General features: G+C 39.5%; 3 protein-coding genes across 4 annotated transcripts; all 3 read right to left on the reverse strand.

Moving 5' to 3' along the window:
• Positions 1 to 14,026: 14,026 nt before the first annotated feature.
• On the reverse strand, positions 14,027 to 41,222 carry map1sa (microtubule-associated protein 1Sa). The gene is made up of 7 exons (XM_079471503.1): positions 41,062 to 41,222; positions 29,684 to 29,785; positions 21,661 to 21,743; positions 20,788 to 20,928; positions 17,388 to 20,136; positions 16,975 to 17,189; positions 14,027 to 15,298 (listed from the first exon to the last, which is right to left on the reverse strand). Exons 1-7 carry the CDS (start codon positions 41,204 to 41,206, stop codon positions 15,143 to 15,145), a joined length of 3,591 nt encoding a protein of 1,196 aa, XP_079327629.1. The 5' UTR covers positions 41,207 to 41,222; the 3' UTR covers positions 14,027 to 15,142.
• A 1,106-nt stretch (positions 41,223 to 42,328) lies between these two features.
• On the reverse strand, positions 42,329 to 43,799 carry LOC306903084 (cocaine- and amphetamine-regulated transcript protein; the record flags this gene model as incomplete). Its single annotated transcript, XM_079472028.1, has 3 exons — positions 42,329 to 42,436; positions 43,490 to 43,573; positions 43,671 to 43,799. The coding sequence occupies 3 exons, from the start codon at positions 43,797 to 43,799 to the stop codon at positions 42,329 to 42,331; spliced, it is 321 nt and encodes a 106-aa protein (XP_079328154.1).
• Positions 43,800 to 43,872: 73 nt separating this feature from the next.
• Positions 43,873 to 55,586, reverse strand: kng1 (kininogen 1). 2 transcript variants are annotated; one of them, XM_079472026.1, is made up of 7 exons: positions 55,219 to 55,488; positions 54,965 to 55,081; positions 53,671 to 53,743; positions 52,825 to 52,988; positions 52,536 to 52,646; positions 45,679 to 45,771; positions 43,873 to 45,422 (listed from the first exon to the last, which is right to left on the reverse strand). In XM_079472026.1, exons 1-7 carry the CDS (start codon positions 55,411 to 55,413, stop codon positions 45,165 to 45,167), a joined length of 1,011 nt encoding a protein of 336 aa, XP_079328152.1. In that variant the 5' UTR covers positions 55,414 to 55,488; the 3' UTR covers positions 43,873 to 45,164. The 2 variants fall into 2 exon arrangements, with proteins under 2 accessions (XP_079328152.1, XP_079328153.1); XM_079472027.1 differs by having other exon boundaries at positions 44,105 to 45,422; positions 45,670 to 45,771; positions 55,219 to 55,586.
• Positions 55,587 to 72,089: the final 16,503 nt, after the last annotated feature.

Below are 72,089 nucleotides of genomic sequence, written 5' to 3' on the forward strand. Positions count from 1 at the left end.
GGCATTTTGTGACAAAGTGCATTCAGGGGATGATGAGAATGTCAGTTTTGACAAAGAACACTGTTCATTAGTAAAATCCTCTAATTGAGCTGTTGGTATGTCAGAAACAAGCTTTCTGAGCTGAAAACTGCATTTTGTGACAAAGTGCATCAGGGGATGATGAGAATGTCAGTTTTGACAAAGAACACTGTTTATTACTAAAATGCTCTAAATGAGCTGTTAGAATGTCAGAAACAAGCTTTCTGAGCTGAAAACTGCATTTTGTGACAAAGTGCATCAGTGGATGATGAGAACGTCAGTTTTGACAAAGAACACTGTTCATTACTAAAATGCTCTAACTGAGCTGTTAGAATGTCAGAAACAAGCTTACTGAGCTGAAAACTGCATTTTGTGACAAAGTGCATTCAGGGGATGATGAGAATGTCAGTTTTGACAAAGAACACTGTTCATTAGTAAAATCCTCTAATTGAGCTGTTGGTATGTCAGAAACAAGCTTTCTGAGCTGAAAACTGCATTTTGTGACAAAGTGCATCAGGGGATGATGAGAATGTCAGTTTTGACAAAGAACACTGTTTATTACTAAAATGCTCTAAATGAGCTGTTAGAATTTCAGAAACAAGCTTTCTGAGCTGAAAACTGCATTTTGTGACAAAGTGCATTCAGGGGACGATGAGAATGTCAGTTTTGACAAAGAACACTGTTTATTACTAAAATGCTCTAATTGAGCTGTTAGAATGTAAGAAACAAGCTTTCTGAGCTGAAAACTGCATTTTGTGACAAAGTGGATCAGTGGATGATGAGAATGTCAGTTTTGACAAAGAACACTGTTCATTACTGAAATGCTCTAATTGAGCTGTTAGAATGTCAGAAACAAGCTTTCTGAGCTGAAAACTGCATTTTGTGACAAAGTGGATCAGTGGATGATGAGAATGTCAGTTTTGACAAAGAACACTGTTCATTACTGAAATGCTCTAATTGAGTTGTTAGAATGTCAGAAACAAGCTTTCTGAGCTGAAAACTGCATTTCGTGACAAATTTTATCAGTGGATGATGAGAATTTCAGTTTTGACAAAGAACACTGTTCATTACTAAAATGTTCTTATTGAGCTGTTAGAATGTCAGACAAAAGCTTTCTGAGCTGAAAACTGCATTTTGTGACAAAGTGCATCAGGGGATGATGAGAATGTCAGTTTTGACAAAGAACACTGTTCATCACTGAAATTCTCTAATTGGGCTGTTAGAATGTCAGACACAAGCTTTCTGAGCTGAAAACTGCATTTTGTGACAAAGAGCATTCAGGGGATGACGAGAATGTCAGTTTTGATAAAAAAGAACAAAATTCTTTACTGAAATGCTCTTATAAAGCTGTTAGAATGACAGAAACAAGCTTTTCGCACTACAAACTGCTAATTGTGACAAAGAGCATCAGTGAAAGTTACTTTTGATAAAGAACACAGTTCATTACTGAAATGCTCTTATTGAGTTCTCAGAAGGCCTGAAACAAGCTTTCTGAGCTGAAAACTGCTAATTGTGACAAAAAGCATCAGTGGATCATGAGAAAGTTACTTTTGACAAAGAACACAGTTCATTATTGAAATCCTCTCATTGAGCTGTTAGAATGACAGAAATAAGCCTTCTGAGCTGAAAACTGCATTTTGTGAAAAAGTGCATCAGTGGATGATGAGAAAGTCAGTTTTGACAAAAAACAGTTCATCACTGAAATGCTCTTATTGAGCTGTTAGAATGTCAGAAACAAGCTATCTGAGCTGAAAACTGCATTTTGTGACAAAGTGCATCAGTGGATGATGAGAATGTCAGTTTTGACAAAGAACACAGTTCATTACTGAAATGCTCTTATAAAGCTGTTAGAATGACAGAAACAAGCTTTTCGCACTAAAAACTGCTAATTGTGACAAAGAGCATCAGTGGATCATGAGAAAGTTACTTTTGACAAAGAACACAGTTCAGTACTGAAATGCTCTTATTGAGCAGTTAGAATGACAGAAACAAGCTTACTGAGCTGAAAACTGCATTTTGTGACAAAGTGCATTCAGGGGATGATGAGAATGTCAGTTTTGACAAAGAACACTGTTCATTACTAAAATGTTCTTATTGAGCTGTTAGAATGTCAGAAACAAGCTTTCTGAGCTGAAAACTGCATTTTGTGACAAAGTGCATCAGTGGATGATGAGAATGTCAGTTTTGACAAAGAACACTGTTTATTACTAAAATGCTCTAATTGAGCTGTTAGAATGTCAGAAACAAGCTTTCTGAGCTGAAAACTGCATTTTGTGACAAAGTGCATCAGGGGATGATGAGAATGTCAGTTTTGACAAAGAAAACTGTTCATTACTGAAATGCTCTAATTGAACTGTTAGAATGTCAGAAACAAGCTTTCTGAGCTGAAAGCGGCATTTTGTGACAAAGTGCATCAGGGGATGATGAGAATGTCAGTTTTGACAAAGAACACTGTTCATTACTAAAATGCTCTAATTGAGCTGTTAGAATGTCAGACACAAGCTTTCTGAGCTGAAAGCGGCATTTTGTGACAAAGTGCATCAGGGGATGATGAGAATGTCAGTTTTGACAAAGAACACTGTTCATCACTGCAATGCTCTAATTGAGCTGTTAGAATGTCAGACACAAGCTTTCTGAGCTGAAAACTGCATTTTGTGAGAAAGTGCATCAGTGGATGATGAGAATGTCAGTTTTGACAAAGAACACTGTTTATTACTAAAATGCTCTAAATGAGCTGTTAGAATGTCAGAAACAAGCTTTCTGAGCTGAAAACTGCATTTTGTGACAAAGTGGATCAGTGGATGATGAGAATGTCAGTTTTGACAAAGAACACTGTTCATTACTAAAATGCTCTAATTGAGCTGTTAGAATGTCAGAAACAAGCTTTCTGAGCTGAAAACTGCATTTTTTGACAAAGTGCATCAGTGGATGATGAGAATGTCAGTTTTGACAAAGAAAACATTTCATTACTGAAATGCTCTAATTGAGCTGTTAGAATGTCAGAAACAAGCTTTCTGAGCTGAAAACTGCATTTCGTGACAAAGTGCATCAGTGGATGATGATAATGTCAGTTTTGACAAAGAACACAGTTCATCACTGAAATGCTCTAATTGAGCTGTTAGAATGTCAGAAACAAGCTTTCTGAGCTGAAAACTGCATTTCGTGACAAAGTGCATCAGTGGATGATGATAATGTCAGTTTTGACAAAGAACACAGTTCATCACTGAAATGCTCTAATTGAGCTGTTAGAATGTCAGACACAAGCTTTCTGAGCTGAAAACTGCATTTTGTGACAAAGAGCATTCAGGGGATGACGAGAATGTCAGTTTTGATAAAAAAGAACAAAGTTCTTTACTGAAATGCTCTTATAAAGCTGTTAGAATGACAGAAACAAGCTTTTCGCACTACAAACTGCTAATTGTGACAAAGAGCATCAGTGAAAGTTACTTTTGATAAAGAACACAGTTCATTACTGAAATGCTCTTATTGAGTTCTCAGAAGGCCTGTAACAAGCTTTCTGAGCTGAAAACTGCTAATTGTGACAAAAAGCATCAGTTGTAACACTAATGAGGATGGGTAGGCAATCTGGCAGGCGCGTTGTCAGATCGCGCTAAACACAGCCTTTTGTTCACACCAGCATACCAACATGAGTTAGCCTGAAGACGCCACCATGTCTGGGACAAAACGATTGATTAAGTCAGTTTTACGATCCCCTCAGGAGATAGCTGCTCCGCGTGACTCCTATGGCCCCCAAATGGCCCAAGTCATAAGATCTGCGCACACACATGACCCCCCAAACACACGCGGACTGCAGTTACGCACACACCAAAGAATTCACGATATAAGGACTTCATTGATAACAACTAGCGGAAACTGTATTAAATGTATATGTGTATGATTCAATGTTTTCAAATGCTATACATAAAACAGCCATGACGTTAATTGTATGTTCAATGAACCCTGTATGCCGGTAACGGTAATAATTGTACATCTATGCATTCCTGAGGCACAGAATCATAGTGTTTGGTACCTCTGTAACCACAAAAATGTGAATATATCGAATTTCGTTTAGAGATTACCACACGATGCAATATTACAGGAGTACCAACTATCAAAGGGTAAATGGTTTTTTTTCGCTACCCCCATTAGATTAGCCAGGAGGAGGGAGTCCGCGAAACAAAGAGAATTCTTCCCGCCTCGATCTCTTATATCCGATTGGGCCATCGTACAAGAGAGGTATAGCCGATCTTATCTATAAAATTAGATGCCTAACGTTAATCGTGGCATTCCGCCAAAAGAGAAACAACGCCAACTTCGGAGGACATCTCCGGAGACCTCCGACCAAACCTTTCTGCAAGAAGTTTTCGCTGCTTTCCTGTAACTTTCGTTTCATTGATAACTTCTTTTATTTGGTCATCTGAGTTTGACTAAGTTCTGTATAACCGCGAGCAAGAACGGACTTCCATCGCTTAGCAACCGCAACCTTGTTGGACGCAGCCTGGAGCCACACCCCACAGGCCCCGGAAAGGACATTTTACCCGATACACACACACGCACGAAGCAGAACAAAGCAAGTATCTTCCTATTTCAATCAAACTGCATTTAAGGGTCGTCTAAGAGCTCCCTTTTAGGGATAATTTGAATTGCTTGAGGTCTCTTGTAAGGAACGAAGTGAAACGTTGTTACTCTCTCTCTGTTGTTCTTCTCTCTCTCTCTTTCCTGTTATTCTTACTGAAAAATTGTGTTTAGTGCCTTATTTGTTTCGTTTTGTTATACGTATGTCTGTGCATATTTACTCTGTGTGAAACCGTAGTGTTATACTCTCTAGTTTGTGTTTATTAAAATCCCAAAAAGTACATGTGAACGGAATATGTTATTTGCACCCCATGCTCGAAGTCAATGAAACCAAGATATTAACGTTACCTACGCTTTAGTGTATTACTATTTCAGTGATATAAACAGTACGAACCTAGGAAGTATTAATTTGTCCTGATCAGAAAATTAAGACTATTTTAGACGTTCGTAAGGCAGTAATTCCTTATTGAGAATTGAATGAGAGGTTATGACCATAGTTTGCAGGACAAACGAAATAATCATATAACTTAAACAATTCTATAAGAGGTTACTTGTACTAAATTAAACATTTTTCCTTATCGGGAAAATTGAGTTTTAATATGAACGACCAGCAGATTATATTCATAAATCAATGAATATTCAATCCATTTGAGTTAATCCTTCCCCAAGACTCATTGTCGCTACAAGTGGATCATGAGAAAGTTACTTTTGACAAAGAACACAGTTCATTATTGAAATCCTCTCATTGAGCTGTTAGAATGACAGAAATAAGCCTTCTGAGCTGAAAACTGCATTTTGTGAAAAAGTGCATCAGTGGATGATGAGAAAGTCAGTTTTGACAAAAAACAGTTCATCACTGAAATGCTCTTATTGAGCTGTTAGAATGTCAGAAACAAGCTATCTGAGCTGAAAACTGCATTTTGTGACAAAGTGCATCAGTGGATGATGAGAATGTCAGTTTTGACAAAGAACACAGTTCATTACTGAAATGCTCTTATAAAGCTGTTAGAATGACAGAAACAAGCTTTTCGCACTAAAAACTGCTAATTGTGACAAAGAGCATCAGTGGATCATGAGAAAGTTACTTTTGACAAAGAACACAGTTCAGCACTGAAATGCTCTTATTGAGCAGTTAGAATGACAGAAACAAGCTTACTGAGCTGAAAACTGCATTTTGTGACAAAGTGCATTCAGGGGATGATGAGAATGTCAGTTTTGACAAAGAACACTGTTCATTACTAAAATGTTCTTATTGAGCTGTTAGAATGTCAGAAACAAGCTTTCTGAGCTGAAAACTGCATTTTTGACAAAGTGCATCAGTGGATGATGAGAATGTCAGTTTTGACAAAGAAAACTGTTCATTACTGAAATGCTCTAATTGAGCTGTTAGAATGTCAGAAACAAGCTTTCTGAGCTGAAAGCGGCATTTTGTGACAAAGTGCATCAGGGGATGATGAGAATTTCAGTTTTGACAAAGAACACTGTTCATTACTAAAATGCTCTAATTGAGCTGTTAGAATGTCAGACACAAGCTTTCTGAGCTGAAAGCGGCATTTTGTGACAAAGTGCATCAGGGGATGATGAGAATGTCAGTTTTGACAAAGAACACTGTTCATCACTGCAATGCTCTAATTGAGCTGTTAGAATGTCAGACACAAGCTTTCTGAGCTGAAAACTGCATTTTGTGAGAAAGTGCATCAGTGGATGATGAGAATGTCAGTTTTGACAAAGAACACTGTTTATTACTAAAATGCTCTAAATGAGCTGTTAGAATGTCAGAAACAAGCTTTCTGAGCTGAAAACTGCATTTTGTGACAAAGTGGATCAGTGGATGATGAGTATGTCAGTTTTGACAAAGAACACTATTCATTACTGAAATGCTCTAATTGAGCTGTTAGAATGTCAGAAACAAGCTTTCTGAGCTGACAACTGAATTTTTTGACAAAGTGCATCAGTGGATGATGAGAATGTCAGTTTTGACAAAGAAAACATTTCATTACTGAAATGCTCTAATTGAGCTGTTAGAATGTCAGAAACAAGCTTTCTGAGCTGAAAACTGCATTTCGTGACAAAGTGCATCAGTGGATGATGATAATGTCAGTTTTGACAAAGAACACAGTTCATCACTGAAATGCTCTAATTGAGCTGTTAGAATGTCAGAAACAAGATTTCTGGGCTAAAAACTGCATTTTGTGACAAAGTGTATCAGTAGATGATGAGAATGTCAGTTTTGACAAAGAACACAGTTCTTTACTGAAATGCTCTTATAAAGCTGTTAGAATGAAAGAAACAAGCTTTTCGCACTAAAAACTGCTAATTGTGACAAAGAGCGTCAGTGGATCATGAGAAAGTTACTTTTGACAAAGAACACAGTTCATTACTGAAATGCTCTTATTGAGCAGTTAGAATGACAGAAACAACCTTTTCGCACTGAAAACTGCTAATTGTGACAAAGAGCATCAGTGGATCATGAGAAAGTTACTTTTGACAAAGAACACAGTTCATTAATGAAATGCTCTTATTAAGCTGTTAGAATGTCAGAAACAAGCTTTCTGAATTGAAAACTGCTAATTGTGACAAAAAGCATCAGTGGATCATGAGAAAGTTACTTTTGACAAAGAACGCAGTTCATTACTGAAATGCTCTAATTGAGCTGTTAGAATGACAGAAACAAGCATTCTGAACTGAAAACTGCTAATTGTGACAAAGTGCATCAGGGGATGATGAGAAAGTCAGTTTTGACAAAGAACTCAGTTCTTTACTGAAATGTTCTTATAAAGCTGTTAGAATGACAGAAACAAGCTTTTCGCACTAAAAACTGCTAATTGTGACAAAGAGCGTCAGTGGATCATGAGAAAGTTACTTTTGACAAAGAACACAGTTCATTACTGAAATGCTCTTATTGAGCAGTTAGAATGACAGAAACAACCTTTTCGCACTGAAAACTGCTAATTGTGACAAAGAGCATCAGTGGATCATGAGAAAGTTACTTTTGACAAAGAACACAGTTCATTAATGAAATGCTCTTATTAAGCTGTTAGAAGGTCAGAAACAAGCTTTCTGAATTGAAAACTGCTAATTGTGACAAAAAGCATCAGTGGATCATGAGAAAGTTACTTTTGACAAAGAACGCAGTTCATTACTGAAATGCTCTAATTGAGCTGTTAGAATGACAGAAACAAGCATTCTGAACTGAAAACTGCTAATTGTGACAAAGTGCATCAAGGGATGATGAGAAAGTCAGTTTTGACAAAGAACTCAGTTCATTACTGACATACTCTTATTGAGCTGTCAGAAGGCCAGAAACAATCTTTCTGAACTGAATTTTTTCTCACGAAAAGTCTCAGAGGATTGTAACACTAATGAGGATGGGTAGGCAATCTGGCAGGCGCGTTGTCAGATCGCGCTAAACACAGCCTTTTGTTCACACCAGCATACCAACATAAGTTAGCCTGAAGACGCCACCATGTCTGGGACCAAAACGATTGATTAAGTCAGTTTTACGATCCCCTCAGGAGATAGCTGCTCCGCGTGACTCCTATGGCCCCCAAATGGCCCAAGTCATAAGATCTGCGCACACACATGACCCCCCAAACACACGCGGACTGCAGTTACGCACACACCAAAGAATTCACGATATAAGGACTTCATTGATAACAACTAGCGGAAACTGTATTAAATGTATATGTGTATGATTCAATGTTTTCAAATGCTATACATAAAACAACCATGACGTTAATTGTATGTTCAATGAACCCTGTATGCCGGTAACGGTAATAATTGTACATCTATGCATTCCTGAGGCACAGAATCATAGTGTTTGGTACCTCTGTAACCACAAAAATGTGAATATATCGAATTTCGTTTAGAGATTACCACACGATGCAATGGTACGGAAGTACCAGCTATCAAAGAATGAATGCCCTTTTTCGCTACCCCCATTAGATTAGCCAGGAGGAGGGAGTCCGCGAAACAAAGAGAATTCTTCCCGCCTCGATCTCTTATATCCGATTGGGCCATCGTAAAAGAGAGGTATAGCCGATCTTATCTATAAAATCAGATGCCCAACGTTAATCGTGGCATTCCGCCAAAAAAAAGAGGAACAACGCCAACTTCCGAGAACATCTCCGGAGACCTCCGACCAAACCTTTCTGCAAGAAGTTTTCGCTGCTTTCCTGTAACTTTCGTTTCGTTGATAACTTCTTTTATTTGGTCATCTGAGTTTGACTAAGTTCTGTATAACCGCGAGCAAGAACGGACTTCCATCGCTTAGCAACCGCAACCTTGTTGGACGCAGCCTGGAGCCACACCCCACAGGCCCCGGAAAGGACTATTGAACACCGCAGAACATTTTACCCGAAGTACACACACACGCACGAAGCAGCACAAAGCAAGTATCTTCCTATTTCAATCAAACTGCATTTAAAGGTCGTCTAAGTGCTCCCGTTTGGGGATAATTTAAGCTGTTTGAGGTCTCTTGAAAGGAACGGAGTGAAACGTTGTGTCTCTCTCTTTTCTCTCCCTTTCCTGTTACCATTTCTCTTTGTGCCTTAATTGTTTTGTTTTATTATACGTATATGTCTGTGCATATTTACTCTGTGTGAAATCGTAGTGTTATAACCTTAGTTGTGTTTATTAAAATCCCCAAAAGTACATTTGAACTGAATCGGTTATTTGCACCACATGCTCGAAGTCAATGAAACTAAGATATTAACGTTACCTACGCTTTAGTGTTTTACTATTTCAGTGATATAAACAGTACGAACCTAGGAAGTATTAATTTGTCCTGATCAGAAAATTAAGACTATTTTAGACGTTCGTAAGGCAGTAATTCCTTATTGAGAATTGAGTGAGAAGTTATGACTATAGTTTGCAGGACAAACGAAATAATCATATAACTTAAACAATTCTATAAGAGGTTACTTGTACTAAATTAAACATTTTTCCTTATCGGAAAATTGATATTTAATATGAACGACCAGCAGATTATATTCATAAACCAATGAATATTCAATCCATTTGAGTTTGATTTTTCCCCAAGACTCATTGTCGCTACAGGATCATGAGAAAGTTAGTTTTGAGAGAGAATACAGTTCATATCTGAAATGCTCTTATTGAGCTATCAGAAGCCCAGAAACAAGCTTTTTGAACTAAAGCCTATGTGCACAAGAGTGCATTACATTCATATTCCACTTGTGTTTTACAATTGTGGTTAAGTGCAAAATTTAGTTTTATTTGTTGAAAGGTAATCTTACTGCTTTGTCCTTATTACATCTTACATGCATTTGACACATTCTAAACACCATGCAAGTAGAAAAAAAACGTCATGTGGTAATGCTGCTGTTAAAGAGTAAATATTTTTACTCTTTAAAAAAGGGCTAGGAAAATCACTCTAGATCCCTTACATCCAAGTTACCCCATCTTTGAACTTTTGCCATCTGGCCGGCGCTTCAGAGCCGCAAATACCAGGACAGTCAGGCACAAGAACAGTTTCTTCCCCCAGGCAATCTACCTCATGAACAGTTAAATGTTCCCCACTTATGCAATAAAAATGTGCAATATCCTTATATTTATTGTTAACCCCTCCATCCTAGTACATCTCTGCATCTACTTAATCCTATCCCATTATAATTTCTAGCACAATTGTTTATACACTTATTTATTTGCCTATTTCTTGTCTGTGTGTTGTTGTCTCTGTGTACTGGAAGGTTATGTCACAAAAACAAATTCCTTGTATGTGCAAGCATACTTGGCAATAAAGCTCTTTCTGATTCTGATTCTGATTCTGATTTTGTGACTTTAAGGTACTACTTTGGTTCATGGAGTGTCAAACAACAAGTTTACGTACAACTTTTTGACTTTACAACTTGTGAAACACTTTCATTTTCTCATAATATGCTGTTATTTTTAACTTACATCTTGACTAACTCTCACATGATTCGTTCGGCAATTCATCTCTCGCAAATGGAACGTAGGCTGGCATTACACACAGTGTCACAAATCTGACCCAGAACTTGAATTAGAATGACAGACAGCTCATTTGAATGATTCAGTCAACTCCTTTTTTCCCAAGCCAATAACTTTGTCAAGTTGTAAAGCGGAAAGTGAACGAACAACACAGCTAAAATGTAATTTAAGGCACATTCTAATAGTTACTTTTTAAGACATGCAGGTACATCAAAGCTTCTTTTAGAAAGGTCAGGGATATGTGGGCTTTTATGACCCTTTTAACAAATTGCAACTCAAATTTCATATAAAAAAATAGACCTTTGCTGATAAAGGCGTATTTATATTCTGGTATTTAAGTTATTATTTTTTAAATGTTTAATACAGAAACATCATCATGTTGTCTTTTGAACAACGATCATTAACCCCTGACCAAAGCCACTGAGAGAGAGTCGTGATAAATTATTCACTTTTTGATTGAGTACAGAGAAAATACGGCATACTCCTCAGTAATTATAGTGTAAGTCTAGTGTAGTGTAGTGTAGTGTAAGTACTTGTACTGCAGTAATAAGAGACCGGATTCAACTGCGGGCCGAAATATAAGACTATAACAAGTTAGAAACTAGAACATAACACACTGAGACAGCGGCAGAGATGACTGGGAAGGCAGGCAGTACTCTGTCCATGATGGGTTAGGCAGGACACATCCTGAAAGAGAGCAGAGACTGTGAGTGCTGGGCGACCTGGGGAGAGGAGTTAGGTAATAATGGAGGTTGAAGCAAGCTGCAGATGGGTGGGTTAGCCACAAGTGGGTGGGACTTAAGACTCAAGTTGGCTGTACAAACCTCCAGAAGATTTTGATTGGTTTATTTAATGTTGTGTATTGTAGTATTACATCATGATCAACAGTTGGTGTAGTATGTTGGGATACTTACAAAAAGAAGACTCAGAGAAGACCAACAATCTCAATGGTCACTTTATTGAGGACACATCACAGCATCAGACATGCACACAAAAGCATACACTGGCGTGCAATATACTGCGCTTCTTCACAGCCTTTTACAATACCCCATACACAATGCCTTTCCATCCACTGCTGGACAAATCTCAATATGCACAAACAACAGTTGGTGGTGGGATATTTTGTGTTTTTGTATTTTGAATAAAAAATAACCACATCCCAAACCCTAAACATGTCAGCACAATATGATGGTAGCAAAATGTCAGAACAGCAGTGAATGATTATTTTTATTGGTACATAAATAGAAAAAGCTCACAGAGAAAGTGTGGTTTCTGAAATAACATTTACATTACAATACATTTATTCATTTGGCAGACGCTTTTATTCAAAGCGACTTACAAGTAGTTTTTACAGTGGCACATTACTGTAGAGCAATCAGGGGTGACACTTCAGTGATGACCCGCTGGCACTGAGTTTCAAACCGGCAACCTTCTGATACAAGCTCCAACGCTCTAACCACTAGACCACAGTGTTGGAGGTGTCTCCTCCCACCTACAGTTCTCCGGGATGCTGCAATCACTACTTGGGTGAGAGTGGGGAACAAACCTCAACGGTCTGACACAAAAAGGGATACAACGAGGAGCTATAAAAGGGAAACCAATTTACATATGCTTAATATTGTTGGTTTCTTACCCATTTATTCCTTGAATTTTCAAATCTTTACCTTGTAACCAAATATACAATATAAATAAATATTTTTTGTTTAAAAAAACCTTACCTTGAAAGTAAGTAGTGTTTGTTTATTATAATTATAGTTTTGTTTCTCATCATTTTAAGTTATTGAAGTTGAATATGTTGTTAGATGCAACACTCCATCATGTTACTCCATCAACACTGTGGTTGCATATTTGAGAATAAAAAGCCACAGAAAGCAAAAATGGAAGATGGCTGAAGCCATCCAAGCCTATGCAATTTAACTTCACCATCTCTCTCTAAAACTTGTGAATGTAATAGAAAAATGAGATTATGAGTGGCATTTATACTTGTATATATGTAAGGGTAATATGTATGATCCTTTTACTTTGTAGTGACAGTCAAGTCAAGTCAAGTCAGCTTTATTTATATAGCGCTTTTTACAATTTTCATTGTTACAAAGCAGCTGTACAAGAAAACATTGACTATAAGTAAAACATAAAAGGTTATGGAAGTCAAAACACAGGTCAAATATCAGACACACAAATAAATTCCTATATGCAATGCCCCCTCAGCCAGGCAAAACAGTATGCAAACGGTGGCGAGGAACCCAAAACTCCATTGGAGGAGAAAAAAACCTCAGAGGGAAACCAGGCCTAACCAGGGGATTCCAGTTCCCCTCTGGCAAAAACTGCAGCCTCTGCACAAGCTCGACAGTGCGCGCACAACAAGGCAACATGAAAAAGTTAGATTTAAAATTATCATTAATAATCTAATAGCGACTGAAGTTTTGTAGAGTCCTTCGTCCAGCATTTGTCAGGTCTAGGAATGGAGCATTTGTCAGGCCCTGCCCGCTCCGGTAACCTTGGACTGCATCCTGCCCGCTCTAGTAACCTTGGAACAATGAGACAAGACTGGCTGAGAGTAGGACAGGAATGTAGGTCTTATGGTTTAACTAACAATTTTGTTTTGTTTGGATTCTTTGTGACATTTCTGATAATGCAATGAGCTGGTCAGGGGTTTAATGTCTACTACAAATACTACCAAAGTATTTATTTACAAGGAAGCTGTGGCCTAATGGTTAGAGCGGTGGGCTTGTGATCAGAAGGTTGCTGGTTCTAATCTCAGTGCCAGCAGGTCATGACTGAAGGACCCTTGAGCAAAGCACCTTACCCCTGATTGCTCTGCAGTAATGTGCCACTGTATAAAACTACTTGCAAGTCGCTTTGGATAAAAGCGTCTGCCAAATGAATAAATGTAAATGTGCAAAACGTAGTTCCTTGATGACAAAAAAATTCTTACACTCATCAAAGTTACAGAAAGTGAGGTTTTTATTTTCTATGATGTATGATATGATATGTCGATGATGTGATCTTGTATTACAAGTCCTTGTGTCTCTAATACACTCCTTGAGAAAATTGTGTTTGCACAAAGACCCACATTTAGTCTTTTACAGTCACACATTTCTACATACTATATGAAAGAATTTGACATACAATGGCCTTTGTGCATCAGTTGAAAAAGCTCAATGTGCATGTTCAAAAATGGTCATTAAAATATAATTTATTCATATTTTTTCCATTCTCAATTACTTAATATTGAGTTTGTTTATATGGTGCCACTGTTGGTTTTATGAAAAATGAACAATAATATTTTCCATATACTAAAAGTGAAGCAGATTTAATTTGTATGACAGTCTTGGATAAATTAATAATCGACAATTTGAATCATTGTTTTTTTCAAACTTACAAAATGGATGAATATGTCCATAATACAAATACTGTCAAAAATGTATATTCATATTTTTTCCGATTTAACTAATTTAGATTTTTTAAGATTTTGATTTAAGCACACACCCTTTTCTTCATTTGTCTGTCAAGTATTCACAGAAGGGATGGGTTTTAAGTAGTTTGACATGAAATGTTTTGCCAGCTTGACCAGGCTTTCTCAAGTGGGTGGCTGGCTGACATTTAGGCATTTGGCAGACGCTTTTATCCAAAGCGACTAACATTCCATAATCCTATACATTTTACACAGGTATCTGCAATCCCCTGGGATCAAAACCAAAACCTTGCGTTGTTAACGCAATGCTCTTTTCACTGAGCTAGAGGAAAGCTGTATGGCTGACACCGTATTGTGTGCTCTTGCTCAAACACACGCACATGCTGTACACACCACTGGGTAAAATCCATGAAATTTGTCAATGTACATCTAACTGAAGAATTTGTTTAATTTGTGTAATACTTCTATATATAACACACATACAATTAAATAAAAGCAGGCAAGCAATGTGATCAGTACAGAATTATTCAACAACTCCAAAACCAAAGGCAATAAACTAAATTAATGAAATGTTTGTTTGTTTAGTGTTTGTTGTCTTCTAAATGACCATATGTCCTATTTAATGCAGAAGTGTACTTCACTACATCAAAACCTTTAAATATTTTCTAACTGATACACATAAACAGAGATAAAAGTGTGCTTTTCTCTAAAGTTAAATATGTCAAATGTGACAAAGCATAACTAATTTCACTTCTATTCTTTAGCTAACTTGCCAATAGCCAAACTTTCTGAATAAACACTGTAAAATAAATCATCATTTTGCACCGGGTCCGTACAATTAAGTTTGGTAACCTCTTTCAGACATATTAGTGTATATGTGCTGCATCAGACTGTGCAAAATGTATATATGGTTCATCAAACTGTGCAAAATGTATATGCATATATGCATGCAGAAACATACCAAATAGTCATGAAACTTCATTAACATGTCTGGACATCCATAAGATGCAATGAATAACACACAATAACATGAGCAAATGTAAAACTGCTAGAAAAAACATAAAAATAGATTTGAGAATCAGCATTTGGTCACCTGTTTTAAAAATGCTGTTCATGCTACTTTTACATGTGAAGACATGATTAGGGGGTATAATTATTCAGTTGCATTTAAAACTCCACTTTGCATGCTGGAAAGCTCTCATCTTGCATTACAACAGTGCTGTTGCTCCCCAGGACTGTGACTGCCAAATCTCTCTGCCTCTCGTGGGTCTCCTGATACCAGGCGTGCATAGCCAGCGAATCAAACGTAGGGATCAGAGTAATCTGAAGGTGAAAAAAAATCAATTTTAAAATATCTGTTGAAATCCTTCTGTACTTAATGTAACTGTCAAAAAGTACTGTAGCATATTAAATGTTGGTCATGGCTGTTTAGTAGAGACTGTTATGATATTTGTAGAAATTATATTTCCACTTCATCGATTAACAATAAAATGAATTTAATGATTTTGATGAGGTTGAAAGGAGAAAACTGGCATTGTAAAGTTTTTATTGAGTTCATGTGGTCTCGCACAAAGATGAGCTGTTATCGAAGTTATCTGTTATGAGCAAACAGTGCATATATGTCTTTGTTGGGGTCAGCTGTGGCCTAATGGTTAGAGCGTTGGGCTTGTGATCAGAAGGTTGCCGGTTCTAATCTAAGTGCCAGCAGGTCATGACTGAAGGGCCCTTGAGCAAGGCACCTTACCCCTGATTGCTCTGCAGTAATGTGACACTGTATAAAAACTACTTGTAAGTCGCTTTGGATAAAAGCGTCTGCCAAATGAATAAATGTAAATGTTGTTGTGAATAACTTCCTCAGCTGTTCTAAAAAGAAAGACAACTTAAAAACACAGGATATGAACCTTAAAATGGGATCGAGAAAAGGACAGAATGTATAGAATAATACAGAATAATAATTTTGTCTTTTGGAATATGTATAGCTTAAGAACAGCAAGCAAACAATCTATTGAATTTCTACTGTATTCAGCATTACATAAATGTATTTGTTTATTATAAATCTAGGGACAAAAAAGGTATGCAAACATTTTCAGTTTACATCATAGGAGGATCTTTATTTATAACCAACTGGTGTTCTTAAATTATCCAGCATAATTATTTTATTTGTTAGCATCATAATGACATAACCTGCTTTTTCATTTTGTTGGACACTTTTATATTATATTTCCTTATTTGTTCCCTCTGGAAGTTTATTGACTCTTGTTTGAGATGGTTATGACTACAGTGGATGGAAAGTTTTTAATGGGTCATTCTCACGAAACCACTGAAACATCATGGCAGTAAAGATTTTAATTTTAAAACATTTAATTTGGTGTGACAAAAAATTATCATAATAAAGATAACTGTGTTCTCTACCTTTGACAAAACACAATAAATAATTAATTCTGATGTCAAAATTATATTTAATTGATTTTCTTCTGAAACAATCACTATGGTAATCACGATATGTTATTCCCGAGTGCATCTAAACTAATAATAAATATTCTGAAAAAACTATTTAATGTTCTACCAGACTTTCTCAAATGACAAAAAAAAGAATGACAGCATACTCATGTATAATACAAATTAAGAAATAGTGGAAAACTCAGTGTTTTTATGAAAATCATGTTTGACATCTTGAAACCCAGATTTTGTGAGAATCACCCATTGTGCTTTCTTATGTTCTTGTGAATGTGTTCATGATCTTAAACAAGCAAAAATAATAGTTTTTAGGCCTAAAAAACAAGCCCATCATTTGCAAGAATGAAAAAAAAGGAAAACGTATAGACCAATGACACACAGACACACACGACCCTTGACTCAAATCTCATTTATGTAAGCACACTTGCACACCTGACTAGTGAAAATTCACCTGTATGGACAAATAATTTATTTGTCATTTATTAGAGATTATTTAAAAGGTTCTGTCATTGTGAACATCTGGAAAACCTCACAAAACTAACCTGCACATCTGGCCAAGAAGCTTTCCCTTCTAAAAGGGAGTCTAGAATAGATCTCATTACGCTTTCTTTGTGTTGCTCATCTCCACTAATTATATAGCAAGATGACCGCAGGCGACGGAAAAACTCTACATCAACAGTGGAGGCTGCCATTCCAGAGGGCAGGTATGCCAGGTCCAAACAGACTGATATTGAACTTGCATTAGCTCTGACAGAACCTGCAAAGAGAAGAAAACCTAGTTACAAAGTACAATTCAACACAGTAATACCTTAAATGCCACAGAACACGTTTTAAGTATTTATAAAACAAATTATTATCTAGGTAAAAAAAACTTGCATATGTATATAGCATGTTTACACCTTTTATGCAATGTGAAAATTGTGCTCAAATAATTGAAGACAGCATGGGCACTTACTGAATGAGGACTTTGAAAGGGCTTGTTTAGATCCACTGATGGGGTTTCGGCATGCAGGCCTGGTGTCCAGACTGGATGTTGCCCTAATAGTTCCAATGGCAGATGCTTGAAACTTCGTCTTTCCACTCTGTGTTATGAGGTCTGCTGATGACGACTTTGATAATGCTGTTTGCCTCTTGGTCTTTGGTGTAATGCTCTTAGAACTTCTGCTCTGGCCATCAGCTTCTGGATCAGTCATACAGGCACCAGGCTGAGGTGGCATTGGTGGTAAATCCTTCACAGGAGCAGGTAGAGGGTCTTCAGAAGTCTGTTGAGAATCATTGTGTAACAAATGTGGATGCGGGAGTGGAAATAGGTTACGATTGTCTTCATCGTCCAAGTCCTTGCTTATGATGAGACACTCTCCAGTGCTTAGAGGGACATTGGAATCAGAAATCGAGATCAGTGAGGACAATTCTTGGCCCTCAAGTGACTGGTTATCACTATTACAGCATTGGTATGTCAGTGTTACCTGTTCCTGAGAAAAGCCACAACTTTGGTTAGGCATCTCAGGAGCTTGTTCCTGATGTTTCTCTGGAGATTGTTGATGCTTAAACTCACAGGGTGAAACCAGGCATAGATCAACATCATGTGAAAGTACATCACTCTGAGGTACAAAGAGAGAATTCTCTGATCCATCATATGTGTTGGGATTATTAAAAGATGCTTTAAGAGGTAATGACATATTTGTTTTCGAGTCACGGATAACTAAATGTCCATCAATGTATGCCATCCTGTTACCTACCTCAGTATCCTCACCAGACAACTGAAAAGCATTATTGGGGGAAACTAACTCCAGAGAGTCTCTATCCTTTTTTAAGCGTCCGTCAAGCAATGTTGGTGTGAGAACAAAATTGACACATTTTTGAGATGGGGATCCATCCATACAACGGAACCTCTCTGGACTTTTCTCTTCTGTTTCAGAGCAATTTATTTGTGAATCTTTTGCACCTTCATTTCTTAAATTAAAATGTTTGTCATCAACATCCTGAATTGGCGTATGCTCCATCTCTGAGTTTTCTAATTCTGCAGCAGTGTCATTTGATGTAGACCCCTCATTTGTAGATCCCGAAGATTTCATATTGTTGGTTTCTTTTTTGTATGGCTTTTGCTTCGATTTGGTTAAAGTGTCAGAGACGATCAAATCTTTTTTGATTGAGCTATTATTCCCAACTGACTTTCTGTACTCTCCATTACCTTGCACATTTCCGATGGTTTTCTTAACATCCTTACAAAGACTTCTGGCTCCTTTATCTTCCAGCTTTACCTCCTTCTTGACCTCCTTTTTAAAATCAGGTTTAATATCTTTCTTGGGCTTTGCACTTGCATCTTTTTTGAAGGCCTCTTTCTTTTTGTCAACACTGTCATCTTTCTTTGGCAGACTTTCCTCTTTTCTCCTAAATTCCTTCTTCTCATCCTTAAAAGATTCGTTCTTAGTCACTTGCCTATTAGGCTTAAGAGGTTTTTGTTTCACACTGTCTTTTACCATTGCTTTCTCCCCACTCTCTCTTCCATCTTTGTGAACCGTATCATTGGTGTATCTGGTCTTGCTTTTATTCTCTTGCTTTTTCAAATCCATTTTGCATGATTTTTCTTTTAGTGAGACACTAACTGGTCTGGATTCTTTGGAAATACTCTTAAGACTTTCTTTGCTCTCTGCATGCTTTGGCTGTTTATCCAGTTTTTGTAACTCAAGATCCTTCAAACTAACCACTGGGTGTTTGAGGAAGTCTAGGTGCTTCAGCCTCTCCAACCCTTCAAAGATCTTCGACTCTGGTGTGCACCCAGAAAACAGAACACGGATTAAATTTTCATGAGGATTAGCTGGATGCCAGACCAACAGAGCACATATCGACACTGTACTTGTTAAGGGGATGTCTGAACTTTTCACATCAGGCCAAGTTTGCAAGAAAACCTCAAATTCCTTGCTATCTTTGACTGGATTGAGAACATAAAGCTCTAGTCGACCTACACCCATCTTCTGAAATAGGATTACTGGCTCAATATTAGAGCCAGCTGACCGGCTAAGATGCTCTGGAGAAATCGATAACTTTTCTAAATGCTGTAATGTTATCACAGCCTGATCACAACTTCGAAGCACCCTGGGGTCACTCTGAAGTGTTTTAAGTCTTTCAGAAGCATTAAAAAATACAACCCCGATTTCTGGAGATATAAATTTCTTCTGCCAATCTTCACTGCTCTGTGATTCACAGAGTTCTTTTTCTTCATGTTCAGCCATTTTTCTGTGAAGCAGGCTGTTTATACCAGGTAGATTATCCACACCAACATGAGTAAGCAATACAGAGTCAATTCGATCTAGGTGTCTCACCAATTTCCAGAAACAGGACCTTCGATCAGACCCCCCATTGACCAAGACATTGAAACCATTTACAGCAAAGAAAGCACAGTCACCTCTTCCTCCTGGAAACACATAGCAGCATGGACGGGACAGTTTCAGAAAGCCAACTGTACTGGGTGGCAAAAGCAGATCAAATGGTGACTGAGGCTCGAGAGACTCTGACAGATACTCTGTGAACTCCTGAAGACCCTCCATCTCTGGATGCACCAATGGAGGGTTGATTTTAATTCTTATAATTTCTTGCAATTTATGCATTTCTAACTTGGAACTTCTCCACATGCCATTTCTGGGGCAACTCAGAGTCAGGCTGGCTTTTTGACTTGGGGCCGCAGAGCTCAAAAGATCTCCAATCTGTATCAGAAAAACAACATTAGAAGATATACAGCACAGCTCTAAACATGTTAAAGGGGTCATATGACATTACTAACATTATTGTGTGTCTTTGGTGCAATACAGTGCGTTTACAGGGTCAATGTTTCAAAAACACATTATCTTTCACAAACCATACATTACTGTTGCTCCTCCTGCTATATCTGCTCTATCTTTTGGTCTGAGATGTAAATTTTAGCAATTTTACATGTCTGATATACACATAAACAACTCTACAACACACCAAAGATACAAGATAACGAATCATATGACCCCTTTTAATGAATGAACAAAAAACAATCTTGTCCTAATGTATGACACATGATTTTTACTAGAATCGCCACCTGTCACATTAGTGTGTACATGTGGAGGCGTACAATAATATGGTAATACTAATAGTAATAGTAATAATAATAATAATAATACTCCCAGAAAAATATTCCCAGTCCCCAAGAAAACTTGGACATATTAACTAATTATTTCAAAATGGCTTGCTGTGGATTAGAGAGCAAGTAGACAAAAAAACTTTAATTTAATTCAACAATTTAATATAACAAGTCTATCTAATGTTTTTATCTGAAACAATAATATAATGTCTTTATCCTCATATAGAGCAAGTATGTTTGGACTTACCTCTTCATCTGTCAATATCTGAATTAAGTCATTAAGTGAAAATGACCCTGTTTGCAACACAAGGTCTCCAGTATCTTCCACAGACTGTCCTGCAAGAATTAACAGCTTGTGAAGAGATGCATCAGAAACAAGACGACGAACCTGTAAAAGAAAACACATGAAAAAAATCTTTCCTCCTATAAACATATTGTTAATAAAAATAAGATCATAATAAATTCATACCACAAATCAAGAAAACCACAGTTTAGCACTTTCATTAAAATGCTAAGTGAATATTATAAAGTATTGGAAGAGTTATTATATAAAATAAAGAGCAAGTAAAACTGAACAAAGTACTTTCAGAAATGTATGAATATTCCATTGTTTACATGGGGTAAACATGAAAAACAAAACTGTACTGGAATATAAGCTGGATGTGTTTACTAGTACAAAACCAATATTTAACTATTTAAACATAAAAAAATAATAATGTGCCTTTGAAAAAATATCAAATACCATGGGACTTTGAATCTTTTTATGTTAAAAATAATCTCAAGCATTAAAATAGCCATTTGAAATGCAAGCAGTGCGTGCTCATGTAGCAGAAGCAGTTCATCATGAACGATTCAGTGTCAAGTCTATCCTTACGTATATTTGGCTCAAATCTGTTAACTTGATAAACAGAGGCAATTTCAAACCGCATTTTTTAAATGGTTTAAAATGATGAATTTACACATCCTAAAGCATATTAAAAACACCACATAGAAAAGAAACTAGATTTTCAACACAGTGGACTTTAAATCTGCTTTTAGGTAAAGTTACAATGCAGAAATACTGTCCAAGTGTATGTTGATAATGTTCATTAGTATATTGCAAACAATACAGAACACATACTTCTGAGCACACCAAAGCATGAGATGGGTTAACCACCACCTGGGTCTCAAGTACATCTCCGCTGTGCTGAAGTGTTTTTTGGCCTGTGGATAGATAAGATGAAGGTTAACTATTAAGTCCCCAAATACTGCACTCAAAAATAAGAGGCAAACATGGCAGCAAACAGGAAACAATCCAATTCAGAAAAGCAGTTCAGCCCAATAGTTAGAGCTCCAAATTATTTCCTATTGAACCTGTTTAACCATTACCAAATATGCAGAAAAATAAAGTTGACTCTGGGCCACTTAAAGCACAGCATACTGTGCTACATAGAGTCCTATCGTAAATCACTGGATATTCAGCCAGCCAATCAAACTTCATGGCCACAACCACAGAAGGAAATATACACAAATGAATGCAACATTATCACATGTAAATTTACAGCTTTACAGGAAAGGTTAAAACTTCCTAAAACATTTCTGGATGTACAGGATATTGAAGACTAGCTAAAAAGCATGTTCCTATCTATCTTTGCAACGTTTTATCTCAAATAGCAGCTGGATAAGCAATACGAGCATAATAATGTCATAAGTAATTGTATTTTATGATAATGATATTAAGCCCGATTATTATCTGTCTTTTTACAGATGCTGTGAATTTTTATTAATAAACTGTATTAAAAACTATAGTGTAATTTTATATTTACTAGGGTTTAAAAACGTCTTTGTTACGGAGGTAACCTCATTTCCCTGATGAAGGGAACGAGATGTGTCGAACCGACAGATGGGGTTTGATCTTGAAAATCTATCAAATGTGATTACTTTTTAAAAGGCCAACGAAATTGGTGAATGGTGCGGCACGCCAGTCTCCACCCCATATTTCCGGGTATAAAATAAAGATGGCATGCCTGTTCATTCACCTTTTGGGCTGAGGAACCTGGGAAGGATACCCAGGTAGCTGCTGCGAGCGAAGTATTGTGGCATAAAGGACAGAAACGTCACGTTCTCTCCATCAGGGCACTGAGGTTACAACCATAACCAAGACTTTCCCTTTCTGTCTGTCTCTCGACGTTGTGTCAAACCGGCAGATGGGCTTCCTATAGGAAACGCCACTGATCTTCGCCATATCACATCCTCAAGCGGTGCGACCCTGACCGGCCTAGGTGAGACACAGGTGAGCACTGCAGTGAAACATGATTTCCTAGCGAAAAAAGTAAGGCAGCACTTAAATAAGGGCGAGGTGTCTTACTAACGGCCGTCACAGGCGGGGGCCTTCCTACTCTAGATAGGAGATGGCCGCCTGGCACCGCAAGGGACACTGGAGAGCGCAGGAACCTCTATAGAGGAGCCTGTGCTACGGAGGCCACATCCTACCGACAGGGAGGTGATATGTGGAATTTGCACACACAGTCTCGCCATGGGAAAATGGTGTACAACCCAAACATCGGTGCACAGAACAGTGGAGTCCACCGTGGGGAGGTGACAGGTTCAGGAATACGTCAGACGGGACTACCCAATGAGGTCACTACGTGTGGAGCATCAGCTCAAGTGAAGGTTTCACCTCGAGGGGTACACTCTACCGAGCGTTGCTATATGAGCCGCTCCGCCCCAGGCTCGTAACCAGAAGGGATGCTTAATGATTGATGGAATGCCTGTACTTCACCCAGTGTGGAAATTAAGTAGGCAAAAGAGTGCACTGACTCGCCTGTAGAAGGGGAGATGACGCCTTGCAGGCGTACGCCCAGTGGGCCGTCACACAAGTGCTGGATGTAGCCCAACCCGCATCTTCAATAGATGTCTGCCAGAGAGACACCCTGATCCAATGGCCACGGGGAGGCTACACCCCTACACTCACTGCCAGTTGGCACTGGAGAAAAGCCAGTGCACCAATCTCTGTTTGGGGCCAGCTCTCCCTGCACTGTGCTGCAAAACAGACAAAGATCTTCTCAGAGCGACCGAAGCTCTGCGTGCGGTTCAAGTTGAGGCACAAGGTGCATACTGAACACAACACGGTAGGGGTTGGGTCTTCCTCCCCAAGGGGGAGCGCCTGCAAATTCACCACATGGTCCCAAAGGGAAGTGGTATTAACTTTGGGCGCGTAGCCAGGCCGGGGTCTCAGGTCCACGTGGGAGTCCCCGGCCCAAACTCTAGTCACTCATTGGACAGAGACAGTGCATGTAGACCCCCTATCCTCGAGCGCCTGCAGGAGAGCCGTCTTTATCATAGATGAGATCGAGCCTGACCACACCACTCTGTGGGTCTTCCCAGCGTGAAGCGCACCAGGACAAGAAGAGGTGCCACTTGTATGCATTCAGACGCCTAGTGGCGGAAGTCCTGGCCTGAGTGATACTAATCCCGACCTGGGGCAGGTCACTCAGGATCTCTTCGTCCTGTCCAGGAAGTGGAGACTCCAGAGGTCTGGTCTCAGGTGCCAACGCGTGCCCTTCCCCTGAGACCTCCTTTTCTTCCTTCAGCCATGCCTGCAGAAAGTATTCGATAAAGTTGAAGTTATTAAAAAAAAGCAGGTTCCCTCAGGGGAATCGGCCAGGGGGGACATCGTAAGAAGCATCAGCTCCGAGAACCAAGTCTGGTTGGGCCAAAAGGGTGCAACTAGCACTACTTGATGACCCTCCTCACTGACCTTGGACAGAACCTGTGCATGGAGGCTCTGGGGGGAAACATACTTCTGCTTGCCCGTGGCCAGCTGTGCTCTAAGGTGTCCGTGCCGAGGGCAGGGCATACCAAAGTAGGCGAAGGCGGTGTCCACGGAGGCAACAGGACCACCTGTGCCTGCCTGAACTGCGACCATACGAGCTGGACAGCGCAGGGTGCAGTCGCCAGTCTCCGTGGAACATAACCTTCCGAGAGAGCGCATCAGCTGTCCGATTGAGGTCGCCCGGGATTAGTGTTCTGCAGGAATTCCATCCGCTGCTGACTCCGGAGGAGGAGGCGCCAGGATAGCTGTGACATCTGCCGTGACCAAAAATGCTACCCTGGTGTTGATGAAGGCCACAGCATTAGTGGTGGTCGCAGAGCAGTGTGTCTACGGATTCCTCTGGTTATGCCGGATCGTAAGATTATGATTCTGTCATGGATGAACGGCCTTTCGGTTATTTATAAATAATAATATATATAAATAAGTATAAAGATATAAGGCCTAGGATAAAGTCACTAAAACAGTTGAACAGGCAATTGAAAAAGGGACATTAGTGAAATTACAGAAATAAATGATTTTTAAGCTAAATTATGAATGGCAGTTTGGGGGAGAGTTATATATTTTGTAGTTTTTACAAGTTAAGAAATTGAACTGAACTGAAGCAAATGTAAGACACTGAAACTGAAAGACATGCCTCAGAGAATATTATCAGTATTTCGCCTCTCGGCCAGAAAGCGGCGCCATTATTCGAATAGAATTTTGAAATCTGTTTTACATTGAGGAAAATAATTATTTGATCCCCTGCTGATTTAGTAAGTTTGCCCGCTTACAAATAAATGAAGGGTCTATACTTTTTATTGTTCATTTTACAGTTTAACTCTTATATGGTCATCGTTTCCTGTCAGTATGAGTAATTGTAAAAAATAGATACTTTTTAATCAAAATATATTTTTTGGTTTACTTCCCATCTATACATTAATGCTGCGTTGTGGGAGACATGAATTACGTTTTAACCAATTTACCACAAAATCCCTTAACTATACCATAAAGCTTTAATATTAAATATTAACTCATGAAAACATCACTTAAATGGGTTTTCCAAATACAATTCGTTTTTTCTGGATATTGATCTAGGTCATAGGTGTACATTTACATTTAGTCATTTAGCAGAAAGCTTTTATCCAAAGCGACTTACAAAGGTGTAGAATTCTGCCATCTGCTGATTAGAGATAAACCTAACCTAAAAGGATTACAGTAATAAAATAAATAGTTTTGACCAGCGGAGGGCCATAGAGAGCCATTCATTTTAGGGATGCACCGATACCAGTTTTTCTCTGCCGATCCGATTCCGATACTGAACTTTCAAATATCGGCCGATACCGATCCAAATCCGATATCAGTTATTGTTGACCTTTTAAGGTTTAGAATGTCTGTAACTCACACAGTCATTAAATTTATCTGCTTAAAGTCAAGCTTTGCATATTCATGAAATACATCAAAACTTAGATAAATAATATACACAGTATGACGGACATCTTTATTAAGGACACTGTGCTAAACTTATAATTGAAATTTGAAAAATGTAATGAAAACATTACATTTAATCAAGCTATGGAGTCATCCAAATGACAATCTGTATTTTCCAACCATCCAGCATTTCTTTGATTGTAGCTGAAATCACGCTGTTGTGTGTGATCCTCGCAACTCTTTAGCATGTAGCACAGCACTCTGCAATGCGTAACCAGAATCCATCCCATGCGCGGTTAAACTCAAAAGGGACATGGGACACACGTCGGAGCTCCAAATATTAGCAGTGAAGCTCAAAGATTTTACATCTTTTAACTGATCCGCAACATGCGACGACACTATAAAATAACTCGGGCAAAGCTGTTTCAGAAATGTATTTACGCGATGGTAAACTAACGCGGTTCAGGCGACGGAATTAAAAAAAAAAAAAAAAAAAAAAAAAAAGGTTCAGGCGACGGAAGCCTACATTTTCCACAACAGAGAGAGGCTGATTATCTAGTACAATAAATTCCACAACTTTTTCTGTGATTTTTACAGATTTTTTTGTCGTCTTTGTGAAGTTTTTCTTGCCTTTGAAATAATTCCTGCAAGGTTTGGTGCTTTGATTCGTCCTTTTTGCGTTTCGCTTGTACAAACTCTTCGTGATCTTTTCCGTGATGCTTCTGAAGATGTTTGATTAAATGTGTCGTGTTGTAACGCGCAACAGTACTTACACACTGGCAGCTGTGCTGCTTTCTGTTGTTTCAAGCGTGAAATATTTCCACATCTGCGACATCTTCAACGCGCTGAAATTTCCATATAGGCGTAAAGTTGGGTCCTGAAAGGTCTCCCCACTAAACTCGCCTGTCGGGCCATTACGCAAAATAAATTTCAAAGTATTTAATTATTATTTTTAAGTAAATGCATTTTTCTCAAAATAAACGAACGTTTTCTATTTACTTAAATACAGCTCCCCGTTCAACAATTGCTGGTAATTTGGTATCGGATTTGGATCGGTTGTGCTGACTCGCGCATGATCGATACCCGATCCATTCAAAAAGGTATGGATCGGAGCCAAATCCGATCCAGAGTATCGGATCGGTACATCCCTAATTCATTTTACTGAGTGTGGCCAATTACTCGTATCACAACTTTTGTGATACATTTAGTGAATTTATATATTTATATAAACATTAGAAAAGCAATTAAAAATAAATATTCTTTCAAACAGTAACATTTTTGTAGCTTTGATGCATTTTGAAATGTCAGCTTTGTAACACGTGCTGCTGAAAATCTCCCTGGCCCCAGTGGAGGTGTGTGTGCGTATGGTGTGCGTGTGTGAGAGAGTGTAAGTGCATTTTGAATTATCAGCTTGTATACACAACCCATGTATAAATGTATAGGATAATGCAATGTAAGTCGCATTGGATAAAAGCGTCTGCCAAATGCATAAATGTAAATGTACCAACCAGCAAGAATTCTGGCTTGAACTGATTTGGTATGTGCCTATATGGAACACAGATTAGTCCTGTCACAAGAATGTAGACCTGCACAAACTGGATAGGGCTACTGATAAAAGTTTGGTAAGGAGACAACAGTTGGTGCGATTATTTGGAATTGGAAGAAATATAACATAACCATCAATTTCCAATGGTTTGGAGCTCCCAGCTAGATTTTTCCAATAGAGTAAAGATGATCATGTGAAAAGGTTAAAGATCAGTCAAGAACTACACCGAAAAAGCTTGTAAATTATTCAAGGCAGTTGGGACCACACTTACCAAGCAAACCATTGGTTTGTGCTACAAGAAATTGAAATCCTGCAGCACCTGCAAGGTCCTCCTTCTCAAGAAGGCCTGTCTGGCTCATCTGAAGTGTGCCAATGTACATCAAATAGATTCAGAGAAGGCTTTGGAGAAAGTGCTATGTTCAGATGAGGCCAAAATTGAGAAATGCTGACTATGACCCCAAGGACACCATCTCTACAATCAAGCACAGTGTTGGAAAGCACCTGTACCTGCTACAGGTACAGGATGACTTCACCGCATTGAGGGGCTGAGGGACGGGGCCATGTACCATAAAATCATGAACGAGAACCTCCTCCCCTAGATTGTAGATGGGTCTTCAACATGACAAAGACCTCAAACATATCGCCAAGACAAGCAAGGAGTGGCACAAGGAGAAGCACATCCTTGTCCTATAGAAAATCTGCGAAGGAGGCTAAAAATTCAAACATGAAGTTTGAAGTTAAGCGACAGCCAAAAAAAACTTGGTGCAATGGGTCTGTAATACTTACATTTAAAGCATAAAGGCTAACATGGATCACGAGAGACACCTCAGTCAATCATATAACCGCTTCTAGTCTACTTGCCTGCGTTCCGTCCAATCCGTTGAAACCGTGGCAGTAGCATTGGCCTTTACGAGTTCTTAGCTTAAGGTGGTAGGCTTTCCACGGAGAGGCTTTGGTAGTACTTTCCGCGCAGGCGCTTACAGGTTTCAGTTCAATGACGTCAAGGGTGCGACAGGCAGGTGTCCAGACTTTGAAAAAGCTATTTCGCTTTTACAATATAATTGATAAAATGGCAACGATGCAACGCAGCTGTAATCTATAGCTACATGTGCTTGGAACCATTAATTTAATTGATAACGCTTAAATTACCAAAAAAGAACACTTACAAAGTTATGTTTTACTCACGGATCAAATACTTATTTTACTCCATAAAATAGAAATCAATTTATAACCATTATACAAAGTTTGTACAGTTTACAAAGTGTTTTTTTTTCTAGATTTTTTGCTTGATATTCTGTTCCTATCAGTTCAAATAAACTTGCCATAAAAATTATAGACCTTAATTTATTTTTAAGTGGGCAAACCTACAAAATCAGCAGGGGATCAAATCATTATTTTTCCCACATTATTTCTGACACATATTTCAAGTTGCTCATGAATTTCAAATCGTTCATGATTTCACTGTTGCACATTTCCAATGTTTTAATTTCTTAAAGTAAGGTTTGGTTACTTAAAGTTACAAGTAATTCATATGTAATTGTGTGTACTATTAATGTGAATGTGTATTTCATTACTATTGCCGACTAGGAGGGTTTCAGTAACCAGCATATATATTTAAATATAGATTCCATGTCTGCAAAACTAGTATATTGAATAACATACTGATAACCAATCGATATTATTAATTATTTATTAATAAATAAAGATGATTAAGATAATGTAGCAAAACATATTCCCTTCCCCCAAAATCTAAAAATTATGATAGTGACAGGTGCGGACTGGAGAATAAGATTAGACAGGTAAAGACTTGAGGAGCTGGCGCTTACATTGGCAACATGTTTGTATAAAATATTAAGAGAACAATCCAAATTTTATCTGCATTTCTAAATGCGCTGTGGCCAGTCCAGTGAATTTCAACAAGATCAAGCCTCATGAGTGACAAACTCATCCCACAGCAATGTGAAAAACATGACTGACAGGTGCAGTTTTTGAGGTCTGAAAAAATACAGAGCATCTTTTCAGTTATTTTGACATGTTTCTCCAGTTTCCATTTTCTGCAAATAAATGCAAATAGAATCTTGGAGAAATATTTCTAGTAGTTCACCGGAAGAAAAAAAACTTTTAGCTAAACACATACCTATAAATAGTAAATTAAGGAAAAGAAAAATCATATTTTAGAAAACAATTTCTGCGGCTGTTTTTTAATGTTGCAATAAGTACTATATGTCACAAGACAGTACTACAATACAAAAAGGAAAAGGTTCCAGTCCTTCTTTGGCTAAGTTTAAGACAAGTGATATTCTCAGTGCCAAAAGAGCAAAAAAGAAATTCCACGTGGGCATGCACATAAAGAAAAAATAATCATTTGTTTCTTACCTTTGAGGTCCTCGGAGAAGAAAGCAGAGTGTCTTGAAATAAACAGTTTTAGCTGTTCATCTAGATTGCAAGCAGCCAGGTCAACATCCCACAAGCGTATACCTGTACAAAAATAAAATCAAACTAGTCAAACTGCAAAATATTTGAGCTAAATATCAATTAATGCTAGTAGGGCTGCACGATAACTCCAAAATGAAACGCAGATGATTTGGCAGTTGTCTGAAACGATTTAAGCAGTATCAAATCACAATTTATTGTGCAGCCCTAACTCATAGCCTGCACCGCTAAAAATGCTTACTTTATTCCATAATTAGTTTAATGTCAGAAAATGTGTCAATGTCAATGCCAATTTATTCCTATAGCACAATTAAACAACAGTAGTTGACCAATGTGCTTCGCAACAAAATCACAGACAATTTTAAAAGAAACAATAAACAAATATAAAAACAATCATTTAAAAAAATATATATACAGTATATTAATATATATAAAGAGTTTGGTTCTAAAATGAGATGCTAGAATTATCTCATTTTGGAACCAAACTCTTCAAATATACACACATACATGTGTATAAATATACAAATGACACCAGCAGCTATAGCATGATAAAATCAATAAAAATACTCAATTACAAAATGCCAGTTCAAAAGGGTAGGTTTTAAACTTTTTTTAAAACAGATATAGATGAGGCAAATCTACAGTAATAGCAGTGGGTAATGCATTCCATAATCTGGGAGAAGCTACTGAGAAGGCACGTTCACCCCTAGTTTTTAAAATACACTCACTGGCCACTTTATTAGGTACACCTGTCCAACTGGTTGTTAACACAAATTTCTAATCAGCCAATCACATGGCAGCAACTCAATGCATTTAGGCAGAGGCGGACAGAGTACACAGGTTCATTACTTGAGTAAAAGTACAGATACCCCTTGCTAAATTTTACTCAAGTACAAGTAAAAGTACTACAGTCAGATGTGTACCTAAGTAAAAGTACTGAAGTACATGTTTTTAAAAGTACTTGAGTATCAAGAGTACAAGAGTACATTTTCTAAATATTGCATTACTACTGCCACAGTGCTTACATTTATGTACAGAAACGTCCTACATGGAGTTATGAAAAATGTTAATGTTAATACCTTGGAGAATGTTAAAGGAATTTAAAGTAAAATAAAGTAATTTTAATCTTTTTACCATGCTTTATTCTTTTCACCTCTGCTAGAGTTTTAATGGATTTTTTGCACCCACATTTGAACCGAACAGTTTTAAACAACACACCGCATACTCAAGAACATCAAAGCAAATACTCGGCTTACATTAATGAGTAATATTAGAAAATACAATTCAGCTAACAATTGTGTGTAGCCTACATGTGAGTTTCTCTGTTTTTTCATCAATCAGTAGTGGCGTTTCATCAAAACCTAGGGTATGGCGAAATTTCCTCAGACCATACAAAAACGAACCACAATGAAACCAAATGATACCACATATATGTAACCACAAAACTTAAAGTAGTAAAAAATAACCCAGCCAGATGTTGTCATAACCACCACCAACGACTACGTTAATCGACTATGAGACTAAAATATAAACCAACCATTGATCAGATTCAGCAAACAAGATTAAATATAAAACATGTCTTGTCGCAGGGTTGTTAAGCCTTGATTCTTTTCATTTTTAAGCTAATCCTGGCATAGCTAGTGGCAAATCGCAAAATACATAATAGCCTAAACTGCGACTGCACTACAAAGTCTTTCCGTACAATATATTTTTTTAATTTTTCACAGATAGCGTTGTACATTATGAATGAAATACAATAACAATAGTGTAAATTATTCGATTTATTAAAATTATTAAATGGATGCCAACTAATTGGGAAAGTAAAGACCATCCCCACTACCCATAACCTCACACTTGATTCCAAAACCACTGTTAGGCATTTTGTAGACAGTTTCTTTATTTTATTGAAAAGAAATGCCTGTATATGATCTTAAATGTGGAAAATGCAGACAAACGAGTTTAGCCAAAAAGAGCTTCGAACCAACATTACGATGATGTCACGTCAAAACTACATATCTTCGGTCTTACCGACTATACGTCAATGACGCTATGTGAATTAACGGTGTTTATACATTCTCAAATACACATACTTCCGACGCCTATGCTACATGTACACATCAGTGTAAAGTAGTTTAATTATCTTTAATGAGTCTCATTATGCACACGTACTTTGTTTCAACAATGTTTTCTGAACGCTAGGGCCATACACAAACGCCGCCCCTGAAATCAATAAACCTAAAACAGCAAAGAAGGCGATATAGCAATGTTCTGACACACCTCTGAACCTGACCGTGTTATACACGCAGCATAGAGCAAAGAAGAGAAAATAATAATGATTAAAGAAAATCAGCTGACCGGTCGCGATGTTTTCAAGTTCATTTCATGTTATATTTAGCATTTTATATGACGCTATTGGCTACTCTTCCCTTACCTTTATTCTTTATTCGTATAAAAATACACACAAAACACATATTCTTCAATCGTGCATTTATTAGCTTCTTGTTGAAGAAATGTTACTTTAGCTTCATCGCGGATGTCCTGAATGAGGAAGTGTACACAGGACGTGTCATGCAGACGTGAGATGATTGACAGCTGTGTACAGCAAATGATAGAGCTCTGAGGTCTGGGTGATTGTTGCTGATAGGCTCGCCCAATAAGTGGCGCCTGCACAATCCAATCACGTTTGAGAGGGAAAAAACAAATTGGTGGTTTCCGAGATTTTTCTTTTTCCTTTTTAGAAGTAACGTGTACTTACGGTTATGGATAGAAATGTAGCGGAGTAAAGAGTACAATATTTGCCTCCCAAATGTACTTGAGTAAAGTCATGAGTACTCCCCAAAAATTATACTCAAGTAAAGTACAGATCCCTCAAAATTGTACTTAAGTACTGTACTCGAGTAAATGTACTCCGTTACTGTCCGGCTCTGCATTTAGGCATGTAGACATGGTCAAGACGATCTGCTGCAGTTCAAACCGATCATCAGAATGGGGAAGAAAGGTGATTTAAGTGACTTTGAACGTGGCATGGTTGTTGGTGCCAGACGGGCTGGTCTTATTGTTTCAGAAACTGCTGATCTACTGGGATTTTCACCCACAACCATCTCTAGGGTTTACAGAGAATGGTCAGAAAAAGAGCAAATATCCAGTGAGCGGCAGTTCTGTGGGCGCAAATGCCTTGTCGATGCCAGAGGTCAGAGGAGAATGGCCAGACTGGTTCGAGCTGATAGAAAGGCAACAGTAACTGAAATAACCACTCTTTACAACCGAGGTACGCAGAAGAGCATCTCTGAACGCACAATACGTCGAACCTTGAGGCGGATGGGCTACAGCAGCAGAAGACCACACCAGGTGCCACTCCTGAGAGCTAAGACAGGAAACTGAGGCTACAATTCGCACAGGCTCACCAAAATTGGACAATAGAAGATTGGAAAAATGTTGCCCGGTCTGATGAGTCTCGATTTCTGCTGCGACATTCGGATGGTAGGGTCAGAATTTGGCATCAACAACATGAAAGCATGGATCCATCCTGCCTTGTATCAACGGTTCAGGCTGGTTGTGGTGGTGTAATGGTGTGAGGGATATTTTCTTGGCACACTTTGGGCCCATTAGTACGATTGTGGTGAAGTGCCCCTTTAAGCTTGTCCCGCCCCATGATTAGGTTGCGGGCCATATTTGCACTATATAAGGGGCATCCCCAGAGTGGTAGGATATTGCGTCAACGGGGTGTTGGTTTCCGGTGCTCGTTTGCTCAGGTGCGAGGTATGTGTTTGTTTGTCATTAGCATGGGTTGGCGTCTAGATGGTGGGGGTGTTTACTGACTTTTCTGTACAGCTGGTGTCTGTCTGGAGGTACGAATCGTACTGCTTGAGGCTTTTCCCTTTACCTTGCTGCTAGAGTTCCAGGGTAGAAAAGCGAACCGATCACGCACACACTATACGTGGTGCTGCAAGTGACTGAAGCTCTACTGCTGGTGCGTGAGGTAGGTGGTTGGTTGCTATAGCTATGGGCTAGCATCTAGATCGCGTGCTTACTAACTTTTCCACTCAGTGTCCGCTGGTGTCTGTCGGGAGCTACAGAGCGTTCCCGTCGAGGGTTTCCCACTAAATCGCTGCTGAAGATCCGGTTTTGTAAGTGAGATCTGATCACGCGTGTAAAATTGCGTGTTGGGAGTGACTTCTGCTCTTCTGCTCGGTAGGTCCATTTTATGGTGTGTATGCGGGTGTGGGACTGTATTTGTTGCATACGTATGATCCGTGAATTCCTCTGTACAGTAAATGGGAGGAATGAATGGTTTGCCGGATGTTTGAACGGAAGTCCTGCTGATAGGGGGTTAAAGTGGGCGTTGATCACTACGCTGGTTTGCCTCGACGCTGCTGTTTTGCTTTGGTTTATTTGTTTTGCTTTGGTTTATTTGTTTTGCTTTGATAATTTGTTTTACATTTGTTTATTTGCTTTAGTTTATTTGTTTTGGTTTATCTGTTTTGCTTTAACCATTTTGGCTTATTTGTCTGGGTTATAATTTACTTACTACTTATTCGTTATAAATTGTTTACAGCCGTTTTTGATAGCCGTTTGGCCTACCACTGTTTCGGACAAGGGTTTATGTACAGTTGTTGCCTACGGCTACCGTACGTTTGGTTGTTTTGGTTTTTCTTATTCTGATATTTTGCTTGTGTTTAGACGTCGAGATAATTGATGTGTTTGTGCATGTTGCCCTGCTACTATCGGTAAGCAACGGTGTACTACTTGCCATCGATAGCTTCTTGCCGGCAATATTAACATTTGAATGCTGTTTCCTGAGAGGCCACCGTTACATATTTTGTTAACAGCTTTTCTTCTCGTTCTCAGGAGCGGGGTGACCCAAAGGCGGGCAGGCTAGCCATAATAGGCCGGGTGACGGAAATTCTCCTTTCAGTGTGTGGTAGAGGTTTTCTTGTAGTGTATCTCACCTGTGTGTGTGTGTGCTTATGAAGTTGTGGCACGGTGTCCTCATTGCTGGCTAATTTGAGGCCCACCGCTTAGCCTGTCCAGCTAATGGTGCACCCCAGCTCCGTCAGGAGATCCTGCATGTCTGTGTACTGATTGAGCTTTGTTGCTCATATCCCAGCCAGTGGCCTGGCCAGTTAGCACCATTGTTTCGCTGACTCCAGTAGGTTTTTTTTAAGTATTTATGATTGTTAAATAAAGAATTCTAGTTTTCTATATCTATTCGCGTCTCATGGTCTAGTGATTTGGAGAGAGGAACGAACTTGTGTGCCCTAGTAGGGGTATTTCCCCAGCTGATTCAATGCTGGGGTGGCGTAGTCGTGACATTTCATAGTTTTACCACTAGAGAGCGTGCTCTCAAGAACCCGTAACCCCACACTAGGGATGTTCATATTAATCGTTTAACCGTTAACCGATAGTAAAACCCTATGACCGATTACTATTATCAGTTAAGGCTGGGCAGAATATTCTGTTCCGAGATTTTTCTATTCCATGTATTCCGCGGAATGTAAATAAGTAGGCGTGTTTAACTCGGCACTCTGCAAATCGGGCTCTATTCTGAAAAAAACGAATGAATTAATCCCTGTAACAAATGAACCTATCCAACATTCTTTTGACGTTCTTTCAGTCTGTAGTTTAGTGATCCGCTCCAGTCCGGCGATTCTTCTCTCACCCGCAGTGCTCGTGCAGGGATCTGCTCCAGCATAGAAAAAAGCTCATTCTCAACACGTATTGCAGAAGTCAGGTTGTTTTGTAAAGCTGTTAATAGCTTTAATACAATTTAACTTCAGGCAAGCTAAGGTGAAACTTGCATTGAAATGCGCGATGATGCTCGCGTGAGCGTTTTGATGTGACGTCCAGTTTTGGGAGACGCGTGAGGAGTATACATAGAGAATAAACAAACCTAAAGACAGAGAGCAACACACGAATATTCCTCATCTAATAGAGAGTGAAAACGATAAACACCTACAGTACAGACCCCATGAACAGCAGTTTATAACACGAGTCAAATACTGTACTCTCATTGTTTGTGCATGAGAACGCAAAATGAAGCGAGCGAAAAAAAGTAATGTGTGAGAGCATTTCGACAGAAATGTGCATCTTTGGCAATGGCCACTACACAATATGAACAAGCGGTGTCGGATGATGCGGCTGCGCAAGCGCGGGCATAACAGTTAACAGGCTGAGGTCCAGATTATCCCCGCAGCATGTGGATATGCTCCTTTTAAAAAATATTTTAAAATCTTAATTTTTTAACTATTTAATTTATGTGATTTTTTTTTTCAGTTGAGGTTTATTTAGTGTTTATTTATTTTCTAAATTTTGAAATTATTTTCTTCATTTATATTGTAAATAATATGATGTTTGTTCGTTGTTATCAAGGTTCTCTTGTGATCGTTATTTATCTGTTTTGTACGCTACTATTTGCACTTTCATAATAAACCCATAAAAATGTGTTTTTACTGGGTCACAGACAATCGGCAACTGTATTTTTTTCAACATCCGATTTATATAAAAATCTCAGTTAACGGTTAATGTTCGGTTAACCAGCGTCGGTTAAGAAAATTATCCGAAATGAACATCCCTAATTAGTACCAATTGAGCATCGTGTCAACGCCACAGCCTACCTGAGTATGCGTGATGCTATTATGTCAATATGGACCAATATCTCTGAGTAATGTTTCCAGTACCTTGTTGAATCTATGCCACGAAGGATTAAGGCAGTTCTGAAGGCAAAAGGGGGTCCAACCCTGTACTAGTAAGGTGAAGCTAATAAAGTGGCCAGTGAGTGTAAATTCCCATGCAATAAATGACAGTTCATGTCATTAGTCTAACATATACACTTATTCAATAAATGTTCATAAGGGGATTGTTACACTTAAGAAAAGTTAATGGATAGCTACATTTATTGTTAATGGATAGCTAGATTTATGGTTACCTCATTTTCACATCATTAGCAGCATTGTAACAATGTCAAAGCTTGTCATTTAATTCCTAAGAGTAGCGGTTAGTATGTCAGTCTAAGCCCAATACCTTGGTTATCTTGAAAATTAGACACTAGTACTAATTCAATATATACTAGTACTTTAACATTAGATACTAGTATTTAATCATTAGATACTAGCCCTTATTTATTTGATACTAGTACTTATTCCATTGATCTGTCATTTAGAAATCAACTATTCAGTTCTGTCTAGTGCAATAGTCACTAGTACCTACTTATTAGGTACTAGTATGTATTCATAAGGTACTGATACTTAAGTAATAGTACCTAATAAATATTTTCAAGATACTAGAGCCTGCCAAACAGATACCAATGCTTATTTTTTAGATACTAGCACTTATTCATTAGAGACTAGTATTTATTTTTTAGAAATGTATACGTGTTTATCAGCTACTAGTACTTATTAGATTTATACTAGTACCTATTCACAAGATACTAGTACTTTTTTTCAATAATGACTAGTAAGATATTTTATTTTACTATTAAGATTTGCGATTGAACTCTACAATGGCCATTCTGACTAGTCATTACATATGACGGGTAAAAAACAAAGATTCTCTGCATCTGATGGAGACAGCATATGACGTAGTTTAGATATATTTTTAAGATGGAAAAACGCAATTTTACAGGTGTTGGTGACCTGGTTCTCAAATGGCAGAGTACTATCGAATATAAAGCCACGATTCTTAGCTGAAGATAAGGGTTTTATGGAACATCCATTAATAGTTAAGCAGTATTCTTGGTTGTTAGGTAGGACGGTTTTCGGTCCGATAAGTAACACTTCAGTTTTGTCCGAGTTCAGTAATAAAAAATTGCTACTCATCCACTTTTTTATATCGACTATAAATTCCACTATTCAATGGAATTGCTGTGTTTTATGAGGCTTCGAGGAAATATAAAGTTGCGTATCATCAGCATAACAGTGAAAGCTTACTCCGTCTCGCTTTATTATATCTCCTAGAGGTAGCGTGTATAATGCGAAGAGCATAGGCCCTTAGACTGAGCCTTGTGGTACACCGTACTGGAATGCATCATTTGTAACTCTAATCAGAGCAGTCTCTGTACTGTGATGTGCTCTAAATCCAGACTGGAAATCTTCATTAATCTCATTCCTTTGGAGGAAGGAACATATTTGAGTTGAGACTATTTTTTCCAGAGCTTTAGATAAAAAAGGTAGATTCCAAATAGGTCTGTAGTTAACTAGTTCTCCAGGGTAGAGATGGGTTTTTTTTGACAAGGGGCCTTATAACAGCCACCTTATTTGCTTTACGCACATGTCCTAATGTCAGAGATGAGTTAATAATGCTAAGTAGAGGATCTTTAATTTCTGGGAGCATCTCTTTCAGTAGATTTGTAGGTATAGGGTCTAGCATGCATGCAGTTGATTTAGATGATCTAATGATTTTATAGAGTTCAATTGTGATCTATAGTAGAAAATAATCGTAATTTCTCCTTAGAGGTGCTGTAGTTAGTCGTTTGTTCAGCGGGTTTCACTTCTGGTTGCATAGTTATAATTGTTTCTCGAATATCTTGGATTTTATTTGTGAAAGAGTTCATAAATTCATCACTGCTATGCTGGTATACAGAATCAGAAATCGCTGATGATTTATTTTTGGTTAATTTAGCCACTGTATCAAATAAAAACCTAGGGTTATGCTGGTTTTTTTCTATTAGTGATGAAAGGTAGGCGGATCTAGACGTTTTTAGGGCTTTCCTGTATTTTTAATACTATCCTTCCAGGCAGTACGAAATACCTCTAATTTAGTTTTCTTAAAGTTGCGCTCCATTTTTCGTGCCGCTTTCTTTAGAGCCTGAGTGTGTTCATTATTCCACGGTGTCGGTCTGTCATTTTTAATCTTCTTTAAGCGCAGAGGAGCAACTATGTCTAGCGTTTCCGAGAAGGTGGCATTAATATTTTCAATGGTAAAGTCAAGATCTTCAACGTTATTACTCATGCTAGAGATTTGAGACAATTCAGGCAAATTATCAAGAAACGCATCTTTTGTAGTGTCGAGCTTGTGCAGAGGCTGCAACTTTTACAAGAGGGGAACTGGAATCCCCTGGTTAGGCCTGGTTTCCCTTTGAGGTTTTTTTTCTCCTCCAATGGAGTTTTGGGTTCCTCGCAACCGTTTGCATACTGTTTTGCACCGTTTGCCTGGCCGGGGGCTGCTAGAATTGTATAGTTTTATTAAATTAAAACTGCATATAGGAATTTATAGTCTGTCTGATATTTGATCTGTGTTTTGACTTGCGTAACCTTATATATTTTGCTTATAGTCAATGTTTCATGTACAGCTGCTTTGCAAAAGCACTATATAAATAAAGCTTAATTGACTTGACTAGCTTTTGTTGAAACTAGTAACTTTTTATTAGCACCTAATGTACTATTGCTCTTTTATGACATGTCGCTTATTGCTCCCCGAAATCTTTGTAAGTCGCTTTGAATAAAAGCGTCTGCTAAATGACTAAATGTAAATCACACACAAATTAATATTTTTGTTTGCAAAAATATCTCGTGCAAATGCAAATTGTCCCCTGGGATCGAACCCACCACCTTGGCATTGCTAGTGCCATGCTCTAACCACTGAGCTATAGGAAACCTGCCACTTTTAAAGACTGTTTGGATAAAGTGTAATGGATAACAACTCTCATTGACATCCCTTAAAAAGAAGCTAGTCCTAGTCTCCATTACTACATGTCGCTGGAGCCACGGCGTTAGCATTAGCCATTACGCATTTTTGCCTAAAGATTGCAGGCTTTCCATCTAGTGTCTTTGGAGCAGATCTACCCAATTTCAACGGAGTGGCCAAAAATGGCCTGGATTTATGGAATTACAGCCAATCAAATTAACAAAGGCCAAGCAGCATTTCAGCCCATAAAACTAAAGACGACAGACGTATGGCCAATCAAATAAAAGAAGACAGTCTGCAGGTGGGCACCAATGGCTGTGACTGTGTAATGAGATGTGAGAAGGCAAACATATCAAAGCCAATGGTTTTACAATACAAGTGATTAATTATTTGATTTCAGAGATGGAAACTACTTAAGCAAACTCTGCTGTTTAAAATGAAAATGCTCGTCAAATAATGTGACGTGTGTTCGACTTGACATGATTAAAAAAATAACATATAAGCAAATAGCATATAAGGAATCTCAGGTAATGAAATTACTTTGTAGTCAAATTTGTATTTAACATTACTAAATCAGTTGTTTTGCAAATGGTTCCTTTAGTATTTAAATGTTATACCAGCAATGTCCGAATGCATTTTTTTCACTCTAGAAATTTCAAATGTGGAAATAATTTGCACATGACAAGGTGAGTAACTGGAGTACCGGAACCTTTTTCTCCCCACTTCAAGCACTGACAAAAACTGATTACAAAAATAAAATGGATAAATTCAGATGAATACAGAGACAGAAGCAAGCAATTTTACAGTAATCTAAGCAGAACATGTGGCTTCACACACAATGACGACAAACTTTAAAACTGCTCCAACCAGCACAACAAAGCGGTCAGCTCAAACACAAGATTATTGCCAAATGAATTGCTTAGGCTATTCATTGCTTCTAGCTAGACAACGGAGAAAACATGACTGTTTTATCCACTTCATTACAATATGCAGATATACAGCGGCCAGTACAGGGAATTCATATGTTGAAGAACATGAGCTGCATTTTTATGTCCAGTTATTTCTGCATTGTGATCCTAGTGTGACTACAACAAAAATCTAAATTCTCATATGGTTATCATTAGTCTGTGGGCGCCGCATCTTTCCTCCTCTGCTAAGAGCACAAATATGTCTTAATATTTGTTGAATGACTTTAACACAACATCTACCATGGATAAAGGCTGCATTATCCAGTTTAGCATTAAATGTGAATGCTGTATCTCTGATCATCTTGTGCCAGGCCATATTCAGGATGAAAGTAAATGGCATAGAACACAAGTGACTTTAGTTATTTCCCTCTAGAATTACATGGCTTCATTCATGTAACAAAAAGTAAAGTAACTAATGTATCAATCCACCACCACCATGGCTGTCATGTCAAACGCACTACAGTTCAGTTATTCATAGTTTAAAAGAGAAAGCAGATATTGGAAGTGTAAACTCTCATATTATACCATATTTGTATTCCGCTGCGCAAACAATCGGCGTGTGACATCAACAATCGCGAGGGTGATTCTAAGCTTAGTACTATAATTGCTATCGCGATACTTTGATGTTAGAACGCTGTTTCCTTTCTTAACACAGGGAGTGTCGGGGCAATAGAGCGCGCGACCGGCTCTGATTGAATCCCATCATACATAGGCTTTTCAAATAAAGTTTACCTCTCTCGATCTCTGACGCGAGTAAATCTACAAATCCAGTCGTTCCGGGCTGTCCAACAATAACAAGCAGCGAGTATTTATCGCTGCAAAAGGCAGGACGTGAGTTTCCCATGTCAGCTAAGTCGCTGATGTGGTCTGCCGCCATATTGCAAAGTTTATATAAACTCTTGACGTACGATTCGCCAACGAATCGTTTAAAGTTGATTCAATTTCATGAATTGATCGATCGAACCGATTCACAAGATGTAAACAAATAACATCTACAATTTTGTGCGAGTTAAACATGTTGGAATCACAACCCACTTTTTTTGTAAGCAGTAAGTTAAGCAATTTTCTTAGTTAAAGGAAAGTATATCTTACACACACAGTTGAATCGAACTTAACTACAGGCAAAACAAACAACAACATATTTGTTTGTGACTAAATCAAAACGTAGATATAGTAATTCGTATATTACCAATATTCACTAAACCGCTAAAGAATTAACTTAAAAAAACCACGTGTGGGCGTATGGCCACCTTTGAGTGATGAATCGAACTGTCCTATTGAATGCGCTGCTCGAACGAACCGATTCTTTTAAATGAATCTGAATATAAATAATGCGGAAAAGGAAACACCAATCCTTACATGTGAAGGGTGGGGATTAGTGATGGACGTCATCTGTGTTCAAACCCATAATAAAGCAGTATTCCGAAGTCTTTGTACTAGGTTACCATTAGTCAACTTTAAAATATTTAATTTGGGGGAAAATAATAACACACAAAACGTTTTATGTCAGAGTGTTTAAAGTCTTATACTAATTCTTTACATTTTTAAAAACACTTTAAAGTAGCCTATTGTGTCCCACAATTATATGAACCCCATAATTTATTTCTTTTTTCAATAATATAAATTGTCATCATATGCTATGACCCCCAAGTTGTAACAAAGCTGGAATTTCTTCCTTTAAGCACAAAAGTTTATATATATATAGCAAATGTACAGCAGAATCATGCCAGTTGCCATTTATCAATGTAAGTAAATAGCCCTTAATCCACAAGATCTCATTAAATTGTCCTACGTAGTTTATATGATACATGTTTTTACAATATGACAATTTTTACACTTTTGACTCATGTCGTGAACAATAACAGGGACATAAAAATGCATGCATTTATTTGATGTGGCATTTCATTATGAAAAAATAGGCTATTTGTTACAACAGTGACATCAAATAAACACTACTAGCCTATCATTTATGGTAAAATGCTGAAGTGTCACACATGCTTTACAAACACTTGAGAATGGTGAAACTGCAGGTGGTTCCTCCTGGACAGCTGCACAGCTTCCCAAAACGCGCACCTTTACGTACTGCACACTGCTCTCCTGCGTCACACTAAAGATATTAGAGACAGTACATTAAACGCATTACTTTTTTAGATCTATTTAATGTCATCATACTTTCAACATACACATTTCAACGTAAAGCATTAACTCAGCATAAACAATTAGTACTTGGTATTTTATTGCTATAGCCACCTTGACATTTCCAATATGTTTGTCTCTGGCTCTGCCCAGCGTTCGTTTAGTCGCAGTTGTGGATGCATTGAGTGATCCCTTTTGCCGCTCGGTGTCCTTGAGCTTGCACTCGCCTTGGACTCTGTGGTGTTCGACTGGACGCATAGTCTAATGCGGATTGCTCAGTGCGTCGCTTTATGAGGGACTATGGTTGCTGCCTTTTTTGTTTTTGTTTTACTGCTTTTGCTCCAAGGACAGATAAATTGCATGGACAAAGCATTTGGACATAATTGATCACGTCGGGCAATGTTTTGAACCCGGTATCATTATTGTTTTTGATGTTTAATTTGTATATATTGTGTTAGGTCTTGTATTTCTTTCTGTGGTACTTGTGTTTATGTTGTATTTGTAAAGCGATTTGAGCTCTGGAAAAACGCTATAGCTTATAGGCTAAATTAAACATTATTATAATAATTATTATATGTACATAATACATTTTCATGACTTATAGCAAAGTATTAAACTTTCCTTTTTAAAAGCTGGAAACATAATGGTTTTGTTAGTTTCACTTTAGCGGTTTACACTTCCTGCGGGGTGGGTGGGACTATAGGTGGGGTCACAAATACCAACAATAACCATGGTATTAATAACCATGATTAAATGTTATGTTAATATTAAATTACTAAAATAAACTAGGCTACTCTGCATTCAGGTTCATTTGGAAAGAAAACGTGAAGGTACTTTTTAATAGACAAATTCTTCTTAATGTTCTCACTCCAACTTAAATTATTTATCTAATCAAGATATAATAAGTAAAACATGTAAATTATAAACCAACAAACTATAACACAAGCACATACATTTTCTACCGTTTTGTGTAAAATGACTATTGAAAGTGAAGCTAATGGTTTTATTGCTGAAGTCAACTTACCGAGGGAACCCAACCAAACTTTTTCTCTGCAGTGGGAATCTGTTTGTTTTTCAGTTTTTCAAGAACCTCCTGAAGAGCTTCAATCTATAAAAATGTTTCTATTTATTTATTCTATTCGTTTTAAAATCACCAACGCATACTCTAAGAAAATCAAAATTAAATGTGAAAATGTTAAACTTACCAGTTCTTTTTCTTCTTGAGCCTTCATGTTATCTTCTAGCGAGCGGACCTCTAGAAAATCATCACAGGCTACAAGCAACATAAAGATGGAGCATGTAAGAGTTAGTAGAAAGATCCGATCTTTAACCATTATGTGGAGAGCCAGGACTATTTTGGGACAGACTTGGTAATGTGTTCACCTCTTCTACCAAGTACTAGAGGAGGACCATCACAACCATTTATATAATCTTTGTGCAATCACATAAATGAATCCAAAATGCATCAAAAAGAAAAATGTTGAAGATGACCTTGTAGCACCTCCAAACGCAATGTAAACAATCGGCTGTCTGTCACCAAAGTAGCTCCATTCACCTAACACCGTCATCGTGATGAGTCACACATTTGACCCATGAACCTCAAACATTAAACCATTCATGTACACCTAACCTCGTCTTTGATTATAATTACCTATTTTGTTTTATTTCCGGGGATCCATCATTTCATTACTGGAACATCTATGACATAGCCATTTTAGTCAGGAAGACTGGGTGGAAGTAATTTCTTGCACATGTATGTTGGTTTTATGTGTCATGGGGTTTAGGTAAAATCTTTGACAGCATCTCACAAAAAAATTGTAAAAGCATCTCACATAAAACAAAATTGTAAGCAGTTAAAAGTTCCAAATCAATGGAAATGTGTAAAAACAAACACAACAATCATGCTGCTGTTAATTCATCTCTTCTTCATAAAATTAATATGTTTTCCCTAAAAGAAAGAAAGCCAGCCAGGGTTTACAATTTGATCTTGGACCTTATTTTATTTTAATTCTAAACAACTTGCACGACAAATTAAAATGATAATGGAGAGGATTAGGGTCCTTTTCATATTTAAAGGAATTTAAAAATGCTGACAATACTATGATTTTGGATTCAATTCTGGCACACCTATTACACTCTTTGTTTACTAACTGCTGCCACTAATTGCTGTCCATGTTCTCTACACATCCACTATGGACATTTTTGATTTACAGTACTGTACATTACAGTTCTTTTCATTGTTCTATAGAACATATATTAGAAAAAAGCAGTGCACCTTATGTAGTCTATGCTATTTTATGTAACATAAAATTTGTCTGAAGTTGTTAGATGCATTTTACTTTTTCATCTTTTGTTGTTGTTAGTTGTTTTCCTGCTGTCCACAAATCAAACAGAAGAGACACAGTGTCTCTTCTGTTAGATTGTGACAAGTAACCCATTTTTGTGTCACAACTATCATTCATATAAATGTTTCATAAAGCTGTAGTGATTCCATCAAGATACATTTTATATTGTCCTTTTTATTATTACATGTAGGAAATTGTATTGTAATGTTTTAATATACGAATGAGACTTAATTTAAAACATCATAAAACTAATCATTAGATTGTTAAAGGCATTTCTTCATTTTACATATTTCCTTTAGGTCTTTGTGTTCAAATGTGTAATCTAGAATAAAGCCATAATGGTTAGCTGATTGGTTAGCTTAACAAGTCTTGATCAGTGAAAACAGAGTCTGTTGCAGTTTCGTTTGTCTGTGTGGGTCCTGTAGTGTTTACTGGAGCAGTGTTGTCCAAAATGGGCCTGAACTCTTTCCAGGGTTTAGTGGGGCAGTTCAATGGTATGGCTGTAGATGCACTAATGCTCTCCTTGGATTCTTCTGAGGAGTCTCTGGTCAAGGGTTTTCTGATGGCTCTCAATGGTGACCAGCCTGGTGGCCGTTTAACTCTTGAAAAAGACTGAAAGAGTAAATTAAAAGCTTTTTATATCCGTATATGTTTATATATATATATATATATATATATATATATATATATATATATATATATATATATTATATTTATATATATATATATATATATATATATATGTGTACTGTAAACACACATTTGTTTGAAGTTGCATTTTAGTTTTTTATTGTTTGTTATTGTTAGCTGTCCACAAAAAAAACAAGAGACGTGATCATTTATTATGAATACTGATTACCTGGCTCACCTTCAGGAAACCTGGACCACATTCTGCATACACTTCTGGGACCTCATGTCTCCAAGGGGCTACATCCACAGTAGAGTTACACTGCATAAACTCCTAAACATCATCCATGTTAAGTGTGAAACTTAGTACTGATTCAATTAAAGATGACAAGTATATTTTCCCTTTATTTGTCAATTGAAATAACTTTGTATTTTAACTTGTGTTTTTATTATCCATTAAGTGTTTGCATGAGCTTTATCAGGCTGTATTATTGAACAAGTAATGCTTTAAAACCTTGTAAAATACAAAAAAAGTTTCTTTGTACAATTCCAAATATTATATTGAAGTATTTTACATTTTCAAAGATTGCAGTGTGGCCTTTAGAGGTTTGTGGTCTTTTAAGGGGTCAATCAGACAGAATGCGTCTTTTGCTGTAAAGGCTTGTCCACACCGGTATGACAATGCCGTGCTTTTTCACAGACCTTTATGCCTTGTGACTAAACAAAGGGCACCAATGTGAGTGTGCACACCGACGTGCAAAACGGCAGGTGAAAAAGCATATTTTTTTAAACGCCTCAGGCTAATTTTTTTGGTTTGAAGCACCACGTTAAAAACTGGTCGACCAATAAGATTGCCGCTTTTGTTCACGTGCCTGGAGCTGCTGAAGTTACAGTTAAACATGACTTGGTGGCCCACAAAACGATCTTGCCGAGCACACATTGAGCACGCTTACATGCGTCTTACACCGATAATGCTTAATAAGCTGATTTATGTAAGGTCATGTAAATGTGTAAAGCGGTTTTCTTTTAACGGGGAAAGGTTATAAAACGGCTTATGCAAAAAACTATCAGGTTTAAACACTTGAAAACGTACTCGGTTACTAACGTAACCTCGGTTCCCTGAGATACGGGAACGAGTACTGTGTAGCAGGACGTTATGGGGAAAACTCATTTTTCTCCGATGACTGAAGCAATTCAATAGCGCAGTGAAAACTGCACGGTGATTGGTTGGAAAAAAGTAAAACTTTAAACCAATCGTAGCGGAGCTGCCGGACCAATGGCGATGGCACCCGCCATAATGGGCGGGGCTTATGGCTATATAAGCAGACACATCACCATAGGGTCTTCAGGTTACTTCGACTGAAGCGACGACAATGCAGCTCGTAGCACGGCAAGGAACGCAGTACTCGTTCCCGTATCTCAGGGAACCGAGGTTACGCTAGTAACCGAGTACGTTCCCTATCGATACTTCACTCGTACTGCGTAGCAGGACGCTATGGGGAACCAGTATAATCACAACGTGCTACAGATGGAACGAAAAACATAGATAGTCTCGGAGCTTTGGCTCGGAGACGGGGTAAAACAGGGAAACCCTGAAATGCGGAGAAGGCCAAGCTATTAGGTGGCCTAGTCCGGTTATCGTCCCAAAGTTATTAAGCGCTGGCGTGGCTATAGAGCCAGGGCTCAGCGACCTAATTCAAGCAGAAAGGACCCGGGCCTGAAGGGCCGGAACGTCCAGATTGTAAAATCTTGTAAAAGTGGACGGCGAAGCCCAGCAGGCCGCCGCACAGATATCTTTTATAGAGACACTGCTATACCATGCCCAGGAAGAGGCAATGCCTCTAGTGGAATGGGCTCTAACTCTCGTGGGACATTGAAGGCCCAAGGAAGAGTACGCCAGCGATATAGCCTCAACTATCCACTTTGATAGTCTATGTTTCGAGACCGAGGACCCTCTGATGCGGTCACCGAAGCACACGAAGAGCTGCTCCGACCGTCTGAATAGGGCGGAGCGCTCAATGTATATTTTTAATGCTCTGACTGGGCAGAGCAGACTAACCTCTGGGTCCCGCTCAGAGGAGGGGAGAGCAGAGAGCGTAATAACCTGTGCTCTGAACAGAGTAGAGAGCACCTTAGGTACATAGCCATGCCTTGGTTTGAGGACGACCCTGGCGTCGTTAGGCCCAAATTCAAGACAGGATAGGCTCACAGAGAGAGCCTGTAGGTCACCCACACGCTTCACCGATGCTAAAGCGAGAAGCAGAGCGGTCTTGAGCGTTAATGAACGGAGTTCCGCAGATAGCAGAGGCTCAAAGGGGGGACCCTTTAGAGCCCTCAGGACCGTGGGCAGATCCCAAGTGGGAACTGTAAGAGGGCGAGGGGGGTGTAGCCGCCTGGAGCCCTTCAAGAAACGAATGATAAGGTCGTTCTTGCCCACTCCTTTTCCTCCGATGTGGGTATGTGAGGCTGAAATAGCTGCCACATAGACTTTGAGCGTGGAAGGGGCACGGCCGTTATCCAACAACTCTTGTAAGAATGACAGTATCAGCGATATGTCACAGGACACCGGGTCAGCGCCGCGTGGTGCACACCAGGAAGCGAAGACAGACCATTTGAGGGCATAGAGACGTCTAGTGGACGGGGCTCTAGCCTGGGATATGGTGTTCAGTACGCTCTCGGGGAGGTCCGTAGGCTCCCGTCGAGAGGCCAAAGGTGCAGAGCCCACAGCTCTGGCTGGGGGTGCCATATCGTGTTCCCTGCCTGAGAGAGGAGGTCCCGCCTCAGGGGAATGGGCCACGGGGCTGCTACTAGCAGCTGGGAGAGATCTGCGACCCAAGGCTGGTTTGTCCACAGAGGGGCTACCAATAGCACTCGGTGCGCTTAATCCCTGATTCTCCTGATCGTCTGCTGCAAGAGCGCGATCGGGGGAAAAGCATAGAGGAGCCGGTTGGACCAAGTGTGGGCCAAGGCGTCCTTGCCCTTCGAGAAGTACGTCGGGCAATGAGTATTGTCTTCTGAGGCGAAAAGGTCGATTTCTACCTTGCCGAAGATTTGCCAGATTTGCTAAACCGACATGGGGTGGAGTGTCCATTCGTCCGAAGGAACATTGCTCCGAGATAGCATATCTGCTCCCCTGTTCAGTTTGCCTGGAACATGAGTTGCCCTCAGTGAGCGCAGATTGGACTGGGCCCATTCCAAGAGGTGAAATACTAGGGAAAAAAGGCATCGTGAGGAGAGGCCTCCCTGGTGATTTATGTAAGATACCACCGTCATGCTGTCTGATCGGACTAAGACGTGACGATCTTTTAGCACCGGTAGGAAGTAGCGGAGAGCCAACCATACTGCCTGCATTTCCAGGTAGTTGATATGGAGGCTTCTTTCCTGGTTCGACCAAAGGCCGAAGGCCGGTTCGCCATCGCACAGAGCCCCCCAACCCGTGTTGGAGGCGTCTGTCGTGACCACTTTCCGGCTGGATGTGGAGCATGGGCATACCCTGCTCTAGCCAAAGGGGATCTTTCCACGAGGCTAGGGCGGTTACGCAGGCTTGGTTCACCAGAACATGCAGACGTCCAAGACGCCAAGCGTGTGGAGGAACTCTGGGCTTCAGCCAGTACTTGAGGGGGCGCATCCGGAGCATGCCCAGACTCAGCACTTGAGATGCAGAGGCCATAAGGCCCAGCATTTTCTGAAAAACCCTGAGGGGGCGTGAAACCCCGGGTGTGAATGAGGCCGCATGTGGAAGTAAGCATCTTCCAGGTCCAGAGAGAAGAACCAGTCCTCTGGGCGTATTTGCGAGAGGATCTGCTTCATCGTGAGCATTCTGAAGCGCCGTTTCATAAGGGCGCGATTCAGATGTCTGAGATCGAGGATGGGGCGGATGCCGCCGTCCTTCTTTGGTACGAGGAAGTACCGGCTGTAGAAGCCTGACTCGATTTGGTCTGGGGGAACCATTTCTATGGCTCCTTTTCCCAGTAAATTCCTCAACTCCGTGCGCAGAACGTGTGAATTTGAGTCCTGTACTCGGGTGGGGATGACCCCGCGGAAGCGCGGAGGTCGACGAGCAAACTGGAGTGAATATCCTCGGGATATTATATCCAGAACCCAATCTGACACACCGGGGATGGCTCTCCAGGCCTTGGCCCGAGTGGCAAGGGTTTGGGTGCAATGAAGAGGTACGCCGCCTTTTGGGGGCTTGGCTCCCAAGGACAATGGAAGAGGGAGTTCGTTCTTTTTTTTGACAATGTTTGTGTTTTATTAAACATTTTGCAGAATGTGGTGTGGGCGTTAGAAAAGGCCCCGCACTTACAACTTTGCACATTGTCAACCTTTTGCCGGCACCCGGAACTGAACGGGGTGACCAGGCGGACATGAGAGCAGTCTTTGAAGGAGGGCCAGCCGGAGCGGGCCCTGTAGCCTTCCTCTTCCTCGCATCGGTCTCAGGATGGGGCCTGAGGCGCAGGGTTCAGCGTGATCTTAGGCCGGGGACCTTGTCATGGAGGATGAGGGTAGCGTCGTCCAGATCGGGAGCGTTGACGGCTGTCAGCTCCAGGAGCCTTCTGAGCAGCAGGGGTTCTCACCGGCTGTTGCGTCGGAGCTGGCTTAGGGTGGGTCGCCACCGGTCTGGATCCGGGTCTCTTCGGCAGAAAGTGTCTCATGGCCTGCGAAGACTTCTGCGCAGCCGTGAAGCGTTCCGCGAAACCCTCCACCGCCGGTCCGAAGAGGCCGGTAGTGGAAATAGAAGCGTCTAGGAAGGGGACCTTGTCTGCTTCCTTGATCTCCGTAAGCGTCAGCCACAGATGACGCTCGAGCACTACTAAGCTGGCCATGGATCTTCCTATCGCCTGGGCCGTGGCCTTGGTGGCACGTAGAGCAAGATCCGTTGCGCTCCGTAGCTCTCTGAACAGCACAGGGTCAGGGTCGGACTCGTCCATTACTTGGAGGAGCTTGGCCTGGTACACCTGGAGCACCGCCATGGAGTGTAGTGCTGAAGCCGCCTGGCCTGAGGACGAGTATGCGCGTCCAGCGAGGGCCGAGGTGGTTCTGCACGGCTTGGAGGGATGAGATGCTTTTGCCTTCCATCCGATGGCGGTGGGCGGACACAGATGTGCGGCCACTGACTCATCGAGGGGGGGCAGCTTCTCATAACCTTTCTCCTCTGCGCCGTCCACGGAGGTGAGAGCAGAGGAGGAAGAAGGTCGAAGACGGGCCGAGTAGAGGGCGCGCCATGACTTTGTGAGTTCGCCGTGAACTTCCGGAAAGAATGGTGAAGTTCTTTGACGAGGGGCCTGACGGCGCCCCGGCAAGAACCATTCGTCCAGGCGGCTACGAGTGGGTTCCTCTGGGGGAGACCACTCTAGACCCAGTTCGTTGACTGCCTTCGTGAGGACCCGGAAGAGCTCGGAGTCCGCACTTGGGCCGTGTCCGCTGGGTTCTGGAGACGGCGAGGGGGCGAGGTCATCTAACGAGCCCGCTAACTCCTCCCCGTCTGAAGCCGCTAACGACATGGTGTCGTCTTCCTCGAGTTCGTTTCCACCGAACGAGATCATGTCACAGGCGGCCGCCAGTGGACGCTGATCTGTCCGGGTGAAACAGACCAGGGAAAGCTCTCTCTCCGGGGAAGGCGAGGCACGGCGAGCCGGTGTGAGCTCGCGCTTTCCCGAGCGCTTATTTCCTCTACCCCGCTGCTTCATTCGCACAGTGGCCTGTGCGGGCAGAGGCGGCGGGGATCGAGGGGCGGAGTCACTCTCTGAAAAGAAAGCTATCCGCGAGCGCAGAGAGGAGAGACTCATACTCTCGCAGTGAGAGCATTCCGTCTCTTTGAGCGCGTTCTCTGCGTGGGAGAGACCCAGGCATGAGACGCACTCGTCGTGCCCGTCAGCGGCGTGTAGGAAGACCCCACACAAGCGACAGGGACGACGCGGCATTGTAGCGCAGTGAAAACTGCACGTAAATACCGCAGGAAATTTGCTCAGAAATTTGCTCTTCTAGCGTCGCCGGATAGCGGCAGGGAAAAGACCGTAGCTGAGTAGCGAACCGTTCGCTAGCGAAGCATCCAACAGAATCCGCCGGAGGGGAAGCGCTGAACGAAGCCGCTGAGCGAAGACGCTGAGCAGGAGGTCGAATCCGCTGCAGGTGCTCTCTCGACGGCGAAGCAGTCAGTCTCGGGAAGCGAAGATCAGGTCGTCGCTGAAGGAGAAGAGATCTGAAGACCCTATGGCGATGTGTCTGCTTATATAGCCATAAGCCCCGCCCATTTTGGTGGGTGCCATCGCCATTGGTCCGGCAGCTCCGCTACGATTGGTTTAAAGTTTTACTTTTTTCCAACCAATCACCGTGCAGTTTTCACTGCGCTATTGAATTGCTTCAGTCATCGGAGAAAAAGGAGTTTTCCCCATAGCGTCCTGCTACGCAGTACGAGTGAAGTGTCGATAGGGAACAGGTTTCTTCGTAGCTGTCAGTTCAATTGCTTTGGAACTTGATGTTCCAAATATGGTAAGAATTGTTATATTTCCATCTCATTCTTGCAGTATTCTACCAATCACTACGCAATGGTTAACTGGTCAATCATAGCACACCTCGGTTTTCAGAGAGATGAGCTTTGTAAACAATCTGCGTGTTTCAGAGAGGCGGGGCAAAGAGGAGCTACAAACATGCACGGTATGTGGAAAATACAGTGTTTTTCGAATGTAAATCGTGTATACACATTGCATTACATCTAAAACAAATGATAATATTAGTTTTAGCCGTGTCATATGACCCCTTTAAGTTTCTGATAATATGACAGTTAACAGCAAGAGTGCTCACGCTAATATACTGTTTCGATGGTTACCTAGCAATATTAAAAAACACTTACTTTTTAAAAAGTGATTGAGCACCATGGTTAAACCAGAGGAAATAATTTATAATTATATGGCTTTAAAATAGCATCTTCCTTTTATTATCAGGCCAATACGATCACATTAAAAATTAACATTTATCTTCCGATGTCATGCATGCCTACTTAACATTTTGTAGATCTTCAAAACAATTTTATAACATATGTTTTAATTTGTAATATTTTTATGCTATAAAATATATCAGATTTACAAAAACTTTTACCGGTTCCTCTCTAACTGGGTGGCACTCGTCAGTAACGGCTTTGAACTCTGACTTGGTACAGTTACTCTTCTCCATGTAGAACTGCAATGTATATCTGAATCCAGCAACCACCTACATAGAGTACATCATAGGGAAAAGAAAACAAAGAAATATCACCTTGATTGCAAATCTTGAGGGAATAGGGTGAAGGCGGACATCATTGCATAAAAGGTTATTTTAGACACACAGAGTGACTGGGCCCCTGAAAGTTCCTCCCATCCTTATGTGAGGCTCTGAAGAATACACTGACCTGTTTTGTTGCTGATGATAAGTCCTTAAAAATGAAGAAATGTGTGTGATCTAGAATGCTGTTGGCTTTGGTCAAGGAATGCATGAGTGGCTCTCGCAGATCCTCTTGATATTCAATATTTTCAGGGCAGCCTAGACAGGGTGCAACCTCAGCAACAATACCAACTGTTGGAGAAAGTGCATGAAGAAGATAATTTTTTTATTGTTTCTAGATGTTTTAATAACCAAATACCAAGCCAAATATATATGTTAAAGTCTTCTGACTATTATTTTCATATTTTGTTGTGTTACTTTCTTCTCATACTAAAGACGTTAGTAAAATGGACATTTTATTTAAATGTAAAAGGCTATGCAGGACTCCAGGGGAATGGTAGTCTTTTCCCCTATTATAATAGTGAAAAATTTACTAAAATAAATGCATTTTCCAGTGCAACACAGGGGAAAACATTTTAGGAGACATTTTGATTCTTGTTCACTTTAAATAAAAAATGTTACAGTTATTTTAAAAGTTATCATCACTACTGTTGCTAACCAGTATACAGGTCACCCAAAAAAATAAGATTTGGCATTCATTCAACGAATAAACCTGGAATGGCTTGAGGGTGAGTAAAACATTTGTTTTGGGTGAACTATTCCTTTAGTCAACTTCTTACTGTACTCATCTTTCAAACACTGATATGTATTTTTGTTTTTATTGTTTGGTTGGCTTGTCTATGTTTTAGATATAGAAACAATAACCAATATTACTCATAACTTTAAGTAACTGTACATAAACAAGGGGAAAATATTCCAATTTATATTACACAAAACAGGCTACTACTTTTTTGGAAGTCATGGTAAAACAAACCTGAACAGTCATGTAAGAGTAATTGTTGACCTGCTTCTTTGAAAAGGACTTTTGCCTGACAGGTTTTGAGTACCTGAAGAGACAAAATATGTATTATCTAAAAAATAAGTTCATTTAAGTAAATAGCTATAAATATGTATAACCACAAATGGTTTTGCAATCAAGAGTTTATAGCACAACTTGGACACAACCAAATGCATTTTGGCACAGCTGAAACACCGTACTGACAAATCAACATCAGAAAGACAAATCATTTAGAGCTAATTTAACCTAAAGATAAATTGAACATTGTCAACAAGTCAACTTGTTTTGTAGTGTTTTTGAGTCTTTTGAAAGCACCATGCGGTCTCTTTGGTTTTATAATAAAATAGTTTCAACTCAAATATTTAATGTCCATTTTTATTTCATTAAATTATTAAATTTTTTCCCATGTTTTACTCACCTTCAAGCATCCTAACTGAATATGGTTTTCTTCTCGAGGAATAATGCAGTCTTCCAAGCGGTAGAATGGGAGTGAATGGGTGTCAAGTTTTTGAAGCTCCAATAAGTGCATCCATTGATCAAAGAAACTGCTCAAAATGACTCTGTCGTCTTAACAAAGGTCTTCTGTGGCGAAAAAGAAGCGTTTGTTTAGGAGAAATATCCATATTGACAGCACTATTAATGTTGATGTCTAAGATCCTTTGTCTCTCGAATGCACGTGAACCAGAGGCTTGTTTTTCCGGCAAATGACAGTGAGGAAAGCTCCCGCCAGAGTAGACGCTATCCTTTTGTTACAAAAAAATGCAGCTTTCGCCACCGGAACTTATGACCATCTGCATCATCTGCCGGAAAAACAAGCCTCTGGTTCACGTGCATTCGAGTGATGATGGAAGCTAGACATCAATGTTAATAGCACTGTCAATATAGATATTTCTCTTAAACAAAAACATCGATTTGATTCAGAAGACCTTTATTGAGACCACGGAGCCCTGTCAAGCTGTTCTTTGATCGAGTGATGCACTTTTTGGAGCTAAAAAAAGGTTGACACCCATTCACTCCCATTCTACTCCTTGGAAGTAAAATGATACGTGGTATTATAACTCTGACTGCATTATTCTTCAAGCAGAAAACTATATTCAGTAAGGATGCCTTGAGGGTGAGTAAAACATAGGGGAATTTTGATTTGCTAGTAAAATATACCTTTAGGGTTCATGTCAAGCAATTACTTCTCATTAAAGTTTCAATTACAGAGTTAATTTTTTGTAATGACCAACTGACTGTATATTATTACTTGAATGACCTTATCCTTTACCTTATCCACTTGCTGCAGGTAATCACATTGTTGCCAGACTTTGTCTCCCCCTACAGGACAATCTGTCTCTCTGCTTGTAAACATCACAGAAAAAAACTCCCCTGATTCATTCTGAGTCTGTGAAAAAAATCATTACACAAAGAAAATCTCAATCTGCATTTCCTAGGTGCTGATGCAAAGCAGGAAAATTGATTAAGTCATAAAATGTTTTTGTAAAACAGTAAGTTTTAATAATAAAACACAATTGTACCCACCTTTGTAGCCTCTTGGATATCATAAAGAGCTAGTTGACTGCCTTCGGTTAAGAACTCATTGTACTTGGAAAGAGCTAAATTCACAACATTCTCTACACGTTTATCATCACAAGGAATGCTAGTGTCCATCTGTCCATGTCTGCCAGAGCAGCAAACCCAAACTAAACCAAAAACCAAGATGCTTCTTTCCATCATTGCGCTAGAGTGGGTAATGTCTGTGTTAGAGGGTTCAGATGTCCCTGCTGGACTCCTGTCTGTCTCTCCAATGAGTTACTCATTGTTATATAGCTCAAACCAGTGTCTATCTCCACCTATCCAAACACAGTGGGAATCAGCAGCTGTAATGCAAATGTTTACTCTTTTCAGATGCACTTCACAACACAGGCTTTCCTTAATAAATAGACCAAATCTTTTCGTGACAGACTGGAATATTGAGAGGTTCACCTTATGTGGTAATATAACATCAACTGAGCCTAGATTGCATCTTTATTATTATATTATGGAAGAGACTTTGGTAAAATAAGGTAAATCTAGAGCTTTTTATGTGTTTGGCTCAAATGTTTTTAATCAGGTCTGGTCACTTTTCAAACTGTATACAAACAGAAATGTTATAAGCAGTTTTTATTCATATTACTTTATACAATAAATTTTCATATATTAAATATTATAGTATTTTTGAAGGAGAGTTACAAACAGCTTAGTTCACCGAAACAAAGACAAACATACACTGTTCACCAGTGTTGAGCAAATTGACAAACCAGAGCAGTGTGTATTTAAGACACACTTTGTCCCCCTACCTTTGACCCGTGCAGAGTGTTTTCCAGTCTTTTTCATCCGCAAAATATTTAGCATAATATCCAAATATTATTAACTGATAATTCAATGTTATATAATGAGATCAACTGAGGGTGGGTACATTTACGTAAACTATTTAAAGTAAAATCAATCCATAATATATAAAGTAAAATACAACTAAAATAATGAGTGTGAATTCAAGAAAACATCATAAAACATTGTTATATAAAACAAAAATAAAATGCATGAAACAATTAAAATAAGATCTAAAACTTGAAATGTTTTTGGCATATTTTCACCAAAGATTTTCGTTATATATGTTTATTAGTCAGTTTGGAAAACTTCCAAATATTGTGTAAACAGCCAATGTTCATTTGAAACAAAACAGCTAAAGCTAAAACAGCTTATTAAATTTTTTACAACAAAATATATTCAAAACCAATAAGGAGAGCTGATACATTCAAGCGTTAGGCTCAGTTCACGTATTGTTTTGTTGTTGTAAGATTCCTCAGGCAAGTTTGTATGAAGTTTAGAAATTGTTATTAAATAAATTCATACAGGCGAACACATTGTACAGTATCGGACGCCCTATCAGCAGTTGAGAGTAAAGTTATGAACAAAAATAATATATGGTTCAAGTCAAGAATATTTCACGAACCTAAAAACCTAAAAACGTATACTCTTCACAACACTCCAGTGTATAGAAGAGCTCACAACTGTTTTTACAACAATTGTTGTAAGTTTTGAATAAGGAATCAAGTTTTAAGTAAAGCTGACAACTCAAAGGTTGTGAAAATAGTGGATATAGAGAACATGTACCAAACCCCTTGTATTCTAGTGGTGGTCCTGATATCATGTTTGACCAGTTCTCTACCCACAATGTACACTGGTTTAGCTGCTGCTTGCCCTTCAAGTCCTTTTGACATCTACTTTAAATATCGGCTAATAATACCTTTGGATAGTAAATAATCAATGACAAAAAATGTTGGAAAACAAGAATATTGAAATTTATGTTTGAACCAGAGTCTAAAATCTTATTCATCAAAAGACATATTCTTGATTTCACGTCATGATCTTTAAAAAAGTCATCTTTTAGGTTTTAATGCATTTATTAGGACAGGATATTAAAGGGCAGACAGGAATTTGTTCGGTAGAGATAGGTGTGTGGGATAACCAACTCAGGTCACTGTGAGTGCACTGGTGCAATATACTGTAGGTCGACACACTAACCTAGGGGCTTTCAGTGCCATTTCTTGAACCCTTAATATGTATTTTTTTGGGTCACAATGACATGAAATGATTTGTGTGCGTGCATATATTTATTATATTTAGATTACCATTCACATGAGATTGTGTGAATAGCAATGATAGATAGTGTTACTAATAGCTGCATCTTCTAAGTTCTTGGAGGCAGTTGAGAGCTTGAGTTACCATGACAACAGTGGTGCTTCTTCAGACAACCCAGAGGACCGCTTGACTAATGCTGAGGCCACACCAAAAGATAATCTCAGAGGATACACTCACAAGAACTCTGTTGATGGTCACGTGGAACAAAACAATTTTAATTAAAAACTATTTTGTTTGTCAAGTATTCACAGAAGAGATACATGTTTTTTGAAGGTTGTGAGAGATGCGGTTGACCGGACCGCGTTAGGAAGAATATTCTACGAGGAAGGAGTTGTGAAGGAGAATGAGCGGGAAAGCGATTTAATGCCCTTATGAGAAGGCAATACAAGACGCCACTGGTTTGCTGAACACAGGGTTCTTGATGAGGTGAAGGAGGGTGTGATAGTATGCCGGTGCAGATCCAGTGATAGTCCTGTAGGCAAGCATCGGTGACTTGAATCTGATACGGGCTTCAACCGGTAGCCAGTGGAGAGAGATGAAAAGGGGCGTCACATGAGCCCTTTTGGGTTGTTGGAAGACGAGGCGTGCTGCTGCGTTTTGAACCAGCTGAAGTGGTTTTAAACACTGTTAATTATGACAATACAGAGGACCGCTTGACTAACAGCAAACTCTTGTCTATCTTACTCTTTTATTAAAAAAAAAAGAGTTTAATCTGAATACAGTTCCTCCCTTGACCGGGACCTGTAACAAATAGAATGATGTTACCTCAGATTGAATGTTATGGAACCTGTATGAGTCCCAAAACACATATGGTACAATAATGCCATCTAGTGGAGCCAGACGATAATCAGAACACCATGAATGTGTGATAACATCTAGAATACCTAGAATGAATTAATAGGCAAGTACACATTATCACATAAATGTGATGACTTAAAAAAAGGTTTTTATTCTATTCTATTCTACAATGTTCACCCCTTTTCTGTACAGTTTTAGTTTATAGGGCATATGCCTATATTTTGAAAGTGTTTTGAGAATGATTAAATTACATTACATTTTATTTCATAAGCATCACTTAAAAAATTTAATATTCGATTCCATTTTGTATTTATGTATTTACTATAGCTAATACAATTAATATATTAAATGATACACTGATCACACTGAAGTTGTGTATCATGTACATCATTTATGTTAATGCAACAGCACTCATAAATTGCCATATTCTTATATTTAGATTCAGCACCTCAGTATCTCTGCACATTAAACACTGTTTCACTCGGACATAAAAAGGACAGTTTAACATTATTTAACAAGCAGCATGTCTTTGTGGTCTAAATAATATATTACAGTATTTTCAAACAAACAAAGAAAAGACTAACTGAAAAACAGCACTTTGCCTCAAAAGCAGATCTGGCTTAATCTAAACATTACATAAATACAAAACCTTATGAAAGCTGAAAGGCGTGAGAATGTGTAGAATTATGGTCCCACAAGAAGGATGTCTTGTAAATTATTTACTCAGCCTTAGAAACTGATGACATGCATGGTCACTGCCCTAAAGCCAATTGACGGTTCTTCTTGTTAGTGAAGTCACTGATGAGATCTTTAAAGTCCAATTTCTTTGCTAACTGGCTCTCAATGGACAGAAGTGCAATACGATTCAGTCTCTCCTGAGACATGGTTGACGTCAGACAGTTCTTTACTAACTTCAATTTACTGAAAGCCCACTCACCTCCAGCGACAGTCACAGGGACTGTGCAGAGTATCCTTCATGTTATCCAAACCTCTCAAAAAAGGGTCTGAGGCTGCATCTAATAGATAAATGTGGCACTTTATATAGTTTTCAGATGCAGCCTTAACCTTTTCAACTCAGCAGTGATGTCTTTATTGGACTTTGCTGTAAATCCTCTGCATGTAATCTTTATTTGATCTTCATTCATACCTGTTCATTTTAGAATTGGTGCAAAGGTTTCAGAGATGGCTGCTGCTGTCTGAAACCTTACACTTTAGTCATGTGTAAAACACATTGTTTCGGAATGCAACTTCTGCACACTCTTTAAATGTGTTCTCTGCATTGTCTTCATCAGGCATAAGCTTTCTTTTCCGCTTTCGTTTCTCTTCTTGCTGAAACTTTGCAGGGATCTCCATAGCACAGGAACCTGCTCGGAAATGTCAGACTAGGCTTAACAAGACTTCACAAACATTGAGAGTCCAAACACAGTATATATAGTGAATGGTAATGGGGAACACCTAGTGGTGATTAGCATAGGATTATGGGAAATGGAGTTGGAAGTGGGAATGGACACAAATGCCAGAGTCCTGAGTGGAGTGCCCTCTACTGGAGTTCATGGGCACTCCAGCTGACGATCGTGACACCTAATGTTGTCAGTTTCAATTTCAAATGAAATATTTTTGCTGAATTTATAATATTTCTGTTTTCAATGCACTGTAGAACTTTAACCCATATAGTCAAAAGAACAATTGTATCAAAGGTCTTGAAATAATTCTTCAGACCACAGGCTTCTGACCTGGCTTCATTTGTCATACTTCATGACACCAATATTGAGTCTAATGCCTAAATGATTGTGAGTAAGTGAGTTGAAACAACAAATAAGTAGCTACTGTATAAGAGCACTCCAATGAGTGTCTGAAAGATGATGAAGCGAAAACCCATTTTTTTCCCTTCAGGATGGCCCACTGTTCTGGACTAGCACTGAATAAGTTCTAGAGTCTGTTGATTGAGCCGAAAACTGAAAAACCTCAAGACATGAAGCAGCTACACGTAGAACCACCAGATTCAGCATATGTGATGCACAGGGGGAATATGTAGCTAGTGTATTGGCTTTAAGTATTTCAGCTTGTACTCCTTTGACCTTTCCAGACATATTGGCCCCATTATCATATCCCTGTCCTCTACAATCCTTAAGTGTCTTATGAAAATCTTTTAACTGAACAAATCTCTCAATTATTTTGCAGATAATGATCTCTTTACGTACATACATATCTAACTAATAGCACATTTCTTCAGTATGATCTATGTCTGGTGTTGAGTCACATATTGTTGAATAATATATTGCATCCTCTCTCTCAGTCAGGATAGTGTTCTTCACTCTTCAATTCAATTCAATTAAATTTTATTTGTATAGCGCTTTTCACAATTGGCATTGTTCCAAAGCAGCTTTACAGGGGAAAATAAGAAAAACACTAAAAAGGTAAAACACAGTAGATCTACATGAATAGTTTAACTCTAATGTCAGCAGTCTCCCGGTGGTATATTTAGCATATTTTGAGTGAATGCTTGGCTGAAAATATGTGTCTTTAATGTGTTTAAATTGGGCGAGTGTGATTATCCTCGAATAGTATCAGGAAGGCTATTCCAGAGTGTAGGTGCCACATATGAGAAAGCTCGACCCCCTTTGGTGGATTTAGTTATTCTAGGTGTTATCAAAAGTCCTGAGTTTTGAGATCTTAGAGAGCGTGATGGGTTGTAGTGTGATAGAAGCTCTGTTAGGTAGGTAGGGGCTAAACCCTTTAAGGCTTTATGAGGGATTAAAAGAACTTTAAAGTCAATACAATACATAATGGGTAGCCAGTGAAGGGTTGATTCAATTGGGGTTATGTGATCGTATTTTCTGGACCTGGTTAGAACTTTGGCAACAGCATTCTGAACTAACTGTAGTTTGTTTATTGATGATGCAGGACAACAACTAAGTAGCGCATTACAGTAGTCAAGTCAACTCTTGTGCCACACAGGACAGTAAACTCTTTTTGTGTCTCAGGACTTAGGTAATGAGTTAGCCTTGAACCTGGCTTCTTTTGTCTTACTTTCTGTAGATGCTCATTCAAAAGGGGGTCATAATGAGCTATCAGCTCAAGACTTCCCAGGAAATTTCCATTATAAATGTCATCCAAGTTTGAAGTTTTGTCTCGGTAAGTCGGATTTCATGACGCCAGATGAAGTGTAACATCTAAAAGCCCCTCTAAAATAAATAAAATTTTCTCTATCTCTGTTTGTAGTTTGAGCTGCAAGTGACTTTAGCTCCTAATAAGGAGTGCTGGAGGCTCTTCCATTTCAAGTAGCACTGCTTATGTGGCCAGTGTGTCTCGTGTTCTGGAAATTTGCCATACATTCTTTGCCATACACCATTTTATGTTTGCTAATTTAAGTCCATGTTTGCTGTTTAGAACACTTCGGGATGATTGTTTTTGCTCATGTGGAAAAAGAAGACATGGGATGCAATACAGGGATGCTTCACTTTTACTGTAAATTAACCAGACTCTTTTAATCTTCTCCCCACCATTGGCTGCTTGAGCATATTTTAGATAATGTGGAAATTGTTTGCCTGTCTTATCTTTTGTAGCAATTTTGGTTAAATCACTTTGAGTATAATGCTGGATCATCAGTTAAATATTGACAACTAATATCACTTTTTTTCTCTCTCTGCCACTGTCTTCACATTATCCTTGTCACTGTCCTGTGGCTGCAAGTTATCATGTGCTTCCGTGTCTACACCTTCTTCACTGGCCCCCCTTCAACCTTCTGCATCTACAACCTCTTCTTCCTGTGCTGTGGGTATCTCAAACAGCATGGATGCAATATAAAAATTACCATGAGCCATGAATTTTATGTCTGGTTATTTATTCTACTATCAGTTACATGATGTGCATGGTGTATGAACAGTACTGCACACACAGTAAAAGAGGTATAAATGGTATTTTTTGCCATACTTTAATGTTGATATTTATAATATATAGTGATATATTATTATTTTTGTTAAATAATTTATTGGAAACAATTTATGGATGCCTGTCACACTTTGGGGCTGGCTGGTCTTACCTTCCCTAACATTCTCCCCACCTGCAGTAAGATGTATTGATGGGCCTTCATCTTTCTTGATGACTCGGCGGGAGTTCTAGAACACAGTATTTAATGTGCTCAATATTTCTGATTCATTGATATATATTTTTTTATCATCATACCAAGTTAAAGGGGTCTTATGGCGCAAATATGTGTGTCTTTGGTTGAGGGCACTGAAGTCTATGCAATGGCTTCTGGGATGTGAAGTCCGGGATGTGATATGACAGTCTCTGGTGAGAACGTGGACCTCTAGCGGTGAGCAGGCGGAACAGCAGGGCGCAGATCTGTGACAGCTGCTTATTGGAGTACTCTTGACTAATTGATTTGCTTGTTATATTTCCTATTGTACAAACTTCTTATACTTTATAAAAAAGGATGGTGTTTTACATCAAATTTTATTTTAAACAAAAACAATTAGTCATGTTGCCAGAATCACATATTATTATTTTTTAAATGAAAACGTAACAAAACACTTCGGGAAACGGATGGTGAGTAAAACCAGATGTTATATTGACACAGATTATATTTGGACACAGCATGTAAGTATGGATATCAGATTTTAATATTGCAGATATATATCAAATGGGAGTATACTGTTCTCTGGTTTTGAAGCTGCAGGAGATTGTGGACGGCGAGCAGAGGAAAATATGTATATTTACGATTATTATATGTATTTTACTTTGAGCTAAACAAATTCCTTGACCGAAACTGATGTTTTAAATAACTCAGTTCATGGATTTGATCTTGACAGATCTGGTGAAGAATTTTATTTGGTGAGCTAAGCTCATCATTATTTTAGCATGCAGCTAAAACCGCTAGATACTTCAGCTTAGTATCGTAAGACATGTTTGTGGTATCGTGACAACACTAATCTCTACCCCCCATGGCACAGATAGCCACAAATGCTACTGTAATGAGCAAGACGCAAGTGATGATGAGTGTCAGTTGTGCATGCACCGGTCTCGTATCTCTCACGGAGGAGCTCTGGAAGCATAAAAGGATGAGCGTCAGGATAGTACGACCAGAGAGGACCAGGCCTGGACATTATGTTGTGTTTGTATGTCCGGCAGTCGACCATGAGGTTCCCGCCTCCTTCCTACCTTTTATTGAACCGTGTTACATTGGTGCTGAAACCCGGGAGCAAGGCGAGACATTCTGTCGGAGAGCCCTCGCTGCAGAGGGTGATTTTGGTGCTTAGGAGTTCGGGCAGTGTGGACGAGGGAAGTCTGCGAGTGGCTGCCAAAGGCGGTGGTGCTGGATCCAGTAATCGGATGGGAGCCTTGGTCAGTGCCTCCAAGAGGCGCGTCTGTGGACACAAGTGCACTTCTTACCTGGGGTACCAACATAGCCCTTATAGCTTCTCCAGAGTCAAGCTCATCTTCCGCGAACGCTCTGAAGGGGGCGTTCCCAGTTTTCGTGACATTTTCATGCACTGCAGGGAAACTGGCACCGGGGCGGAACACGGTTCCCCAGTGTTATGTGTCCAAGTACCAAGAGTCCGGCTGTGAGCTGCGGTGGGCAATCCAAAGGCGTAATCCAAATAATAGGCAAGGGTCATACACAAACAGACAGTCCAAACAAAGAAACAAACAAAACAAAGAAACAAACAAAACAGGCAGGGACCAGAGGCAAAAGAGTATTCAGGGAACAAGGCAAGAAATCCCAAAACAAAAAGACAAGGAACCAGGGAAAAGCTCAGAAATGCAGTAAAATACAAACAAGACTTTGCAATGAATGGGTGTGTGGAAGTGGTTTATATGTGTGTGTGTTAATGACATTCAGGTGTGTGTGTCAGTGATAATGAGTCCGGGTAGTGAGTTATGGGAAATGTAGTTTGTGAGTTAGTGATAATCATCTGATGTGGAGTGCCCTCTGATGGTTCTCAAGGGCACACCAGCTGGTGACTGTTACAGGTTCTGTCCTAATTCATGACAGGTAGAGCATGTATTTGATTTACAGGGAATACACAAAATGTGTAGCTTGGATGCACTTTGCATTAAGTTGCTCTGGATAAAAGCACAATGCAAAAACCCAAGTGCATACTTTAAATGTAAATAGACACAGAAAGGAAATTCTGAGATTACAATTCTGAATGACCTTCTTTGTTTTCTTTTGTGACTGGAAGGAGCCATTTCCAACCACTGCAAATAAGTGCATTACATCTATGCTTTTGGGTGCAGAATATGCTATGTTTTTTATCTTGGACACACACGTTAAATACAATCAGCTTGTAGTTTATAAAGTGAGATTCCAAGAACAGGGTGTTTATCCATTGTGTCATTCATTATTTATACATTTACAGCATGAGTAAGATCTGGCTGGTGTAAGGCGGGTTCAGACAATAGCTTTTTGTGAGCCATTCACAGTACATCTGTAGGTGCTAACAGACTTATATGTATCTTTTGTTCCAGTGCTGAATTAGAGGAAGAGTCACAATACATATGTTTTTGTATTGCCGTTTTGTGCATCCTTTCCTCAGCTAATGCTTTATTTTATTCTGAATTTCTATTATTGTTACAGGAGGCACAACTACATTGTATCTAGACTACATCACCTCTCTCTTTAAGCAGACTTTCCCTGTTCTTATTCCTTTAATATTCCTTCTCCATTTCAAAATATATTATTTTATTTGGCAGATGGATTGTAATGTTTTTATTTTGACAAAAATAACAGACTTTTCCTGTGATGCATGGACTTCTGGAAATCGACACTATAGTAGACAAATGAAAATAGTCTATAAAACATGTGAAAGTGAGTTTTGTTTTCAGGAAGTTTCTAGCAACAAATTAGCGGTTCCATTTTAAAGAGGGGTAGTTTGTTTTGTTTCAGAATCAGACCACTAAGTGGCAGTCTTTTGACATGATTTATATCAGACGTTTATGTTGAAACAGAAAGCTATGTGATGATACCTTTGCCTACACATACTAAAGGCAATATGTAACAACTTACAATAAAATTTCTGTCCGACTTAAAGTTGAACTAATGAAGCATTGACAGTACAAAGTGTTGCATATTGGTTGAAGACATAAAAAAAGTAGAGATGATTTCTTTAATCACTAAGGTTTTATATAACTCTTAAGATTGTTTTGAGAACACTGCTTCACAGAATTTCTGATTTAAAGCTCAAGCATAAAGATTCAAATTAAAAATGATGTATAGGGTTCAGACAGAAATTGTAAGAAATTTAAATTATTAAATGAAACTGAATGTGCATCTTTAAGTACACATTGTTATTTGAACCACCATTTAGTAATGACATTACTAGGTGTTAAAAACAATGTAATTACATATTAATTTGCATATTTATGAGATTAAAAATTATGAATCAATGAAGAAAATCTATGAAGGTAAAATCATGCCAAAAAGATTTGCCTGTGTAGGATAAAATTTATCAAAGTGTACGTGACATTGCAAGCATAAAATACATTTGCATTCGCAAAAAAGTTTTTTAAAGGTGTAGATCAAGTTGTGGGTAAACTATGGGTTTGCCAATGTTAAGTTAATCAATGGGGTGTTTGTGGTGTGCGTGTGTACATGGGAGTGAGGGAGGCACTTCCAGATGTGGTATGGGCAAACTGCCTGTTGCGACCAAAACACAGGAACTTCCTCTGACAGCAGAGATTAATCAAAACCCAGGGAATCTTTTCATGAAACATGTAGAAAGACAGTAAGAAAATGAAATGTCCCTTTGCAAGCCCCAAATTTGGAAGTATGGCAAAGCTTACACATTATAACTTGTGAAACACTGAGAGCTATAGCATTGACGTTCATTAGTCCTTTACTTGCTTGTGCAAGTTGCAATGAAGATATAGCCGATTTCTTTAATAGCGTTTTACACTGCCTTACACGTATACAGCAGGATCCCAAGGATTGGGGGAAATGTGCCATTGTCTCTGGCTTCTGTTTAACTGGCACATTTACTCATACGAGATGTCATAACGTGGATGGCCTCTATGGTCTGTTCTAGATGTCAGTGGTGGGACTGGTAGTTGTCCAGCAGCTCTCCCACCATCAAACTTGGCGCAGCGTGGTACAACGTCTGGAGAACAACAACGAGTTCTCTGGTTTCGACATTTTGACAACGAACCACGGACAAAAGACTGTCAATTGTTCTGGTAATTGTTCCAAATCTCTATATAGTGTCTCCCTGGGATCCTGCTGTATACATGTAAGGCAGTGTAAAATGCTATTAAAGAAATCGGCTATATCATCTTCATTGCAACTTGCACAAGCAAGTAAAGGACTAAAGAACTTCAATGCTATTATTGCTCTCAGTGTTTCATAGATGTGTTTTGCACGCATCGAGTTTAATCAACTAATGGGTATTTGGAATATCTGTCCACGGTAAGTAAATACTGATAAAGTAAATACTGGCCATGGATCTCGAATAGATCTGACGCCAGGTATTGCCATGGCTTTGTGGGTGCTTTGTGTGGAATGAGAGGTTCTTTTGGTTGTGCATCCTGGTGTTCTGCACAGGTACTGCAAGATCTGCACATTTTTTCAATGTCTGTGTCTATCTTTGTCCAATATACACTCTCTCTAGCCAGCCTGCGTGTTTTTTCGATGCCTTGGTGGGCTGCATGGAGTTGTGTCAGAATGTCGCTGGTTATGGTTTCTGGAAGAAGCACTTGTCTGCCCTTAAATATAACTCCAGCTTCTATGGCGAGTTCATCTCGGAGAGGCCAATAGCTGCGTAGGTCTTTTGGCAGGTCTTGGATTCTGTCTGGCCATCCCTGATGGATTATTTCTTTTAGCGCACTGAGCTTGGGGTCTTTTGAAGTCTCAGTTCTGAGAGTATCCTGTTTACTTGGTGAGACGTTTATAAGTGCAACAGTGTGATGCTCAGGGTCTTCAAATCCAGTATCCAGTCCATCGATGCGTTCATCGAGTTCAATGTCTTCGTTGTTTTCAGGGTTTGGCAGGCGGCTCAGAGTGTCAGCTAAAATAATTTGGCTGCCAGGACGATACATGATGCTGTAGTTGTATCCCTGTGTTTTGATCAGCATGCTTTGTAACCAGTGCTACACCAATGCCTTTCTGTGGCGCATCTACCTCCAGTGTTAGGGTGGCTGCTGGATTGTAGTATTTTAAGCAAGCATCAACAGTCACTGTTTTCTTTAGATCATCGAAGCATTTCTGATAGTCAGTGTCCCACACCCATGGTGAGTCATGTTATAGCAATACTCTTAGATTGTGGGCTTTGTCTGCAAATTTTGGTATGTAAGGTAACAGGTAGTTTAACATACCCATGAATCGATGGAGGTCCTCTTTGGTTTGTGGCGTTGGCATCTTTCGTATCTCATGGATTTTGGCTGGATCTGGTCTGATGCCTTTGTCTGTGTACAGGTTCCAAAAAAGGATATGCTCTGCTGTTTGATAAAACACTTGTCACTGTTGAACACCAGACCTGTTTCTACAGCTCTTTCCATCAGGCTTGTCAGGTTCCTGTCGTGATCTTCCTCGTCAACTCCACAAACTGCAACGTCGTCTGCTATGCTGATTACACCATGAAGACCTTCAAGAATTTGGTCCATTTTGGCTTGGAAAAGATCTTGGGACACACTGAGACCAAATGGTAAGCGTCTCCAGCAGTATCTGCCAAAAGGAGTGCGGAATGTGGTTAGAATCTGTGACTCCTCTTCAAGATGTATCGACCAGTATCCGGCTTTTGCGTCTAGCTTGATGAACACTTTTGCATTTGCAAATTTTGGGTTTAGTTCTTCCACAGTTGGAATTTTGTGAGGGCAGCTCTTCAGGCTTTCATTTAGTTTCTGAGGATCTAAGCAGATTCGAATTGATCCATCTTTTTTAGTGCTGAAAGCAAGACTAGAACACCAATCGGTATGTTCTTCAACTTTTCGCAGGACTCCTTGATCGACAAGTTTGTTCAAGTTTGTTCATCTTGCAGTTTGTCCTTTATGTGGATACTGCATTTGCGTGGTGGGTCGATAGAACTTTGCATCTATCCATCTGGACTTTTTGTGTTGGCATGGCATGTTGATGGTTCCAAAGCAGGGAATCACATCACCGGTGAATGATGTTAGTTTTACATTGGATGCTGGTTTGAGATGTTCCATTCTTTGTGGTGATGCGCCATGCGCCATGCGACCTGAAGAGACCAAGATGTTCAGTTTTAGCATTTATATAGTGTATTTCTTGCTCATCTCGGGTCTGTTCGTCCAGAACAGTTGTGCATTTACATCGTACACCCGGCAGGAGCTTTTGGATATCAGTTTACGCATGTCCGGAAGTTGCATCAGCGAAATTCAACTCGTCCCTGAGATCGTCAGAACAACCGATGCAACGCACCCTACACGGCCGGGCGGAAGTGCTCGCCGGCGGCGTCGAGATCGTAAACAAAGGTGGGGGAAGCGCGGAGGTCTAGGAGCTAGGCTAAAGCTAACACCACACCAGCTCTCTTTACCCAGCATTTTCCTTGCTAATGTTCGATCATTAGTGAACAAAATGGACGAGATTCGACTCCGCATCAGGCTTTTGAACTGCAATGTCATAATCTTCATGGAAACATGGCTACACAGCGGCATACCGGACAACGCTATTGAGTTAGCGGGCTACAACACACACCGGGCGGATAGACCGGCAGAGGAATCCGGTAAGACAAGAGGAGGTGGATTGTGCATTTACATCAACAAAGCTTGGTGAACGAACTCTGTTATTGTCGGGAGACACTGCTCGGTTAACCTTGAGTTTCTCATGGTTAAATGAAGACCGTTTTATCTACCACGGGAATTCACTTCCACCATTATAACGGCAGCTTATATTCCACCGGATGCTGATGCCAAGCTTGCATGAAAGAACTTCATGCAGCCATCAGTAAACAACAGACTGCTCACCCGGAGGCTGCATTTATTGTTGCGGGAGATTTTAATCACTCAAAGTTAAAGACAGTGCTCCCTAAATTTCATCAGCATGTTCCCTGCCACACAAGAGGAAACAAAACTTTGGATCATGTCTACACAAACATGGCTGAAGCCTACGCCGCAACACCCCTCCCCCACCTGGGTCAATCTGATCACCTTTCTTTGTTCCTCACCCCCAAGTACATTAATCTCATTAATCGTGTGAAGCCATCAGTGAAGACCATCAAGGTGTGGCCTGCGGGGGCAGACTTTTCACTCCAGGAAAGGTTTCTACACACAGACTGGAGTCTGTTTGCTTCTCAGGCCACCAGTGGCTCTCACACGGACATAGACAGTTACACCTTCTTTTGTATTGGACTACATAAATTCCACCATTGATAGTGTCACAACCCAGAAGCAGATCACCACGTACCCTAATCAGAAGCCATGGATGAACAAGGAAGTGCGCCTCCTGTTGAAAGCACGCAACACTGCCTTCCGATCGGATGATGCACAGGCCTATAGTACTTCTAGGGCAAATCTGAAGAGGGGCATCAAAAAGGCCAAGCACTGCTACAAGCTGAAGCTAGAGGAGCATTTTTCTAATTCTGACCCTTGACGCATGTGGCAGGGCATCCAGGCCATCAGTGACTACAAACCCAAAAACTCCACCCAAATAGCCACAGATGCCGTCTTCCTGAACGAGCTTAATAACTTTTATGCTCGCTTTGAGAGAGACAATAAGGAAACAGCTACCAAGCTCACACCCTCTGCTGACCACCCAATCATCACACTTAACTCCACTGATGTTCACACTGCACTAAGCCAGATCAACGCGTGCAAGGCTGCTGGCCCAGACGGCATCCCTGGTCGTGTACTCAAGGCATGTGCGGAGCAGCTCGCTGGGGTCTTCACGGACATCTTCAACCTGTCCCTCGCCCAAGCAGTGGTTCCTGCATGTCTTAAATCAACCTCCATTGTGCCCATCTCAACACATTCGAACCCGACATGCCTTAACGACATGCCTTGTATGCAGGGCATTGCCTTGGCCTATGGTTTGTGTTGCAGTTTTGACATGTTCGTCATCTTGTTACAGAATGGACATTTTCAGTCTGTGACATACCAAGTTCTTGTATCTGTTCATTACCAGCTGCCAAGGCTTCGTACTTTAGCCCCTCTGCTAGTATTTCGGCAATTGGGTGACCTTTAGGTTTGCTGTATAGGTCGTTTCTTAAAGCATCAAAAGGAGTACTGGCAATGATAAGTTTGACTAAACGTTCGTTGAGCTCATCGTCAGTGAATTGGCATTTCAGTGCTAAAGTTCTGGCTCTAGTCACAAAGTCATCGATGCTCTCCCTTGGCTTTTGTCTATATTGCATGAGATGGAGCCTGTGGATTCTGAAGTTCACATTCAGCTTTAGTTGTCCTTCAAAGAAATTCCACAAGGGTTCAGGCTTTCTCTTATCTGCACCATTAAGGCCAGCTGTGGCCTAATGGTTAGAGCATTGGGCTTGTGATCAGAAGTTTGCCGGTTCTAATCTCACTGCCAGCAGGTCATGACTGAAGGGCCCTTGAGCAAGGCACCTTACCCCTTATTGCTCTGCAGTAATGTACCACTGTATAAAACTACTTGTAAGTTGCTTTGGATAAAAGCGTCTGCCAAATGAATAAATGTAAATGTAAGGCCAAAATTTTTCTAGCTTGTTTTCCTGCATCCGTTATTTTTTCATCTTCCAGATACAGATTAATTTTTTGTTTATGTGGCGTTGGCATACGGTGAAAGGAGATTAATCAAAGCATGAGCCGACTACGCCACCCCGGATAGGGCCAGGGACCCAAAATTAAGTAAATCACCAAAAGCTCACAGGTTCGTTATTGGCTGAGACAGGTAGCAGACAAAAGGGAAGCTGGTAAACAATTTATTTCACACACACCATCTAAAATACAAAATCACATTTAATTAAAGTCATTAAAAGAAACAGGCCATCATCTTCGTACAAAGCATACACACACTTAAAACGTCCAACCCAGAATTGGGGAAAGTCGTCTGATTGATCCGACAACCGTTGTGCTCACTCACGTCACCACACGCCAAATGTTTCGATATTGTGGACACTACAAACAAGTCAACCACAGCACCACATACAGAGGATCTCGACCGCGACTAATTCCCCCTAATTCTGGAACGAAAAGAAAATTAATAAACTCAATCCCAAAATCACTTACACAAAACAAATTAAACCAAATCACTTAAACAAAACAAATTAAACCAAATCACTTAAACAAAACAAACGAAGTAAACAAAATCACTTAAGCAAAACGAAGTAAACCAAATCACTTACACAAAACAAATTAAACCAAATCACTTAAGCAAAACAAATTAAACCAAATCACTTAAGCAAAACGAAGTAAACCAAATCACTTAAGCAAAACGAAGTAAACAAAATCACTTAAACAAAACCAAATCACTTAGGCAAAACGAAGTAAACAAAATCACTTAAACAAAACCAAATCACTTAGGCAAAACGAAGTAAACAAAATCACTTAAACAAAACGAATTAAACAAAATAAATTTTAAACAAAACGAATTAAACAAAATCAATTTAAACAAAACAAGTTACGCCCAAACTGACATCGATAATAATAGCTAGTCCGGTAATCACCAGTCCTCCGAGAAAGAGAGCCAAATGTCGTGCCTATAGACACGCAGAACGCGATATCGAAGCACGTCAACAGACACTAAATGGTTATTATACACTGGAAATAACTGCCAGCTAAATGGGAATAGATCCTCCACACCAACCGGGACAAAGACGCTGTCCCAGGCACGGCAACGAGTGAAAGAGCAAAAACGGAAATAAACACGACTCTACGGACTGTCCACTTCGGTCCGGAACAGTCAGCTTCATGCATCCGCTACGCAGTGAAATGAAAGTGGAAGGTAAATTAAGCGTCGCACTAAAAGTAACGGGTCTGGAAACAACCCGGTTCAGGAATCCACTAGG

The sequence above is a fragment of the Barbatula barbatula genome (genome assembly GCF_947034865.1).
Source record: "Barbatula barbatula genome assembly, chromosome: 13".
NCBI lineage: Eukaryota > Metazoa > Chordata > Actinopteri > Cypriniformes > Nemacheilidae > Barbatula > Barbatula barbatula.

Excerpts from the sequence above, each read along its gene's own strand:
- map1sa (XM_079471503.1), bottom strand. The coding sequence starts at position 41,206 with ATGGCGGCAGACCACATCAGCGACTTAGCTGACATGGGAAACTCACGT. Across the intron at positions 20,929-21,660 it reads ATGCTTTGGTGTGCTCAGAA|GTTCGTCGTCTTGTTTCTGA; the intron begins GTATGTGTTCTG and ends TTTCTTTTACAG. Across the intron at positions 17,190-17,387 it reads CCTTTCAAAGTCCTCATTCA|GTTCTGTCAGAGCTAATGCA; the intron begins GTAAGTGCCCAT and ends TTCTCTTTGCAG.
- kng1 (XM_079472027.1), bottom strand. The coding sequence starts at position 55,413 with ATGATGGAAAGAAGCATCTTGGTTTTTGGTTTAGTTTGGGTTTGCTGC. Across the intron at positions 52,989-53,670 it reads ACTCTTACATGACTGTTCAG|TTGGTATTGTTGCTGAGGTT; the intron begins GTTTGTTTTACC and ends TTTCTCCAACAG. Across the intron at positions 52,647-52,824 it reads TATCATCAGCAACAAAACAG|GTGGTTGCTGGATTCAGATA; the intron begins GTCAGTGTATTC and ends TACTCTATGTAG.